At 38.9% G+C, this 72,089-nt stretch overlaps 1 protein-coding gene across 1 annotated transcript; it reads left to right on the top strand.

Moving 5' to 3' along the window:
* The first annotated feature begins 28,771 nt into the window (after positions 1 to 28,771).
* LOC100019988 (uncharacterized) lies at positions 28,772 to 56,305 on the top strand. Its single transcript, XM_007485473.3, has 3 exons — positions 28,772 to 32,532; positions 32,572 to 34,224; positions 56,195 to 56,305. The coding sequence occupies exons 1-3, from the start codon at positions 28,882 to 28,884 to the stop codon at positions 56,303 to 56,305; spliced, it is 5,415 nt and encodes a 1,804-aa protein (XP_007485535.2). The 5' UTR covers positions 28,772 to 28,881.
* Positions 56,306 to 72,089: the final 15,784 nt, after the last annotated feature.

Below are 72,089 nucleotides of genomic sequence, written 5' to 3'. Positions count from 1 at the left end.
CTCCATTCCTTGAATGCTCTGAGAGTCTCAAAGTAAGTAGAATCCCTTATTGCATTCAACTGGAGTTTCCCATTCTAGGAGAGAAATCACATTCTCAAAAAGGAAGGGAGATGGTGATTCAGAAAGTATATTGTCTAGGCTGGAGGTGTTGACAAGGAGTGGGTGGGAGGAGCACAGGGAGGATGAATTCTAGAGTTCATCTGGAAGGCTTATTAGAAGAGAAATCAACTCATCTTGACCTAATGTCAGGAACAAACCAACTAACTAGGTCCTGGCAGTTATGGATGAGGCAGGGTAGAAGAACAAGAAAGGCTAAGACAAAGATGAAATAATATATACTTCAAGGAAGAAAGGATGACTGAATTTTAAAGGCTAAGTTCTGCTTATGAAACCACAACACTATTTGAATACTGTGATGGTGGCATCTCTCTTTTTCACTGTCATTACTAGACTAAATGGCTAGGATGCTCTTCTATGGCCTAGACTCCTAATTCTCTAGAGGGGCATAGTAGTCAACCAATTACTTTTTTTACTTCAGCCACCAGAGGGAACACTTGGATTTCCATTCTTCTCTTCTTTTCTGCTACTGACCCTTCTCCTATTCTCTTAATGTCTCTCAATAGTATTCCATTACATTTTTATAACACAACTTGTTTAGATATTCCTTTACTAAATAACTGTGAATCATAGGATTCAAAGGCTAGAAGAAACCTTAAGCCATTCTAGAGTTGAAGAAAATAAGTACCAGAGAAAGGAAGTGATTTATACAAGGTCAAATACATTTTTTCCAAGCCAAATTGTTGTTGGAGAGCTTTAAGGTAAAACCCTAGATCTGGACAGGTTGTCTTTGCCAAGAATGGCCTACTTTAATAATTAGCTTAAAAATAAATGAGATTTATTCATTTGAATTTAAGTCAAATTGAATGGCTGAGGGAGGCAGGATGGAATGCTGTCTCCTAGAAGAGATATGTTCTGGGTTTTATATACCCTTTTAACAACAGGGCCTATGAATAAAGATAGTATGATAATGGCATGTTAGTTGGTCTCTGGAACCCAAGATGAGTCATGTGGTTATGTCCTATGCCTCCAAGTCAAAAGATGATGAACTGTTCAGTTTAGAGGATAATCAGATATCTGGGATATAAAATGATGGCTATCAAGAGCAAGCTGGGAGACACCTATCTGTGCTTATCAATAATGAGGGGAGTGGCCAGAAGGGATCTTCAAAGTCATCTTCCATAGAACTACAAGAATATAAGGAAAAATAAGTCTCTTGGACACAATCTGGGGCTTTGGGGTTTCTAGGGGAAAGCTGTATGCCCATATCAAAATCACATGCTTTTCTAATCTATTTTTGATTAAACTCCATACTGGCACAAATTATTTTTGGACAGCGATATGGTACCACAAAATAAAAAGTCACCAAACTAATCATCCATTTCAACCTAGAGATTCCAATGCTAGAATCCTAACCTTAAAAAATTACAAAAAGGAAAAAAGTAAGTTTTCTGCATAAAATAGACATAGCTTTTTCTATTTATAATAGCAAAAAATCAGAGAGTTAGTGAATAAATTATGATATATGAATTCATTTTGAGAGGCAACCTGGCATGATGGGTAAAGATGATACCTGATATACTGCCTTAAGTTTTTCAAATTAATTTGTATACATACAGCATCTCACTTGATTATTATAATAACCCTACAGGATAGATTCTCTAATTAAACCCATTTTACAAATGAGGAAACTGATAGTTTAAGAGAATCGCCCAAGATGGCATAGCAAAGTTACCTAAGGCAGGATTTAATCTTAAATCTCCTTTACCCTTAGATGGGGCTTGCCTGCGTGAAATCCTCATCTCTGATGTGTACTCCCTGTATAATCATGGGCAAATTATCTGATAATTCAGTGTCCCTGGAAACCCTTTGAGACTATGAATTAGACGAATTGCTTATCTGCTTTGATGAAAAATGGTTCCTATACAAATGAAATCACAAGTCATGAAGGAAAACAACAAAAAGCCTTTGCTGTGTGACTCCTGGCATACACTTAACCTCTACTTGCCTCAGGGAACTTCCTAAGAATTAGCTCTTAAATCAAATCCAAGCTAAGCCTTGGCGTTGGTGGAGGACTTCCCCATGCCAGTAGAATAGCACACCTTTCCAGAGTTCTGCATATGAATGTATAGGAATATTATGATCATATAAAAAATCATCTGGAAGCATTCCCAGAAATCTGCATGAAATCAGAATAATGGAGTTTGGAATCAGAATTGCATTCATACTGATGACAACAAATGGAAAGAAAGATGAGATGAGATGAGAAGAGTGAGATGACAAAGAATGAAAATAGAGTTAAAGGTGGCAGAATGTCATCAAGCTAGCCTGAAAGAGGTCAAATTTTGTTTTGGTTTGGTTTTTTTGCTTGTTGCTTGTTAATTCATTTGGTTGCCCTTTGAAAGACCAAAGGTTTAGAGTATTATTTTGCCCCTTGTTTTGTTGACATGATTGTTTTGTTGATATTTTAAAGTTTATAATTTTTTTTAAATCCAGTAGTCTTTTTATTACATCATAGAAGAAAAAATGAACTACAAAAGCATAAAAATTGATGAATTTATTTAGGTGGCACAGATTCCAAAGGCTAATTGATCCATTTCTTGATTTATTCCCAACTTTCCACTGATCTAGAAGCTAAGTCCTTTCCCTTTTGCCCATCACCCCTTCTCATTTTATCTTGGAGCAGTTCTCCTCCCACACCCAATTTCAACATAAAGCTTCTCCTGTCTAGGAGAGCAAGGAGGACAGTCATATATAACATCCAGGCCTTGGTCAGTGGGATGGTGAGTCTTTAAATGATAATAACCCCTTTTGTACTCACTTCTCCACAGTAAGGGAAGGGTTCTTTCCTCAGGTAACTTTTGTTGTTGTTGTTGTTTTAATATGGATAATTGTATTTCCAAACCCTTTCCCAACCTTTAGCCCCACCCTTCCTTTAATGTGTTTTGCCTCTCTATGATTTATTTGTGAATTATCTATTCTTTGAGGTGGGGAGAAGAGCAGAGAAGAGAAAGAAAGGAAGAAAGAAAGAAGCAAACAAACAAAGAGAAGGGAGAGGGAGGAAGAAAGGAAGGAAAGAATGGAAGAAGGGAGGGAAGGAAAGGAGAGGAAGAAGTAAAAGAGTTAAGGACATGGAAGTGTGATTAAATGAGGAGCAGATGGTTTGAAGTTGGATAACCTGGCTCTAAATCCTGAATCTGTTAAATAAAACTTTGTAACTTTGAGCCAATTGTGAATTTCTACCTACACCTCAGATTACTCATCTATAAAATCAATCAGTTAGAAAAAGTCATCTCTAATATAAAAACTCCTGATCACAGGAAAGGAAAAAAGAAGTCGTCATAGAATTGAAAACTAGGAAGGTCCTTAGAAATTATCTAATCAAGCCTCCTTATATTACAGAAGAGAAAACCAAGACTCAGAAAATGAATGCATAAGAAAAAGATACATAGGGCCCAAGTGGGTGGGGTTTTAGGAAGAAAAAAGTCTAGGGTGATGGGGCACTGGGTATTGAGTTGGGAGAGAGACCCTATATAGGTCTTGCAACCTCTCTCTCCTCATTTTGGATCGGTGATCCCCCTCCCAAACCATTGTCTCTGAAAGTCAAGTTTTGTTCAAAATCTGTCAAAAGCCTATTTGCTATGCCATTGCTAGAATTTTTCTGAAGTTCAGGGAGAGCTGTTAATAGGGAGTTTATTTCTACCTATAAAAATATACAGGATGCCGAGTCCATGGTCAGGAGAGACCCTTGAATGATGCGAATCTAAAAAAGAGACAAGGGATAATCCCTCTTATTTTCTCCTAACAGGTGTGCAGCACATGTGCTCGCACACACACGTGTCTTCCAGAGTGGTTGTTTCTGCTCTGGGGCTCTTCCTTTTGTAGTTTCATCTTCCCCTTCTGAGATTCTCCTGTCAAATCTCTTCTTTCATGACTGCTTCCAGTGAGACCATAATGAAAGCAGCAAACTGAGCGCTCTGGTTACTTTCTTACTTCAACAACACCATTGACTTACATTTCCAACTTTGATGGGGGAAAGAGGAGCATAAGCCAATGTATCTATGGCCTTATTGAAGAGGATATTCCTTCTTTCAATGAAAGTCACAAATCACTCATGCCTACCCTTCTTGCACAACTTTTGCCCATGTGTTTCCATTGGTTTACCACATGGGGCTCCAGTCAGGTCCTGGGGATAGGAGGTTGGAGTCTCCCTTGAGTACTCTTTACATCCTCATGGATACCACTGGAACACCAAGAAGGCCCATAACCCTCTTTGTACGTGGTCTGCTCATCTTTTGTGATCATACATTAAAAAAAAAACACCCTTAACTTGTCTTAGAATCAATATAATAATTTTTAAAAATCAACTTCCCAAACAGAGGATGGGGAAGGTATGTTTAGACAGGAGCTTCACTGAAAAAGATCTGATTATTTCAGTGGATGCTGTGCTCAAAATGAGTTATCAGTGTGATATGGAAGTTAAAAAAAAAAAAACCCAACTAATACGATTTGTGTTTGGGCTAAGTCAAAGACCTTAGGAATAAAGATGCCTCTCTATAATTTTCCCCAGTCAGACCACTTCTGAAATATTGTGTTCAATTCTGGGCATAAAATTCATAAAGGAAATTGATCAGTAGGGAAGAGAAACCAAAATGTTGGAGAATCTTGAATTCAAGACCATGCTATAAACAGCATCAAGTTGGAGAAACTGGGGAATGTTTAGATTGGAGAGAGGACATCTCAAGGGAGACATGACAAAGAGCTATCTTTAAGCATTTCTTATTCTATGGAAGAAGGACTAGACTTGTGCTGTTTTGCTCCCAGAGAACAATACAAAGATCAATAGGTAGGATAAAGAGGTAAATTTAGACTTAAAAAAAACAATACTTTCCATCTTGGAATCAATACTGATATTTGTTCTAAGGTAGAAGGCTAGAGGGGGCAGCTGGGTAGCTCAGTGAATTGAAAGCCAGGCCTAGAGGAGGTCCTAGGTTCAAATCTGGCCTCAGATACTTCCCAGCTATGTGATCCTGGGCACATCACTTAACCCCCATTGCCTAGCCCTTACCACTCTTCTGTCTTGAAACCAATACACAGAAGGTAAGGGTTTAAAAAAAAATAGAAGTAAGGGCTAGGGGGTTAAGTGACTTGCCCAGGGTCATATAGCTAGTAGTAAGTATCTGAGTCTAGCTTTGAACCCAGGACCTCCCATCACTAGGTCTGGTTCTCTATCCACTGAGCCACCTAATTTATTTAGTCTTGATATAAGGAGAAGCTTCCTAACAATTAGAGCTGTTCAAAAGTAAAATGGACTATCTTGAGAAACTGAGTTTATGTGTCATTGAGATAGCTAGGTGAAGCTTTTGGCCTAAAGAAGGTAGGACCTTGGTTCAAATCTATGTCCAGACACTTATTAGATATGTGACACTGGGTAAATCACTTCACCTCTGCCTCAGTTTTCACAACAGTGAAATGGGAAAAAATAACATCATTTACATTGTAGGGTAGTTTTGAGAATAGTGTACAGTGGCTGCCAGAGAGGACATGCTTAAGTGCTTGTTTCCTTACTTACTTCCTCACTGGAAGTCTTCTGGGACTGGTAATCACCAAGAGTACAGATGCTTTTGCATAATGTTTGAAACTGGTGGCCACTAAGTTCTCTTCCAAAATAAACATCTTTGAACATCACAGGAAGAATATTGTATGTTTTTAAATGGACTTTGTTTTATAGAGAAGCCTCAGAAGAATTATCATATGATCTTCATGGTATGTTTGGAAAGATAATTCAACCTTTTCTCTTTCCTCTTCCAAATGAGATAACAGTAAGGCAGTTAGCAGAGTGCTTGGCATATAGTGAATGTTTAATAAATTTTTGTTTCCTTCCTCTTTCCCTCCATTCCTTCCTTTCATCATTCCATCCTTCCTTCCCTCCTTCCCTCCTTTCTTCCTTCTTTGATCCCATCTTTCCCTCCTTGCTTCCTTTCCTCCTTCTCTCCTTCCTTCCTTCCCTCCTAAGTCCTTTCCTTCCCTCTCCTCCCTTCTTTCATTCCCTCTTTCCTCCCTTCTTTTCCTTCCTTCCTTCCTTCAAATTTCACCCTCTATACCCACTAGTTGTGTGACCCTGAGCAAGTCACTTAACCTCTGTCTGCCTGTTTTTTCAACTGTAAAATAATAATAATAATAACAACTACCTCTCAGAGTGGTGAGTTTCAAATGAATTGATGTCTTTAAAGCAACTAGCACAATATCTGGCATACCTAAGGTGCTTAAAAAATGCTTCTAGGGGCACTGGGTAGCTGAGTAGATTGAAAGTTAGGTCTAGAGACGGGAGGTCCTAGATTCAAATTTGGCCTCAAACACTTTGCAGCTGTGTGACACTGGGCAAGTCACTTAACCCCCATTGCCTAGCCCTTACCACTCTTCTGCCTTGGAGCCAATACACAATATTGACTCCAAGAAGGAAGGTAAGGGTTTAAAAACATTGCTTCTTTCCTTCCCTGTTCAAATGCAATTGGTTGTAGTTAGGGTTTCTTGAAGTGAAAGGGACACTGGACTAGTAGCCAAATATCTAGGTTTTAGTCCCAACTTTGTCACTTATCAAGCAAACCACCTAAGCCTTCGTTTACTCATCTGTAAAATGGGATCAATGATACCTGCTTGCCTTCTTACCTATTTCCTTTTTCTTTTCTTACCTACTTTCATCATCATCATCATAACTGTAATTAGTTTTTTAATAGCATCTACTATGCACCAGGCACTGGCTTAAGTGCTTTACAGATATCTCATTTGATCCTCACAACAACTCTGGAAAGTAAGCACAGTTATTAATCCCATTTTACTACTGAAGGCAAAAAAAAAATGCCCTAATGGCCTTCTCAAGAACATACAGCTTTAAGTATGACTCTGGATTTGAACTCGGCTCTTCCTATACTCCAGACCCACTGTTCTAGCCACTATACCACCTCAGCTAGCTGCCACGGTGTCCATTGTCTATTCAAGATAGAAATATTGATGAAGTGGAAAGAGAATCATAGGGAAAAGAAGACAGGTATAGCTACACCAGTCCACTTATCTTCAACTGCCCGGAAGAGTAAAAGCAGAAGCAATTTGATTCTTTGTAGCTCCTCAGGTATGCAGCTTAGCAAGAACACCGGCTTCCTCTGTGCCAATAGATCCCAAAAGCCTTATCTGGACTAATCCCAGCCCAGAAGCAGCATCTCTGCCTTGGTGACAGACAGCAGGTGCTCACTCATCAGGTCAGATTCCAACTCCCCGAGCCTCCCACGGGCTCAGGCACACCTGTGAAATGACCATGATCATAATAAGACTGTTTGCCTGACCCAAATCAATAGCCAGCAGATCACACGGATAGAGAAATGGACAGAGAAATCTCCACCCAGCAGCAGTTTCTGGGAAGAGGAAAGACTGGACATGGTGCTAGATGGGTTGAATTTTGGTCCATGTCATTTGAATCTTAGACAAGAGTTGCTTCTCCTTGTAGAATGCAGAATTTGCTTCATCCCTCTTCCTCCTCTCAATGCCTTTCCCTACAATCCCCTCCTTCCCCCCATCTTCTCTCTCTTTGAGGGGTGCCCTTCTACTTGCCCCCATACGCATGTGGGCTCCCATTCCATTCCATTTGCTGCAGAAGATTGCCCCATTTCTCCCACTAATCTTCAATCTCTCCCTGTCTTCTGGCTGCTTCTCTGCTATCTACAAATGCACTGTCTCCCCCTCCTTAAAAAAAAATCACTCATTTGGTCCTTCCCTTTCCACTAGACTTCTTTTATCTTTGTGTCTCTCCTCCCTTTTGTGGCTAAACATCAGAAACTTGTTTCTAATCCGTGTCCCCATTTCCTGTCCTCTTCTGAACTCTCTGTAAACTAACTTCTGAGCTCCTCACATACCCCAAACTGCTCTTTCCAAAGTTACTGATGATCTTATCACACAGCAACAATAACAAGAGTAACAGCATCTCCCTAGTGCTTGAAAGTTTGCAAGGCATTTTATAGATACAATACAGATATATACAATATGTATCAAAAGAGATATATACACAAAATTATAAATATACATATATGAATATATGTGCATATATATATTTATAGCTTTTACTGGAAGTCTTCTTCAACTCCTTTTAATTATAGCACCTCTATATATGTAAATATGTAACTTGATTTGTATATATTTGTTTCCATGTTGTCTCTCTCACTAGATTGTAAACTCCTTGAGAGCAGAAACTATCTTTTACCTTCTTTTAAATCCCCGGGACAGCACAATGCTTGGCACATTGTAGACATTTAATAAATATTTTGTGATTGATTGATTGATTGACTGATTGATTGATTGATTTGCTCAACCCTCCCTTCTTCCAAATTTCCCCCTAACTGTTGAGGGTACCATCTTCCAATCCCCCAGGATCACAACCCAAGGGTTACCCTGGACTTCTGACATCTCTCCTCTGGGCCCATAATTTTGCAGCATCCCTTTTATACTCCCCCCCCCCCCCTCTCTTCTGACATTGCCGCTAAGAGTACAAGCCTTCATCACTTCATATTGTGAGATTTATCCTTTCTACATCTCATAAGATATTTGTTTGTACATTGTCTCCGCCATTAGCTCTCTGAAAGCAGAAGCTGATTTTTTTTTGCCTTTCTGGTACTAATTCAGTGCTCACTGATTTGAGTCCTCCACCCCTTACCAAAGCATACTGACTAGACAACACAAGATCAATTCAGTAAAACGCTGATTTTGGTAACATAATATTGCTGGGATTCCTACTGCCTTGTAGTTCCTAAGCCCTAATCAAAACATTTTGGACCTGGAGCAGAGTCAGAAGCCAACCAGAACTTGGGAAAGCTATAATTTCATATCATTTGTCAGTGAGAATATCCAAAAGAACCATGAAAGAGCCCTGATTTTTCTCTTTGATGCAGATTTGTTTTTCACTTCCTCCCTCAGGCACACATCATCCTCTGCCTCTTATCTCATCATTCTGCTCCTCTAATTAGAATGCTTTGGACTCTACCCATTAAATCCTTCAATACCCAAGTCAATTCCTAACTTCTGCTGATTACTGTCTTTACCCACCTCCCTCTCTGAACTCTTCTAGCTCCTATATTTAGTACTAAGAAAACCAATTTTTTTCAATAATGGTTATATTATATCTTAGTATCAGTTCTAAGACAGAAAAGAGGCAGGGGGTAGGCAACTAGGGTTAGGTGACTTGCCTGGGAACCCAGCTAAAAAAGGTCTGGGGCCAGATTTGAACCCAGGTCTTCCCAACTCTAGGCTTGGCTTTCTATCCACGGGGCAAGCTAACTGCCTCATCACTTCTTGAATGTCTTTTCTCATGGTCACAATTGTAGATGTACAGCTAGAAAGGACATGAGAAGCTGTATACTTCAATCCTCTCATTTTACAGATGAGGAAATTGAGACCAAGGAAGGCCACGTTTCTTTATCCAAAGTTGTGTAGCTAATAAGTGACAGAGGCAAGACTCTTCTCATTCTAAAATTACTATCCCTTCCTGTATTGCTTTCCACACACCCCCACAACCACCCCACCCCACTCAGATTGCAAAGTCTTTGAGGCCAAGAGTTTGGCTTATAAAACTCTCTGATAGAAAGTCTCATATACCTAGAATCATACCATTTGGGGAGTTGAAGAGTACCTTAAAAATCATTCACTTAGTCATCCACCCATAATTAATGTCAAAACCAGGACTAGAATTTCCAGTCTTATGAATTATGGTCCTATGTTTTCTCTACCAAGTCTGTGGCAGACCAGATACATACTTACTGATTGATAAAGCTCCCTCTCCCCCACCCTAATACCTTCCTAGCTCCTAGCTTCTTCCTGCTGCCCTTGGTACTTATACTCAAAATCTAACTCATATTAAGATGTTGGTGGAACAACAAATTATACTTCCCAAGACTTTCTGCATGTTCAAATGCAACTGGCTGCAGTTATGATATTCTTTTGAGGAAAGGAACACTAGAAGCCAAATTATCTGGGTTGTAGTGCCAACTAGGTGGCACAGTAGAGAGAGGGCTAAATCTGGAATCAGGAAAACATCTTTCGGATTTCAAATCTGCCCTCAGATACTTAATAGCTGTGACCCCAGGCAATTTCCAACTCTATTTGCCTCAGTTTCCTCATCTGTCAAATGAGCTGGAGAAGGAGACAGCAAACCATTCTAGTATCTTCACCAAAAAAACCCCAAATGGGGTCACAAAGAGTCAGATCCAACTGAAATGAGTAAACAAAAAAGTCCCTACTTATTGAACAAACTATCTAACTTTAGTTTCTTTGTGTGTGTGTGTGTGTGTAATGGGATAGCTGATATCCACCTATCTACTTCACATCAATGATATTTGTAAAAATGAATTAAAATGATAAGAACTTTATAAGAATTAGAAGAAATTTATAAGAATAATTAAATTATAATTATAATTAAATTATAAGAAATTTATAAGAATATTATAAAGGCAAGGTATTATTGTTCTAAAGAATCACAAAGAACTTAGGAGGAAAATGTTTAATTTTGTTGTTGTTCAGTCTTTTCAATAGCGTCTAACTCTTCATGACCATAGTAAAGGTTTTCTTGTCAAAGATATTGGAATGATTTTCAGCTCATCTTACAGACAAGGAAACCGAGGCAAACAAGAGTGAAGTGACTTGGCCAGGATCGCACTGCTAGTTACTGAGGTCAGATTTGAATTCCTGACTCTAGGCCTGATACTCTATCCACTAAGCCACCTAGCTACTCCAAATATTTAATACAAAGGAATAAATTTATAATGGCAGAATAAATTTCAACTATTGTACCATCTTCATGGGAAGAAAATCCTTTGAAATAATGGTATTAAATTGTACATGTAAAAGTGATCATGAGTTCTTCCCTTTCTTTTTTTTAACCTCTAAATTTAAAGTTATGATGCCAGGAGAAGGAAACTGACTTTAAGTTTTGATAATAACAGCATGAAACCAAATGGAAAAATCTTGGTTTATTAGAATGATAAATTTCTTGAAGATCCTGACTAGCATGGTAGAGGATTGTCTTTCCCAAATGAAATATCCAGGCAGACTTCAAATAAACTAAATGCCTTCAGGAATATGTTCAGGTTTCATTATCCTTGGAAGCTGAGCTGGCTATAATAACTGGCAGACAGGAGACCGGGTTATGCCCTCCATTTCTTGGAATAAGTCACTTATTAAATTTCATCTATGAGGTGAGGAGTCCACATCAAGTGCTCCCTCATATACAATCTCCTTCATTCCCTAAAAAATTAGGTGAGGTAAGCAGGCTCATTTTAACAACCCTATTTAACAAAAAGTCAGCTGAGGCTCAGATGTTAAATAACTCCCCCAAGGATACACAGATAGTAAGTAGTTTTCACACCTTGGGTCCAGTTTCACCTTTTATCTGAGGCCTTTCTCCATCCTTCTAGTTTCTAGTGCCTTCTCCCCATTCATCCCCAAACAATTAATATATATACACATTGCATCCCCTACTAGAATGAAAGCTCCTTGAGGGCAAGGTCAGTGCCATTTTTTTTCTATTTCTGTATATGTTCATCCATTCAGAAAACATTTATCAAACACCAACATTACTGTACCGTGTAATATAACAAAGTACTGAATATGAGGTAACAGTATTGTAACAAAGTTTTGAAAGTATTGAATATAAGGCATAGCTTCTGTCTTTAAGTAGCTTTTATTTAAATTGTAAACACTGACCAAATTTCTTTTGTCTGTACCATTTTGTTTAGGGATCCCCAGAGTCTAGCACAGTTCTGGGCACATACTAGAAACCTGATAAATGTTTGCTAACTTATTGATTGACTGTCAATTGAATGGATTGATTTTCCAGCAGTCCCTCCACTAAAAGCATTGTCTTATATCTCTAGACCATTAAGTTTTTAGGAAGACCCACAATGAATTTCCTGACTCTGTTGAAAGTGCTGCCATAATAAAAGAAAAATCAGATGACCAAAGCATTCTGGGAATTCTAGAAAATGTTCAGCTTGGAAGGCCTTCTTGTTGTCTACATCACCTACCCCTCTGCTACTATGAAAGATGGCACCTATATTGTTTCGATCAGAAAAAAAATATATCCTTCCTTTTGTTTTCAGATCTTCCCTCCAGAAAGGATTTCACCAAAACCTGCCTCTGTATCCAAAGCACTTCACTGATGGGAACATCTTACCAAGGCTGGTCTGTAGCAAGCCAATGATGGTAGCTTTGGTATTACCAGACTTTAGACCAAACAGGGCAGAAGCCTCAGGAGCAGAGCACATGCCAACTCATTTGAGGACATAAAACCAGTGGTACAACAAGTAATCCCAGGTATAGAGTTTTATCTTCCCTTCTCTATTGTTCCTTCCCATCAAAAATCAGAAGTGAGTGTGCATTTTATTGTCTGCCTCCATCAATGCTGAGTCCTACTGGTGGCAGTTTAGGAGGAGGGAGATTAGTTTACACACACTGAATATTCAATGTTCCTTCCAGGATGAATTTTCACTACTCACTAGAGGAAATGTTGTGTCCGGCAATGACGAGAGTTTCATCAAGGCCAGACAAAGAGCCAGATGAGAGCCAAGTGAGAATGATAGAGGATCATATTAGGTATTCGCTATGTGAGCAGCCTGAGGGGGAAGAGACACAAGAGATGATCAACCCCCTCAAGAACTGAACATGTCTATTTCCCAGATATTTTAGTTCAGTGTTTCCTCCCTTCTCTTCCTTTAATCTCTTCTTTCTTTCTCTCTTGTTCTCTCCTTTCCTTTGTGAATGAATGTGAGAAAAAACACATTTTAAGTGGTTACTATTTGCTAAGTATTGCTAACTACTAAGGATACAAATTCAAAAGTGAGACAGCCTCTTCCCACAAGGTGATTTGGTTCTAAAAAAAGGAAAACAACACATCTAGGCCAGGGATGGAATGTTTTGGTCTAGAAAGTCATAGGATGGTGAAAGGAAACATAGGGGAGTTGATTGACACGCCCTTTCCAATAGCAATGGGGAGAAGAGGTATGCATGCAGGATTTATGGAAAGAAGATGGTGGAGGAAGAATGTAAAGCATGACTGGACCTGATTAAATATAATGGGTCATTTGAGATTGTATTCATTTATTGACCAATCAGCAAAGCATCAGTCCCAGGATGGGAGCTCCAAATTTTCTACTGGATTATGTTCCCTCCCTCCCTTCCCACCCCTAAGTTCTCTGAAGGTCTAATAGTCTGGAAGGCAGGACAGATGTCTATATGACAAACATTTATTAAGATCCAGAGAATGGATTCTACTCTGCTAGATTCTGGGGGAAAGTATAAAATTTAGGTTGTCCTTACTCTTAGATATCTAATAGTATTTTAGGAAAATATGACCCAAAATAGAAGTGTAATACAAAATATTCTGTAAATACGTAAAAAAGCTACAAATATAGTGCCTCCTAAGGATAGGAAAGTCATTGCCATATAAGAGGGAAAGGTCAGGGAAGGCTTCCTGGAGGAAGTAGTATCTAAGCTAGATTTTGAAGGACAAATAGATCTGGAAGGAGCAGAGAATATATTCTAGACATAAATATTAGCAAAATCTGTCCTTTCTCCCTGCTTTTCCTTCTCTTTTTTCTTTAATGTCTTCCTTATTTCATCTCCAACAAATTCCTCTACCATTTCCCTTTTCTTTTCATTCCTCAGTCTCCCTTAGAGTGATGACAATATAGATAGAAGGAAAACAGTATTATGTGGATCAAGGAGGTGGAAGGATAATGTTTGTATTCTGAGAAATCTGCCATCTCCTCACTCCTCGGAAACTTTCCTTGACATGCTGGACAACCAGAGTAACCAGATAGGATATTGCCCAACTTTGGGGCTGGAATTAAACTTTGAGTAATGGCCCTACACCACCCTGTTGATTCCCCATGTCAACTAGATAAATACCTGACTCATCATATTACATAGAACCATCTAGATGCAAAGTTTTACTTTCCCACTAGGTTTTCTGGAGATCTCCAAAGTTAGGCATATAGACCCAGAAAAGATAGTGGAGCTCAACAATGTCAAATTTTGACCAAATCTGAGGGGAATTACAATTCTATTCTCATCTGATAGGTATGTCCTAAATTCTCTGAGTTCATCTGCCCAGTCACATGGAGGACAAAATTAAGAGGAATTTGTTAAGGTTTACTATGAAGACCACCAAAAAGTTTTTGAGATATTTCCTTTAGAAAACGCCAAGCAAATGCTTATGGTGTAATCAGATATGTAGAATGATGCATTATTTTAATCTGGGCCTAATACTAGACTAGAAATAAGTTGACCATTTATTCAATGGGTCTCCTTATTTGGAGAATAAATACTGATGTCTGACCATTATTTATTTACCTTGTCATAGTAACTATAAATTTGACCCATTCCCACTGAAAGAGAATAATAAATGAGGACATCATTTAAAAGGACAATAACTGACTTCATAGAATACTTTTCTTTCCTTCTTTTTTTTTAAACCCTTACCTTCCATCTTGGAGTCAATACTGTGTATTGGCTCCAAGGCAGAAGAGTGGTAAGGGCTAGGCAATGGGGGTCAAGTGACTTGCCCAGGGTCACACAGCTGGGAAGTGTCTGAGGCCAGATTTGAACCTAGGACCTCCTGTCTCTAGGGCTAGCTCTCAATCCACTGAGCTACCCAGATGCCCCCCCCCCCATAGAATACTTTTTGAAGCATTTTGGCATAGCAAATATCCTTGAAGTCAAGAATATTAGGATTCAAATCCTGTGTCTAACATATACTCCTTGTGGGACCATGAATAAGGCACTTGATCTCTCAGTGTCCCCAAGCATCTCTCTAGTCTATAAGATATATAAAAGTTGCTAATATTAAGCAATAAAAGTAGTCTTTACAACTGAAGACCCTTAGACTAATAAAACCAGGATATGTATCAACAGAGAGCACTTTAAAGTTTGTAAAATGTTTTACATATATTCTTGTATTTAAAATTCTCCTAGGGTAGCTGATTCAATTTCTTTATTTTTCCTCATTTTCCCCCCAATATAGATTTCTGGGTGTGATTAGTCTAACCTAATCATTTCTATATTAATCTAAAGTCCATGGAGATGAAAGATATTTTTGGAGGACATGAGGGTGTTATACAGTGATGAAGTAGGTACTACATGAAGATGATTGAAAAAATCATCTAATTTCTCTAAGCCCCATTCTCTTTATCTGTAAAATGGAAATAAATTTCCCTTTTAGAATTCCTTAGGGCTATTTTGTCAAATGAGACCGATATATACAAAGCACTTTGCAAATAAAAGCACTATGTAAATATAAGCAATAATAGTTCTTATGAATATGATTAATGAGGCATTCAGTTGAAGTCAGAAGTAAATAAACATTAAGATTCCACTACAACATGCTCCAAGAGGCCAATTCAATGGAAAGATAGTGCCCAGGGCTGGCTGGTGGTGGCCCACATATTGTCCTTGATCTTAGCCTTCAATAAACCAAGGAGTATTGCTACCAACAACAATAATAATATTTCTATAATGCTTTAAGGTTTATAAAGTATAAGGGGAAAAATTATGGTTAGACTGAATATTTAAGAGTATGGTTGCCAGGAATTTAATTACTAAATTCCAATGAATTACTCAAGTCAGAATGACTTTTATGATAGTTTTATTTATAAAGAGAGAAAATGAAAGTAAGGAAAATGAGAGAGAGAGAGAGAGAGAGAGAGAGAGAGAGAGAGAGAGAGAGAGAGAGAGAGAGAGAGAGAGAGAGAGAGAGAGATGTTCTACCTTGGTCTGGACCAGGCAGGGATTCAGGATTCAGAGACCCTAGGAAGGGGGGGGGGTGAAGCAGAGGATTAATTTAACAAGCCTAATTTAACAAGGCTTCTTGCCATTAGGCCTCTTCCAAGATGAGGGTCCTCTCCAGAGGTTAGTGCCTCCAGAAAAGCCAAGGAAAGGGAGTCAGTCCTTTTCATGTAAGACGTGTCAGTCCAAAAGGAAGCAGTTTGAGGTCTCAAGCCCAAGCTCCTCCAAGGCCAAGTTCAAAGGTGAAGTCACAGGAAGTCATAGGAAATGACCACCAAATTTAAAGGCAGTTCTTTGCATCACTTCCTGTGCCTGTGGTCCACCTTTACGAGTACCAATGGCAGCTAAAACTTGGCTTCAGACTGCCCAGGGAGCAGTCAGTTGTTTCTGATTTGTCACTTGCTAGCATATGTTGGTCATAGACCTTCACACACACACACACACACACACTTAATCCTTAAGTGGGGCTGTATACATTTCAGGTGGCTAAAAATCTAAAGAATAAGTAGGATGGCATCAATCCCATCTTCTCAAAAGTGCTTTATCTATGTTAACTCATTTGAGCTTCACAGTAACTCTGTGTGGAAGGTGCCATTATTATCCTCTTCTTACAGATGAGGAAAAGGAGGCATGAAAGATTAAATTACTTGTCCAGGATCAGATAAACTGTAAAAGTCTAAGATGAGTTTCAGATTAGTATCTTCCTTATTCCTTATAGTTATAGAAAGGAAATCAAAGCATTGAGAGTAAAGGAAACTTTCTCAAATTCTCAATTAGTCATTGATGGAGACAGAATTAATCCTCCAAAGACTCCAAACAGAACAGTAGAAAGAGTGCCAAAATTAGGGTGAAGACAGACTTATTTTCACATACCATCTCTGTTTTACCAGCCATTTTATCACAAAGCAAGTTGCTCAGTCTCTCTAAGATTCCATTTCCAGGTCTAGAAGATGGGAATGATGAAAATAACTGTAACCCCTACCTCACAGGGTGGTTGTGAGGATCAAAAGAACTAAATGTAAGGGCTTTTGCACACAATAAAGCCTTATATAAATGACAGCTATTGTCTTTATTATCATCACTATCTGCCTCTTCTCCTTTGTAATGAGGTTCAGACAGAAACAGACCTAGGACAGCTCACTGTTCTGTCATTCCTCTTTAGCCAGTGTTCAACAGATTACTACACAGATTATAAAGTAATGACTTTTTATTATTGAATAAAAAATAGATGTTAAATGAACTTAGGAGAGCAGTCTGGAATGGATATTTAGACTAGGGAATCATTGGCAAAAAGATAACAACACAGGTGAGCTTATAAAATCACCAAGCAAAACAACAGAGAGGGAAAATTGAAGAGGGAAGAGAAGACCTGTGAGGGACACCCACACTTATTAGATGTGACCTAGCTGAAGATCCAGGGAAAGAGGCTAAGAAGCAAGCAGAGAGCAGTGGGGTTTTGCTACCTGACAACCTATGAAAGACAGCAAGTTTCTGATGCATAGTCCTAGCTCCATGACCTTTTCATGCTAAGTATTTGGTAGGTGGTAAGTCTGAATGGTTGTGTTGTACTATTTCCCACTGTTGCCATTGCATAGGCAATATTGATCACTAAATATGGAATCCTTAATGATAACCTTTCTGTAAGCTTTTGGTGACAATGACTTGATCTCAAATTTCCATCAAAAAAAAACAAACAACCCAACCCTCTGTTCCCCCCATTAAATCTACAGAACACATCTCTGTTCAACACTTCTCTGTTAGTATACTTCTGTCTCAATTCATGGATTGCTCATGAAAAGTCTTTTGGTAGCTAGAAAGGGCAGTGACTGGACCACTGAGCCTTAAGTCAGGAAAACATGAGTTCAAATACATCTTCAGACGATTACTAGTTGTGTGATTCCAGTCAAGCCATTTAACTTCTATTTGACTCAGTTTCCTCAACTGTAAAGGTAGGATCATAATAATGCTTACATTAAAGAGTTATGAGAATCAAGTGAGACCATATTTGGGAAACACTTAGCACAATGACTGGCACATAGTAGGTATTTAATTAATACTTATTCCCTTTTGACTTCACTCTAGAATCTAAATAAGCTTTATCTATAGGTAAGTCACTTTTAGCTACATCCAATAGCATATACCTGTTAAACTTTACTATTATTGAGTGGAATAATAAATCCTTATATATCTTTGTTGTTCTTGTTCTTGTAGCTCTTGTCTTTATTACCTTCTGCTATCTATTGTTTTAGCAGATACAATATTTTAAATATTTTTACAGATTATATGCCAGTACAATAATCAAAAATGGTTTTCTGACATTTTGCAATCCATGTTCTTTCTCTCCCTCCCAACCACTCCTCCTTTCCAAGAGGTCAGGTAATATGATATAGGTTGTACATGTATTATTATACAATAAATATTTCCATGTTTATCATGTTATGAAAGATACATATTGCTTACATTAGATAAAATTCCTGGAGGAAATAAAGTGAAGAATGCCAGGCTTCAATCTGCATTTAGACTTTGTCAGTTCTTTCTGTGGTGGCAGATAGCCTTATTTATCATGTCACTTAGAGTTGTCCTAGATCCTTGCTTTGTTGATAATAGTTAAGTCATTCACAATTGATCATTGTACTCTTTTGCTATTACTGTGTACAATGTTCTCTTGGCCATTTCAAATAAGTCTTTCTGGGTTTCTTTTGTGATCATCTTTTGTTTGTCACTTTTTATAGCACAATAGTATTCCTTTATGGTCATATACTACAATTTGTTGAACCATTCCCTAATTGACAGATATCCTTTCAACTACTATAAATATTTTTATGTAAGTAGAATCTTCCCCCAACCTCATTATTGATCCCTTTGGAAACAGAGCTAATAGTGATATTGCTGAGTCAATGAGTATACATAGTATTTTTAGCCCTTTGAGTATGGTCCCAAATTGCTCCCCATAATGGTTGTATCAGTTCACAGCTCTACCAACAGAATATTAGTATGCCAATTTTCTGCATCCCCTCTAAAATTTTCATTTTCACTTTTTTTCATCATATTAGCCAGATTGATGGGTTTGAGGTGGTACCTCAGAGTTCAGAGGGGTATAAAAATTAAAATTAAATCTCAATATAAAAATATTATATTAAAAGAGATTTATTAAAGATCATTAGAAATAAATGAATAAAAGGGATACAAAATAAAACCACGTGCCCATGGCAAATCAGCCTATTAACACGCCAACACCCCCACCCCTGCTTACTACCACTATGCTCAGGACAGGAAGGAAAAAGAGCCCCAAGCAGGAGCACCCACTGAATTTATCCCCTGACTACAGGAAGTACGTAATGACAGGAAGTCAGTGGGCTCCTGGGAAATGTAGTTCTTTTTTAGGGTAACAGATTTTCAATTATACAGGGGGTTATTTAAAGATATTTCATTTTCCCAATTATATGTAATAGTTGTTTTCAGCATCCATTTTCCAAAATTTTAAGATCCAAACTGTCTCCCTTCTTCCCTTCTCTCCTCCCCACTCAGAGACAGTAAGCAATTTGATCTAAATCATACATGTCAACAAATTACTCAGAAGTCAGTCAGGTCAGCCACAGTTGACTCTTTTGATGTGACTTGTGAGAGTTAGTGGGCAGAGGAAACAATTGATAAATTGAAGCAAGAGCAGATTTCCAGGGTCTTCTCTTCTAGTTTAGTTAATTGCTGGACTTTTTTGTGAGCATGGCTAGTGTGCCCTAATGGTGGCCACAAGGTATCAAGCTAATTGGAGCTGTGAGAAAAGTATCTATTTTTCCATCTTATTCCCTTATCTTAGATTAAATAAAATAAATTTAGGGCAAGTCTCATAATTTTTCCTCTTCTACTATACATCACAGAAACCACAGACATTCACACTAAGCTCTCATGTTGCTCAAAATCAGACAATTTATTCCACTATGACATCAGCTCTCCTGGGTCCAAATTGGGTATGATTTAGACCTAAAGTGTGATTCCTGAGGAAATTAAGGTAGCACAGAATAGTTTACTTTTCATATCTGGCTTTTCGTAAAGAACTTATGAACAAATAAGAAATTGATAACATTGTGGGGTATAAAATAATTGTTTTTATATTAAATTCAACTGTATAAACAAAATGAATGCAACCAAAAAAAAGTTATTAGCTATACCATGTGTCCAATTAAATACTTCAGTTAAAAAAAAAAAAAGAAGTCAGTCAGGTCTAAATTGGATAGTGAGGTGCTCACCATTGCCTTTTATCAGTATCTGAGGCTGAAATCTGAGGGCCCAGAGAAATATGCCATTTTTAACCAATCAAAACAAATTTATTAAGGATTTACTGTTTGGTTGCTATGCAACCAGTGTACTAGGCACCTGAAATATAAAGACAAAAGCAACTACAATCCTTGCCTCCAAGGAATTTATAATTTAGCCAAGGGAGATAATACTTATGTAAGTAGGTGAAGTGAGGATGAATGAGTTTATAAAAGCCATCACAGGGCCCATGAACCAAAGTGACTCATTACTTGGGCCTTTGGGGATGACAAATTTCATGTTTTCTTTTGTTGTTTTTCCCAGACAAGGAGTGGTCCAGAACTAAAAAAAAAAGTCTTAGCTTTTTAAATGGATGTAATAACTTGTTTATTTGGATATATGTTTGGGGGTTTTGATTTTATAAGATTATTCACTTACAAAAATAAATACTATGGAAATGTTTTGCATGATAATACATGTATAACCCAAAATGAATTGCTTGCTAGCTCTGGGAAGGGAGAGGGAGACAATTTGGATCCTATAACTTTGGAAAACCTATGTAGAAACTTGTTATTTAAATAAACAAAGAAAATAAAAAATAAATTGATGTAATAAACCCTGAGTATGCCTGCTTGATTCCCTATCCTATGACAGGAGAAACAGGAAGTTTCTGTGCTGTATCTGATCAAAGAAGAGACTTCCAAATATCTCTTTGGCTACAGCTTCCTAGGTGACAATAGATGAGTTCAGCCAGAGAAAGAGTAAAGTAACCCTTCACTACCCTGCTATAAACAACATCATAGCCCATATGGAGTACAGAGTCAAACAGTCATCTTGTACTAGGGTCATCTTGTATTCCATTCTTTCGTATAATCTTTGTGAACATCAAAAGGCAGTGGAAGACCTGCTGAAAATAAATAGTAGTATCTACCAGCATTATAATGGTTGTGGCAACAGCAGAAGACAATGGGACCAAGGAAAGAATGGGCAAGACCACCAGAAATAAGGTCTTCCTTGGATTAGGCTGTGCTCAGCAGAGGTGAAAAGATAATCATCAGCCTTGTAAAGCAAAACAAAATCTTTATTGGACATTAAATACTTCCCCAGTGATCATATCTATACTGATAAGTTAATTATTCTAATATACATGCTATGGCTTTTTAAAGTTTAGCCATCCCTTTTCTGTATACAAATAAGCCTGTTCTTTACCCGCTTCATGTTTGTACTTTGGATATATTTTACTAATTCTCACTTTGAGGGAGAAACTCTAGAATAAAGTAAAAAGTAAAGATGTACTGGGGTATGTGTGAAGGAACAAAAACTGTGATAATTGGGACGAATAATTTCCCAAATGAGTAGACAGGGAATCTCAAAGCAATGAACCCAGACAGGAAAAGGAAAGGTATTGGCAACTTCTATTCAATCAGCACCCAGGTGGAGCAGTGGATAGAGTGCCAGGCTTAAAGTCAGGAAGAATTTAGTTCAAATCAAGTCTCAGACATTTATTAGTGGTGGGGCCCTGGGCAAACCATTTAGTCCTGCTTGCCTCAGTTTCCTCATTATAAAATAAGATGGAGAAGGAAATTCAGTATCTTTGCCAACAAAATCCCAGATGGGGTCAAGAAAAGTTGAACATGACTGAAACAACTGAATAACTAAATGATTTCAGACAAAGATTGTCTAAATAGCTACTGGTGGGCTTTGAGACAAGAACTGAAGGAGTATTACAGGCATAGGAGATAGCCAGGACAAGAAGCATGTAATTGGGAGATGGAATGTTGAATGTGAGGCATATCAAGGTCAAATGGACTAAGATACATTATTGAGAGAAGAATAGTAACTGAAAAGATTGGAATGATACATTGAGGCCAGGTTATGAAGATCTTGAAATGTCAAATAAAAAAGTTTTCTTTTCATCCTGGAGATAATAGGAATTCCCTGAAGTTTACCAAGTAGGCTAATAACATGGTCAGTTTGGGTCTTTAGGAAAATCAGGTTGGCATCTGGGTGAAAGATGGATTGGAGTGGGGACATAAATTATGAAATTATTTCAATATTATAGGAGAGTAATGAGAAAGACTTAGGTTAGTGGCTGTGCAAGAAAAAGGGGATAAGGTGACAGATCCAAGAGATACTGTGGAGGTAGAAACAAAAGTTGGCAATGGATTGTATATTTGGGATGAGTGAAAGTATAGAGTCAAGGATGCCAGGAAATTTGCAAACGTGTCTAGAAGAATGGTGGTGCCACTGAATGAAATAGGGAAGAGCTAATGGACAGCAATATGTGATGAGGGATTCAGGTAAGAGAAGGCTATGGAAGAAAGTTCACACCGCATAAAAGTGCCCCAAGTGGTTCTATTTTACGCACATATCCCTTTCAGAAAAGCCCTTATCCTGTGTCACAATTGTTCACTCCCTTTGTTGTTGACTTCCTATTCCTGCCAAAAGGCAGTTTAAATCATCTGAATGGAGTCAGGCAAAAAAACAAACAAACAAACAAACAAACTCAAAGAAACTCATGCTCACCTACCTCTGAGAATCATTGCGATGGTCAAATGAGAAAATATTTGTGAAGTTCTTAGCACATAGTAGGTACTTAATAAATACTTCTTCACCCTCTTGCCTCCTTTACTTTTCTCCTATTCAGAGACAGAATTTACTTTTAGCTCAGTTCAACAACTATTTGCTCAACATACATGTGCTTCGAACAAGGGTAAGAGAGGAAAAGGCAAGAAAAGGGCAAGACATGGTCTCAGTTTCCCTATCTATAAAATGAGGGAGTAGGACAGCATGATTACTAAGACTCTTGACAGCTCTAAACCTTACTATCCTTATCCTCGGAGACTTCTGTGAAATGTTCTAACCTTTTGAGAGGTGTGGCTGATACTGGTCCAAAAATGGGAGCTGCCTATGCAATCACAGATGAGTAGGTGAGAAAGCAGTTCACTAAACAAATGTTCCTAAGGTTGGGGGTGGAGGGAGAGGTGGCACTGGGTTTGGTTGGGAATGAATCAGACCATCCCACAGAATGGGTGTCGCCATCCTAAGGTGGACAATTAAACCCACTATATAACCCCCAGGATTTTTGACTGACGGTACCCTGCAAGCTGGTTCAATCTCCATCCTGCCTGTTCCTTCAGTGCACTAGGGTAAGTCAATCTACCTAGTCGAGGCAAGGTTACGGCATTACATAGATAGTATAAGTGGAAATCTAGGAATTAGGATAATTTGGAGACGAGAATCTTGGAATTGGAGTAAGAAAAACTGAGTTTGTATTCCCCCTCTGCCACTTAGTCGCTATATAACCTTAACTGTGTTATTCAAGCCTTGGGCTCATCTGTAAAATAAGAGTGTTGGACAAGATAACCTTTAGTTCTAGCATGTTATGTTGTTAATGTGCTCATGTATAGTGGCTACTTGAAGCTTTCTTTTTCATGTACCCCAATACCATTGTTAGCATAAACTCCCCTCTCTCCTTGAAAGAGATAGAAGTAGAAATCTGGCTCTTCTAAGGCTACTAATGCAAAATGGTTTTGCTGGACTATTTCACTCAAATAGATCAGGAGATGATGGGGAGGTAGCAGTTGTGCTTTCTGGTCTGTTTTTTTTTTTTAATATGTCAGTGTCTTTAAGTTTATTAGCTTTAAGTTGTATTAACTCCCAGTAAGTTTCCTCTAACTCAAATGGTTCTACCAATTTTTTTTTTTTTGGTGAAGTGGAAAATTAATACACTGGATGACAAGAATCAGCATTCAAAAAGACTGTGATGCGCTAGAACATTAAGATGATTCTAATAAGAGATCAATACATATAAAGTCTTATATTTGCATTCAAAAGAATCAGCTTTGCAACTATAGAATGCAGGAGATATGGTTAGACAGCAGTTAGCCTGAAGAAGATCTAGTGGTGTTAGTGGAGTGCAAGCTCATTATGAATCAACAATATGATAATACAGTCAAAAAAAGCTAATGCAGTTTGGGGTCCCATCCAGAGCAGTATAGTATCAAATAATGAGGAAGTCATAGGCAGTAAGATCTAGTTGAGTGTGAAAAATAAATTCTTTAATGTGGTTGAATGTATTTCAGTTCTCACTATTTGAAGTTACAATTACATAAAATATGGTCATTGGTTCTAGTCCAATGGAAGGCAGGAAGGCAACTAACGTGTTCACATCCACTATGTGCTAGAAGCTTTACAAATATTAGTCAATAAATAAACATTAATTAATCACCCACTATGTGCTAGGCAAAATATTAAGCACTGAGGATTAAAAAAAAAGAAATTAAGAAACAGCTCCTGCCTTCAGATATATTTTATTTGTTCCTCACAAGTGGGTAGGGAAACTTTGTCAGGGAAGTGTTCTTATCATTCCCATTTCACAGTTAAAGAAACTGAGGCAGGCAGAGTTTATATGTCCTGCCAAGGGTCATGAAGCCAGTAAATATCTGAAGTTTTCCTTCCTCCAGACCCAACACTCTCAGAATAGCACCACCAACCTACATCTACTTGAAAATATGCAATGGAAATCCAAGTACTATGACCACTTGACAGAATTTATTATCTGCATTAATTGGTTCCTAGCTATATTCTATTATTTCAAAAATAATGCAGTCTAACTCTGAATTGGTCACACCACAAAGAGTAACAGTCTTCAATTAAGGATATCGGAATTTAAGATGATTAATCAATAAATCAATCAATAAAAAGGTATTAAGTGCCTAGTATGTGTTAGGCTATACTAAGTATTGGATATTGATGGGGAGAGTCCAAAGGAGGGCAAGAAAGTTGGTGAAGAACTTTGAGTTCATGTTACATAAGAATTGGTTATAGGAACTGAGATTGCAGAAATGATAGTAGCATTCAATTATCTGAAGAGCTGTCATGTGGGAGAGGGATTCAACTTGTTCTTTTTGGCCCCAGAGGGCAGATTCAGGAGTGGCAGAATTTGCAAAGAGGGAGAATTTTGGCTTGACATTAGAGAAAATTTCTTATCAATTCGGGCTGTCCAAAAAGGGAATGGTTTGCTTCAAGAAGATATTGTGCATCCTTTTCCCCCTCAAGTTTTTACATTCAGTTTAGATAAAATGTTGGTGCAGATTGGACTATTTAGCTACTGAGGTTACTTCCAATTCTAAATTCTGTAATTCTGGAAAATATTATGTCAGTTCCCTGCTTCCCTGATAAAACTTTCATTCATTTCTCTTTAGTCACTATTCACGAAAACCTTGGAACTTTTTCCTCATTTTTGACAAATGATAATACTGGTCAAGTATGGATGAGGGAAAGAGGCAGGTGGCACTCCTCTAATCATTTCAGCTAGATATTTTGTCATCTTTGCTCATTTTCCCCATTTTCTCCGGACTGAAATTTTTGTAGGATCCCATAACGGTTCTTTGGAAATAGGCTCAGTTCTCCTGGAGAGGAAAAAGTTAGTCTCCCCCCCCCTTATGTGGTAAATCTGGGCCATATGAATGGACTGAGCTTGGGGAAAGCTGCATAATGAGATTCCAAAATTGTATTTGATGACTCAGTACAGTGAATGAATTGGTCTTTGATCACTGAGAGAGATCACAGCAAATTAATTTATTGCTTATTGCTAGCCTGATCAATAGATCCATTTTCTTACAAAGAAGAAAGAAAGAAAGAAAGAAAGAAAGAAAGAAAGAAAGAAAGAAAGAAAGAAAGGAAAGAAAGAAAGAAAGAAAGAAAGAAAGAAAGAAAGAAAGAAAGAAAGAAAGAAAGAAAGAAAGAAAGAAAGAAAGAAGAAAGAAGGAAGGAAGGAAGGAAGGAAGGAAGGAAAGGAAGGAAGGAAGGAAGGAAGGAAGGAAGGAAGGAAGGAAGGAAGGAAGGAAGGAAGGAAGGAAGGAAGGAAGGAAGGAAGGAAGGAAGGAAGGAAGGAAGGAAGGAAGGAAGGAAGGAAGGAAGGAAGGAAGGAAGGAAGGAAGGAAGGAAGGAAGAAAAGAAAAGAAAAGAAAAGAAAAGAAAAGAAAAGAAAAGAAAAGAAAGAGAAGAGAAGAGAAGAGAAGAGAAGAGAAGAGAAGAGAAGAAAAGAAAAGAAAAGAAAAGAAAAGAAAAGAAAAGAAAAGAAAAGAAAAGAAAAGAAAAGAGAAGAAAAGAAAAGAGAAAAGAAAAGAAATGATCTGAGGCAATGAACAAGAGACAGTTAACATGGTGACACAGACAAAATATCCAGGGACACTTAGGACAACAAAAGGCACTTAATTCTTTTCCAGAAACAACACATACAAATTTGAAATCACCTTTTCTGCATTAATACTGGAGTGAGACTCAAGGCTTTCTGATCAGTCTTCACTGTCTTGCTAACATGAGGAGCTTAACCCTTCAACTCACGTTCTATTATAGCAAAGGCAGTGAATTGGTGCCACCATGTTCTTCCACACTGAGGGGATTCTAGGTTAAAGAAATCAAATCTGTGAAATATATGCACAATTATTTTTCTTGATAAATGGTAAATAAGGATGAATAGAAAGGACAAAATAATGACATTTCAAGATCTCTTTACCCCCTTCAGGTCTACTCCACTTTACAAGATGTCTCAACTCCTAAGAAGTATTGTCACTGTAATCGATGTCTTCTACAATTATTGTGGCCAGGATGAGGAGTGTGACACAATGTGCAAAAAGGAACTCAAGGAACTTTTATATAAAGAAATGGGTCCACTTCTGAAGGTAAGAACCATGTGGTCCATAAAGTCACATGTTTTCGATCCAGGCTTTTCCAGAGATTTTCTCTTAGTGGGCAAAGATGATTTACATTCTTGGTGTTGCACTTTAGAGTTCAGTAGGAAACATTCTAGGATTTGGGGTAATGATGATCATATCTAACATGGATTTGATACTTTCAAGTTTGCAAAACACTTTGCATGCATTACCTCCATTGAGCCACATAACAATCCCATGACAAGAATATCATATTCCCGGTTTACTACATGGCCATAGGAAAGGGCTAAATGATAGTAATGTTTTTCTCTATGGACTTCATACCTTTAAGTGTATGGATACCTTATTAACCATAAGTCAGTTTCAGTTGAGTTTTTCTTGCTAAATGGAAAGATAATACACGAGATGATGATGTTAGGGTCCAAAAAGGTCTTGGCAGGCTGGAGCACTGAGCAGAATCAAATACTATGAGATTCGTGTCAAGAGATATATTTAGTAAACATGTATTCTGAATCAACTTCTTGAGTACAAAATGGACTGAGGCTCTGAAACATCAAATGAGGCAGCACTGGAGATGGAACATTGGACTTGGAGTCAGGAAGACCTGTATTTCAGATCCACTCTCATACACTTGCTAACTGTATGACCTTGGGTAGGTCATTTATCCCCCCACAGCCTCAGTTTTCTCATCTGTAAAAGGTAGATAAGAATAGCATCTACTTTCCCAGGTTGTTGTAAGAATAAAATAAGTTAATATTTGTTGTTAAGTGCTTTGCTGTATAAATCCTAACAATTAGTATGAACAACTATTATATTTGTACATTTTGTTATATTTTATGCAATTTATATATAAACACACATATAATATTGTTTTGTGTTGCATATGTTCATATATCATTATTATTATTATTAGATTAGCAAATGATATAAACATTTACTCCTCGTCACAAATTAGTAAAGGAGACAGAATTTGAATGGGAGTCTTTATGACTTACAGCACTATAGCCACTATAAAATACTTGGTCAAAGTAGACAATCAATAAATGAAAATTAAGTTAAACTTAAAGAACAGTTAATTAATTCATTAGGATTACTTATGTACTTGAAAACAAGACTAACTAGGTCTCAAAAAAGTGATAAGTAGATGAAATTTGTGTTCAATTGTCTCCCTCTAATTTTTATATGCCCTTCTTAGGCACAGGGATAGCTATCCTCATCCCTGAGCCCACCCAAACTCCAAGGGAACAGAGTTCTCCTCTTTTTCTAGTTCTTCTTGCCAGAGAAATGCAATCTGAAAACTCATTCCTATTTATCATATTCTTAATGGTCTGATCCTCCTTCCAGGATTTTTTCCCCAGTATATTTTCTATTCCACCCCTTTAGAGAACAATCAACATTTAATGAGAGCATTTCAGGCTCTATGGCTCCCAAACTGGAGAAATGAAGATGGGTGAATAACAAGAAGTCAATTATGACTAGTCAATCAGTAAAGATTTATGAAATACCTATTATAGGCTAGGCACTGTACCAAGTACTGTCACATCTAATGACAGTTGATCCCAAAGTACTTGATTTCCATTCAGCATATTAATATTTTACTCATTTCATACATTGAATTTGCCGGTTACTTTTTATCTCTTTATACTCTCTTTACCCCCTGTACTCTCATTCCTTGAATCCTTTTTGCTCAATACCTGCGGACTTTGTCACTTCATTAGTACAAATGTAGCTTTCCTACATCGGGGTGCTCCTAGTTCACATATTTTGATAATTTTCCTTCACTTAGTGAGTGGGGAATAGATAATAGACTGATATCCCCTGTTATTTGTTCCTACATAGAATCCCAACAATCCTGATACCGTAGATATCTTCATGCAAATCTTGGACCGGGACCATGATAGAAGAGTGGACTTTACTGAGTATCTGCTAATGGTATTCAAGTTGACCATGGCCTGCAACAAATCTGTTGGCAAAGAGTACTGCCATGCTTCAGGGTCAAAGCGAAAGCAACAAGGTCGCCATCACCAGGAGAAACAAAGTGAAACAGAGGATCAAGAAGAGTTGAAGGGGCATGAGTCAGGCTCCAGTCACTCAAGTTGGAGTTCAGGAGAAGAATATGGTTCATCCAGGTCTGGGCGATCACAAGGGAGCAAGCAACATGGGCATAAGTATAGCTCTACTGGGTGGAGAAAGAAAGATTATTCAGGAAATGGGGAGGGATCAGGGAAGAACTATCACAGATCAAGCTCAAGCTACTCAAGGAGTAGTAGCCAAGAGAAACATGGGTTCAAAGATAATGAGCAGTGGGGAAGGAGACGTAATTCAAGCATTAGCCCCTCCAGAAAATCTGGAGGAGAAGAATATGAATCAGGCACAGATCAATCAGGTAGATGGAGAAGACAAAGACATGGATCCAGCAATAGCCAGACAGGGGGATTTGGGGTACAAGAAGAAGGATCCAAAAGAGGGAGGGGAAGAGAACAAGGACATTGGTCCAGATCACATCAATCATCTAGCTATGAACGGCCTGAATCTGGGGCAAATCAGTCATCTACCTATGAGTATGGACAACATGGGTCTAGCTCAGAGCAGTACTCCAACTATGGACAAAATGAGTCAGGCTCAGGACAGTCTTCTAGTCATGGAAAATGTGAATGTGGTTCAGGTCAGTCCTCAAATCAGTCCTCTAGCTTTGGGTCTGGTTCTGGTCAATCATCCAGAGAGAGACGACATGGATCTAGCTCAAGTGGTCAATCAGGAAGTTGGGGAGGACAAGGATACAGTTCAGGTTCAAATCAGTCCTCTAGGCATAGACAACATGGGTCAGGCACAGGTCAATCTACCAGATCTGGACAACAAGGATCAGGCTCAGGACAGTCCTCTAGTTATGGACAACATGGCTCTGGCTCCAGTGGCCATTCAGGGAGTTGTGAAGGACAAGGACATTATTCCAGTTCACATCAATCCTCCAGCTATGGTAATCATGAATCAGGATCAGGTCAGCCCTCCAGCTATGGCCAACATGGATCAGGCTCAGGTCAGTCTTCCAGCTATGGCCAACATGGATCAGGCTCAGGTCAGTCCTCTGGTTATGGCCAACATGGGTCAGGCTCAGGTCAGTCCTCTGAGTATGGTCAACATGGATCAGGCTCAGGTCAGTCCTCTAGCCATGGCCAATATGGGTCAGGCTCAGGCCAGTCCTCTCGCTATGGTCAACATGGATCAGGCTCAGGTCAGTCCTCCAGCCATGGCCAATATGGGTCAGGCTCAGGCCAGTCCTCTCGCTATGGTCAACATGGGTCAGGCTCAGGTCAGTCCTCTGGATATGGTCAACATGGTTCAGGCTCAGGCCAGTCTTCTAGCTATGGACACCATGGGTCAGGTTCCAGTGGTCATTCAGAGCGTTGTGGAGGACAAGAACAATACTCTAGTTCACAGAAATCCTCCAGCCATGGCTATCATGGGTCAGGCTCAGGTCAGTCCTCCAACTATGGTCAACATGGATCAGGCTCAGGTCAGTCGTCTGGCTATGGCCAACGTGGATCAGGTTCAAGTCAGTCCTCTGGATATGGCCAACATGGATCAGGCTCAGGTCAGTCCTCCAGCTATGGCCAACATGGATCAGGTTCAGGTCAGTCCTCCAGCTATGGCCAACATGGATCAGGCTCAGGTCAGTCCTCCAGCTATGGCCAACATGGATCAGGCTCAGGTCAGTCCTCTGGATATGGTCAACATGGGTCAGGCTCAGGCCAGTCTTCTATCTATGGACAACATGGATCTGGATCTAGTGGTAATTCAGAGAGTTGTGGAGGACAAGAACACTACTCTAGTTCACAGAAATCCTCCAGCCATGGCTATCATGGGTCAGGCTCAGGCCAGTCCTCTGGATATGGCCAACATGGATCGGGCTCAGGTCAGTCCTCCAGCTATGGCCAACATGGATCAGGCTCAGGTCAGTCCTCTGGTTATGGCCAACATGGGTCAGGCTCAGGCCAGTCCTCTGGCTATGGTCAACATGGATCAGGCTCAGGTCAGTCCTCCAGCTATGGCCAACATGGATCAGGTTCAAGTCAGTCCTCTGGTTATGGCCAACATGGATCAGGCTCAGGTCAGTCCTCTGGTTATGGACAACATGGGTCAGGCTCAGGTCAGTCTTCTAGCTATGGACAACATGGGTCTGGATCCAGTGGTCATTCGGAATGTTGTGGTGGATCAGAACACTACTCTAGTTCACAGAAATTCTCCAGTCATGGCCATCATGGATCAGGGTCAGGACAATCCTCTGGCTATGGCCAACGTGGATCAGGTTCAAGTCAGTCCTCTGGATATGGCCAACATGGATCAGGCTCAGGTCAGTCCTCCAGCTATGGCCAACATGGATCAGGTTCAGGTCAGTCCTCCAGCTATGGCCAACATGGATCAGGCTCAGGTCAGTCCTCCAGCTATGGCCAACATGGATCAGGCTCAGGTCAGTCCTCTGGATATGGTCAACATGGATCAGGCTCAGGTCAGTCCTCTGGCTATGGCCAACATGGATCAGGTTCAGGTCAGTCCTCTGGCTATGAACAACATGGATCAGGCTCAGGTCAGTCCTCCAGCTATGGCCAACATGGGTCAGGCTCAGGTCAGTCATCTGGATATGGCCAACATGCATCAGGTTCAAGTCAGTCCTCTGGTTATGGCCAACATGGGTCAGGCTCAGGCCAGTCTTCTAGCTATGGACAACATGGGTCAGGCTCAGGTCAGTCTTCTAGCTATGGACAACATGGGTCTGGATCCAGTGGTCATTCAGAATGTTGTGGTGGATCAGAACATTACTCTAGTTCACAGCAATCCTCCAGTCACGGCCATCATGGATCAGGCTCAGGCCAATCCTCTGGCTATGGCCAACATGGATCAGGCTCAGGTCAGTCCTCTGGCTATGGCCAACATGGATCAAATTCAGGTCAGTCCTCCAGCTATGGCCAACATGGGTCAGGATCAGGTGAGTCCTCTGGATATGGCCAACATGGATCAGGCTCAGGTCAATCCTCTAGCCACAGCCAACATGGTTCAGGCTCAGGTCAGTCATCCAGCTATGGTGAACATGGATCAGGTTCAGGTCAGTCCTCTGGATATGGCCAACATGGGTCAGGCTCAGGTCAGTCCTCCAGCTATGGTCAGTCCTCTAGCCACAGCCAACATGGTTCAGGCTCAGGTCAGTCATCCAGCTGTGGTCAACATGGATCAGGTTCAGGTCAGTCCTCTGCATATGGCCAACATGGGTCAGGCTCAGGTCAGTCCTCCAGCTATGGTCAGTCCTCTAGCCATGGCCAACATGGATCAGGATCAGGTCAGTCCTCTAGTTATGGCCAACATGGCTCAGGCTCAGATCAGTCCTCTAGCCACAGCCAACATGGTTCAGGCTCAGGTCAGTCGCCCAGCTATGGTCAACACGGATCCAGTTCAGGCCAGTCCTCTGGATATGGCCAGCATGGGTCAAGCTCAGGTCAATCCTCTAGCCACAGCCAACATGGTTCAGGGTCAGGTCAGTCCTCTGGATATGACCAACATGGATCAAATTCAGGTCAGTCCTCTAGCTATGGCCAACATGGGTCAGGATCAGGTGAGTCCTCTGGATATGGCCAACATGGATCGGGCTCAGGTCAATCCTCTAGCCACAGCCAACATGGTTCAGGCTCAGGTCAGTCATCCAGCTATGGTGAACATGGATCAGGTTCAGGTCAGTCCTCTGGATATGGCCAACATGGGTCAGGCTCAGGTCAGTCCTCCAGCTATGGTCAGTCCTCTAGCCACAGCCAACATGGTTCAGGGTCAGGTCAGTCATCTAGCTGTGGTCAACATGGATCAGGTTCAGGTCAGTCCTCTGCATATGGCCAACATGGGTCAGGCTCAGGTCAGTCCTCCAGCTATGGTCAGTCCTCTAGCCATGGCCAACATGGATCAGGATCAGGTCAATCCTCTAGTTATGGCCAACATGGCTCAGGCTCAGGTCAATCCTCTAGCCACAGCCAACATGGTTCAGGCTCAGGTCAGTCATCCAGCTATGGTCAACATGGATCCAGTTCAGGCCAGTCCTCTGGATATGGCCAGCATGGGTCAAGCTCAGGTCAATCCTCTAGCCACAGCCAACATGGTTCAGGGTCAGGTCAGTCCTCTGGATATGGCCAACATGGGTCTGGATCAGGTCAGTCCTCTAGCCATGGTCAACATGGTTCAGGATCAGGTCAGTCTTCCAGTCATAGCCAACATGGATCAGGTTCAAGTCAGTCCTCTGGCTATGAACAACATGGATCAGGTTCAGGTCAGTCCTCTGGCTATGGCCAACATGGGTCAGGATCAGGTCAGTCTTCCAGTCATAGCCAACATGGTTCAGGGTCAGGTCAGTCCTCTGGATATGGCCAACATGGGTCAGGATCAGGTCAGTCCTCTAGCCATGGCCAACATGGGTCAGGATCAGGTCAGTCTTCCAGTCATAGCCAACATGGTTCAGGGTCAGGTCAGTCCTCTGGATATGGCCAACATGGATCAGGCTCAGGTCAGTCCTCTAGCCATGGCCAACATGGGTCAGGATCAGGTCAGTCTTCCAGTCATAGCCAACATGGTTCAGGTTCAGGTCAGTCCTCCAGTTATGGCCAACATGGATCCAGTTCAGGCCAGTCCTCTGGATATGGCCAACATGGGTCAAGCTCAAGTCAATCCTCTAGCCACAGCCAACATGGTTCAGGTTCAGGTCAGTCCTCTAGCCACGGCCAACATGGATCTTGCTCTGGTCAATCCTCTAGCTATGGACAATGTGGATCCAGCTCTGGTGGTCAGTCAGAAAGTTGTGGACCACAGAGACATAGTAGCTATGGGCAATGTGGGTCCAGCCAAGGTCAGTCTTCTAGCTATGGACAACATGGGTCCAACTATGGTCAGTCCTCTAGATGTGGTTCTGGCTCAAGTCAGTCTTCCAGCCAGAGACGATGCAGATCCAGCTCTGGTAGTCGATCAGAGAGCTGTGGAGGACGTAGATATAGTTCCACTTCACGTCGATCCTCTAGTTATGGGAGATGTGGGTCCAGCCCATGTCGGTCTTCTAGTTATGGTCAACAGAGATCCAGGTATGGCCAATCCTCAAGCTGTGGATCTGGCTCAAGTCAATCCTCCAGCCAGAGAAGATATAGATATAGTTCAGGTGGATGCCAAGGACGTAGTTCCAGTTCACATAGGTCCTCCAGCTATGGACGACATGGATCTTGCTCTAGTCAGTCTCCTAGCTTTGGACAACATGGGTCTTATTCAGGACAATCATCTAGTCAAAGACAATATGGATCCTGTTCAGGTGGCCGGTCACAGAGCTGTGGACGACAAGGACGCAGTTCAAGTTCACATCAGTCCTCCAGCAATAGACGATGCAGGTCCGGCTCAGGTCAGTCCTCTAGTTATGAACAATATGGGTCTGGCTATGGTCAGTCCTCTAGCTGTGGTTCTGGCTCTGGCCAATCATGTAGTCAGGATCAATATGGCTCTAGCTCAGGTGGTCAGTCAATGAATTGTGGACAACAAGGACATAGTTCAAGCTCATATCAGTCCTCCAGCTATGGACAATGTGGGTCTGGATGCGATCAATCCTATTCACAATATGGCTGTCAGTCTTCTAGTTCTGGACCTCAAGGTTCAGGTGCAGCTCAGTACTGTAGCTCTGGAAGTTGTGAATCTTGTGTGACTGAACACACACCCGATTGGGGAAGGCACAAGTTCAGTTCAAATAGTATCTGTGGTGAGTTTGGGAAACAAACAGTTGGCTCCACATTCATCCAGTATGAGGACATCAACAATGAGTCACAAGTGGATAGAAATCATGAAAATAAGGAAGTTTGCAGCCTCTACAGTCAAGGTGTAGATGATTCTCTAAAAGTAAGAGGAAATTATGGAAGGGTGAGAACACATTCAGGTTCCTACTACCCTTGTAGCATCACTCCTCTCTATGAGTATTGCCAAGAGCAAAGATTTTATCACTATAAGTGAAAGAAAGCTGAATGACAAATAACTGAAATGCTTATTGAAAAAAGAAAAGAAAAGAAAAGAAAAGAAAAATGTATACTATGACCAAGCTATTCATTGTGGCATTTAGTTCTGGGAATAGGGCAGGCTGTTTTTGTCCTTTTCTTTTAAACCTAGATGTCAACTCAATGTCTTCTATTTGGTGGTAGTTTCTTAGAACAATTCCACTTAGTGGTATAGGGTGTTTTAGCTCCTTGGTTAGGAAATGGTGAGAAGAAATCCATGGAGCCTGACACTAAATATGGGGCAGTATTCATTTAGGGCAATACAGTTTGGGAGTTTGGGAATTTTTTTTATCTGAAGAACTTGATGGGACAGGGCGGGGGTGGGCAGAGTTTCTCCCAGGTTATTAAATTTACTGATATAAAAGCTGATATTCCATTCCAAGAAAGAAGTGAGATTACCTAACTTCGAATTGACCAGTTCTCAAAGCCAAAGCTATAGGGGCAGAGTCATGGACTGCCTTCAAATCCATGCAATAGAGTAGGTGGGAGGGGAAGGGCCTCAAGACAGGCATGCAGTTTCATTGGTTTCTCTCCCCATAGTGCTTATCCAACTCTGACTCTTAAGAGCAGCTTTGATAAGTAAACTAAAAATCAACTGGAATGAGCAACTGGGACCATGTTGTCCCCTCTAGCCACTAGATAAGGTGGTTAAAAATGGAAATTGACAACATTTTTGTCCAAAGAGCAAATATTTGGGACTCAAACTTCACCTAAAAAGAAAGATAACCACTTAGCAACTATTCTAGGCTAGAAAAAAATATGGAGGAAATGGGGTGTGGCTGAAGAGAAACTATGCATTTAAGTAACCTTTCCACTTTGAAGAAAGTTATCTATAAGGAAAGGGGGAGGGGAAATGTATATTATAACTGATTTTTTTGGTTGTTGTTCAACTGTGATAACCTCAAAATTATTGCTGTTCCCTTGAGGGCATTTGGTACATTTTGAAAACTGTATTCCTTGAAAACTGATAATAAACTATTATTTATCAAACACTATAATTTGTGTCTTCTCTACTTCATTCTCAGATCAGACTAGGAACTGAGTTCAACTATACTATCTACCAAGAACATATTCATTACTCCTTCCCCAAAAATAGGAAGGAAGAAAAGAAATGAAATAAACATTTATTAAATTCCTATACTCTGCCAGGCACTGTTCAAATATTATCACATTTATTTGTCACCACAACCCTAAGTTCTATTATCCCCATTTTACAATTCAATAAATTGAGGCAAATATGTTAAGTGACTTCCCCAGGGTCACATGACTAGTGAGAGTTCAAGGCTATTTTAACTTAGTTCTTCCTAACCTTGGCTCATTCCATTGTGCCATCTAGCTGCCTCTAAACTAGTGTTTTGTATTGCACAGATATAAATGAAAAAGATTCAAAAGAATTAAGAAGTTAAACTATTTCACTAAGGCCACAGAGTTTTAAAAAAAAATTGAACCAGGATACACAAAATGACAGAATATTGAAACTGGATTGTCTGTAGAGGTAATCCACTCCAACTTGCTCCTTTCAAAGTTGAGGGCAACAGAATTCAGAGATGAAGCCATACTTGCCCAAGAACACACAGTGAAATACTAGGTTATAAATTCCTTGGCTCTGCCCTATGAAGCACTACCAAAACTTCTAGGAAGGCATTTGTCAGTTTGTTACCAAATGGTGGAGAGGGAGAGGAAAAGGGAGAAGGAGAGAGAGAGAGAGAGAGAGAGAGAGAGAGAGAGAGAGAGAGAGAGAGAGAGAGAGAGAGAGAGAGAGAGAGAGAGAGAGAGAGAGAATTTGTTTATCTAAATCTGGGCTTAATCTAATGGGCAAATATTATTAAGGTAACATTCTCTTATGGCCTCACAGCCACTCCAAGTTCAGATATTGGTTCTCCTTCTAACAGATGAACAACACACAAAATAGTCCCCATCCTCTACATCCTCTAGCCCAGAGTTTTACAGGTTTAATTCAGGTGGCTCAGAGAGATTTTACACAAAGAGGGATGAAATCCCTTTACAAATGTACCAATCCAGAATAATTAATAGCCCAAATTCCTATGAATACAACAAGCATGAATAGCTCATAGAAAGACAAACATGGAGGTCTGCATGTTGTTTTGTGTTAAGGACAACTAAATAGACTCATCAGTTCTAGCTATTTCTGTTCGTGTGCTCTACCTCCTCTCTTTGGGGAAGGGGATCCAGTCTAATAAGATTGCATCAGATATAAAAAATATGTTTAGCAAATTACAAAATCATAGAAATATGGAATCTTAAAACTAGAAAGAGACCTCAGAAGAATAAATATCAAACCTGGACATGAATGAGAATTTCCTTTACACTAGCTAGGTGGCACAATGAATAGAATATTGGATTTAGAGTCAAATTCAAATCTTATTTAACATGTTTATTAGTTGTATGACTATGCAAGTCAGACTTTCTCAACATCAGCTTCCTTATCTTTAAAAGGGAAATAATAGTACTTCATAGAATTGTAAGAATCAAATGATATAATGTGTATAAAGCACTTTGCAAACCTTAAAATTCTGCTGTTGCTGTTATTATGATTGTCATCCTTATCCCTGAAATGAAATTTTTCAGTTCTTATGCCAGAGCTTCCTCTAGAGCAGAGGAACCCATTGACTCCTGAGGCTGCCCATTCACTTTTGGAGAGTTCCAGTTACTTCTAATTACCTTTCTGGCTGCTATTTCTACCCATTTCACATACTTATGTCCTCTGGGTCCAGGAGGAACAAGTCTGATCTCCCTTCTACCAGATGCTTGAATACACTTATCTTGTCCTTCTAAGCTTTCTGTTTACCAGCTAAAAGTTTCTTCAGTCAATGCTCATTTGGCATTGTCTCCAGTTCTCTTCCCCACCCTGTGTTTGTCATTGTTCTTCCTTAAAAGTGGTACTCAGAAAGGAGCATACTACTCAGATCGATTCTTCCCAGGGTACAATGCAACAACTCCCTTGAGAAACTATGTCTCAGTGTAGCCTAAGATTGACTAGCCCAAGTTCCTCTCTTATAATAGGCACTTAATAAATATATGTCAATAGTTTTTTTTTTCACTGACTCAATACACAATTGGCTCAATTTTAGCTTATAGTCTTAAATCCCCCGAATCTTTTTCATACAAATGTCATTAAAAAAAAAAAAACATTTACTAAATATTTACAATGTGTTTATACTGTACTAAGTTCTGGGGATAAAGAAAGTCAATTGCTCTAGTCCAGTCCCCTTTTCACCATGTTGTACTAATATGGATGATTTCTTTTTACTCAAGTTTAGTGCTTTACATATAACTACTGCAAATTTAAACTAATTAGATTTAGCCCATTGTTCTAGCCTGCAGAGATCTTTTTGGATTCTGAATTTGCCAACATGGTAGGTGTCCTCCCCCAGCTTTGTGTCATCTGCAAATTTAACCAACATATGATCTATGCTTTTATCTAAGTTATAAAATAGAAATACTGAACTGTCCAAGAGATGCCTGGGGTACCCTATATGAAACCTCCTTCTTGGTTCACACCCAACTACTTCTTGAGTCATTCAGCCAGCTCTGAGCCCACTTCAAATTCATCCATATATTTTTATTTTGTTTTCAAGGGAAACACTAGACTCTTTGACATGTTTTACTGTCATTTAGATATCCATGGTCTACAGAATTACCCTCACTTACTAGCCTATTAGTAACCCTGTAGTAATAAAATGAGATAATATTTATAAAAGCACTTGGCACATAGTAAAATCTATATAAATGGTTATTCCCTCATCCCTCCCCCAATCAATAAAAGAAATGATTGATATGACTTGTCCTTAATGAAGCAATGCTGGCTCATATATTTCTAAATCCTCACAAACATTGCCTTTATTAACACCATGTAGAATTTTGGAAGATGCCAATGTTATCTTCATTTATGGTTGAGGAAACCAAGGCAAACAGAAGTTAAGTGAATTGTCTAAAGTCACACAACTATTAAGCTCTGAGATTGAATTTGAACTCAGGTTTTCCTGTCTTCAAGTCCAGAGTTCTATCCAGTGCTACATCTACTTTTTTTCTGCATAGGCAGTGCCCCATAACTCTAATGTGCTATCTTCTCTTCCCTACCTATTAAAATCTTTTAAGGCTCATCTTAGGTGAATCAGCACCTAGGTCTCCTGATAGCCACTCCAATGACCTTTCAATCATTGTTCCTTTCATGATAAGCAGTGGGAAAAAGGAGAGAAATGCAAGAAATCTTAGAGATATAATTCACATGTTAGTGACTTAGTTAAAAATCGGAGACATAAGAATATGAGGAAACATGATATAAGAAAAAGTTTGAGCTAATATCAAAGTTTCGAACAGAGAAGACCAAGTGAATGACATGGGTATCAAGAAAATAGTGAAGTCAAAATGAAAAGTAGGTTTTTTTGGAACATAGGTTAGAAAAATTCTACTTAGAATGGATAGAGTCTGAGGCACCAGGAGGAAACACATATTGGAGATGTTTAAAAGATTATTGGTGGAAAATTTTGAAACTTTGAAGAGAGATCAGGATTGGAAATGAAGCTATGAAACCACAATTCAGGTGAAACCGTGAGAATGAATGACTCTCTTAAGAGAATATAGAAGATTACCCATTTTAAGCACTGCAAAAGGACAAGTATCCAATCAAGCAAATAGAAGATCAGCTAGAGATACAAGCAAAGCGATGAGAAAGTATCCCCAAAGGGGGGCATGGATCAATAGAATTAAGTACTAGAGAGGTCAAGCAGGATGAAGATGACTAAAGAAGGGCTTCTAGATTTGAAGATTATTTGTTGCTCGATGTTTTCCTTAGAAAGAGTAATTTGAGTACTGTAATTAGGAAAGAAGCCAAGTTATAAAAGGTGGAATAATGCCCATATAAATCATAAATGATCTCATTTCCTTTTTCAACAAAGTTCTAGACCAAACAGCAAGAGGAAGTCAAAGACCTAGTTTGCCTCAATTTTAGTAAAGCATTAATTAGTAATCAAAATTATTAATATTATCCTCATGGGCAAGTCAGAGAGATGTAGAACAAATCAGTGGTGGTCCATCCTATAAATTAAGGACTACTGAGGGCTGAAGATTTATTACAAGGGACTCCATAATTTATATGGAGTCCCAAAGTCATTTAGCTCCAATAAAACATGCAACATGACAATATATAATTAACATGAAATTTAATTTCTGTAGAACAATGTATTCTGTATATACAAGGTATCCCAAAAGTTGAGATATTCAATATATTATTCTCTTTCAAATATATGTAAATATTGTCATGATTTATAAAATAAACACATTTTTAAATATTGCTGAACTTTCCATTTTTACAATTTTTTTCTGCTAGCTGGAATGTATTTTTTAATACATTACTAGTGAACTTTTTCATGGAATGTGAAATCATGGAATTTTGAAATCAAAATCATGGAATCTTAAAGTTGGAAAAGATCTCAGTGACAGGGACTGTCTTTTGACTTTCTGTATCCCCAGGGATACAGTGTCTGGCACATAGTGGGAGCTTAAGAAATATTTATCCACTGCCTAACTAAAAAAACAATAAAAGGAATATGAACAACAGCAGCTGCTTAGACCTTTGCAGTTCTGCAAGTTAGACACATGCCACTTTCTGGGAACTGTAATAAACTGCAAAACTTTGAGTTAACTTCTAAGAGGAGCCCCAACTGTCACAGTAAATATCTCCTAGATACCAAGTATTGACTGAACTGGCATAATCCTCTCCTATGTGCCTGTGATACGGAGTAAATATTGATTTTAATCCATTCCCCCAAAAGAACTCCCACTATCACACACCCAAGAAGAGTGGCCATCTTTGGAGGGAGCAGCAAAAGATGAGTGAGGCATACTACATTTGAGATGACAGAAAAAATAACTAACTATAGATATCCTTCAAGCAGAGAGAGATAGAAGGAAACAGAGCCGAGAGGATTGAACTGGAGGAGATATAGATTTGGAAGACTTCTATTTATGCAACAAAAGGTGATAAAGCCTAAAAGCTAACAAAGCAGAAAATTAACACACACACACACACACCCCAGTGCCCAAGAATTGACTACATAAAACTTTAAGAATGAGGAGAGAACCTGTATTTGAGACTAGTAACATAAATAATGAGCTGGCTTTCTCTTACAACCATACTCCTATCAAACCTCTTAACAGGATCAAACCTGTACTCCGGATTTCATCAGAAGGTCACTTTTAGAAACTAACCTAACCAGTTCAGCTCATAAATAAATATTCTGGGGCCCTTTACAGAATACGCCAAACAAAGCAAAACATTTGCTTCTCTTTTCAAAGCAATAGCTAAATTCTTTTCTGATGTTTACTCACACGATTCTATTTTTGTTCATGGAAAAAATTAATATTTCCATTTTGTAGACTATGTGCAGTAGATAAGTACTTATAGTGGAACAAGTACACATGGCATTGACAATGCCATCTAAAAGATTAATATTTCCTCTAACTTACTCATAGTATTTTGGTTTCATCTAAATAGAATGCAACATTTTTCTGGATCTTAAAAAAAAAAAAACCTTTATCTTTGTTTGACTTTTTTAAGCATACAGAAAATGTCCTTTATTGTTGTGTTACATATTATATTGTTTTATGTACATATATATATATTGTTCTCATAAAAAGAAAGCAAGGACTTCTGGTCAAGATGGCGAATTAGGGAAAGCTAAAGTTCAGATCTCAGGAAACCCTTCCCTACCGAACTCAAACTATATGCTCCTAGGGCACCGAAATTCAAAACAAACAACAGCATAGACCCCGGGAATCCTCCTCCTGGACCTGGATCAAAAGGTACGCCCCCCCCCCCCCCCAAAAGCCAGAACCCGAGATCACTAGGACTTAAGGGGTAGGCAGAAGGAAGGTCCCAGGACCCATCCCCCCCAACCCAGAGCACTGAGTCCAACGCAGCAGAGGGAACCTCAGAACCTAAGGGCCGGCTATTCTGAAGGCCACTTCCTGAAAACAACCTGACTCAGTCGCGGGGGCACCCAGACAGCAGGGAAACAGAGAGAGACGGGGGGAGCTTGTATCCCCTGGATGGATCCTTCCATCCGAGTCTCATGGAAGGTCCCTGCCTCAGAGCATACTCAGTTCAACCCAGGGAAAGCTAATTCTTTCAGGAGCCCTTGGAGCTCCAGGAAGCCGCGGCCCCTCCCCCCTCAGAGTGCTGGCTCTCCTGGCCGGCTAAGGCACAGAAACAAACACCCTGCATAAAGGGCCAAGCCAGGCTCAGAGCGTGGAAGTAAGGCAACGGAGAAGCATCAGGAGGGAACCAAGGAGGGCAATAACAAGGAAACACCAGCAATTCCTGGCTTCCCGGGGAAGACAGAACAACAACTGCATAGAATGGACAATCTGTGTAGGGCTAAAACCTCTGAACACCAAACAGAGATAAGAAAAGCTAGTCCTCCCCACTCAGATGGAGATGGCAAACTCCACAGAAGCACAAAAGCCCCAAAATTCCAAGAAGAAGGGGGCGACTTTGGACACATTTTATGGAGCAAAAATACAAACTACAGAGGAGATAGAAGAGGAAACACAAGCAAATGCCCCGAAACCTTCCAAAGGAAATAGAAACTCTCCACAAACCCATGAAGAATTTTAATCGGAAAGGATCAAAAATATAGAAGCCCTCTGGGAGGAAAAATGGGAAATAATGCAAAAGAAATTTATGCATCTACAAAACCAGTTTGACCAAAGTGAAAAGGAAAACCAGGCTTTAAAAGTCAGAATCAGGCAACTCGAAGACAATGAGCAAGAATTAATAAAGCAAAGCCAAAAGACCAAGAAATTAGAAGAGAACATAAAGTATCTCACCAACAAGGTGACAGACTTGGAAAATAGAAGAAGAAGAGATAATTTAAGAATAATTGGACTTCCAGAAAAGCCAGAAATAAACAGCAAACTCGACATCGTAATACAAGATATAATCAAAGAAAATTGCCCAGAGATTCTAGAACAAGGGGGCAATACAGCCACTGACAGAGCTCACAGAACACCCTCTACACTAAACCCCCAAAAGACAACTCCCAGGAATGTAATTGCCAAATTCCAAAGCTTTCAAACAAAAGAAAAAATCCTGCAAGAAGCCAGAAAAAGACAATTTAGATATAAAGGAATGCCAATCAGGGTCACACAAGACCTTGCAAGTTGCACTCTGAATGATCGTAAGGCATGGAACATGATTTTCAGAAAGGCAAGAGAGCTGGGTCTTCAACCAAGAATCAGCTATCCAGCAAAACTGACCATATACTTCCAAGGGAAAAGTGTGGGCATTCAACAAAATAGAAGATTTCCAAGTTTTTGCAAAGAAAAGACCAGAGCTGTATGGAAAGTTCGATATCTAAAAACAAAGAGCATGGAATACCTGAAAAGGTAAATATGAAGGAAAGGGAAAAGGAGAAAAATGTTATCTTTTTCTTTTACTCAAACTCTCTTCTATAAGGACTACATTTATATCAATTTATGTATACTAATATGTGGGGAAAATGTAATGTGTAAATAGGGGAAAAAGAAAGACCAAACAGAATAATCTTTCTCACACAAAGATTCACACGGGAAGGGGAAGGGAAGAAAACTCCTATAAGAAGGAGAGGAAGAGAGTTTTTACTTAAACCTTACTCTCAGGGAAATCAACTCTGAGAGGGAAGAACATCCAGATCCATTGGGATCTTGAATTCTATCTTACCCAACAAGGGAAGGGAGAAGGGAAAACCAAGGGGGATACGGGGGAGGGAACAAAAAAAAAAGGAAGGGAAGAAGAGGGGGGAGGGGGAGGGAACAAAAAGGGAGGGACTAGAAGGGGAAACATATCAAGGGAGGGGACAAGGGGGACTGATTTAAAGTAAATCACTGGACTAAAAGGTAGAGCTGAAGAAGAAGGGTTAGAATTAGGGAAGGATATCAAAATTCCAGGGAGTACACAACTGACAGTCATAACTTTGAACGTGAATGGGATGAACTCACCCATAAAATGTAGATGAATAGCAGAATGGATTATAATCCAAAACCCTACCATATGTTGTCTTCAAGAAACACATATGAGGCGGGTAGACACCCACAAGGTCAGAATTAAAGGATGGAGTAAGACCTTCTGGGCCTCAACTGACAGAAAGAGGGCAGGAGTGGTAATCATGATATCAGATAAAGCCAAAGCAAAAATAGACCTGATCAAAAGGGATAGGGAAGGTAATTATATTTTGTTAAAAGGGACTTTAGATAATGAGGAAATATCACTAATCAACATGTATGCACCAAATAATATAGCACCCAAATTTCTAATGGAGAAACTAGGAGAATTGAAGGAAGAAATAGACAGTAAAACCATATTAGTGGGAGACTTGAACCAACCATTATCAAATTTAGATAAATCAAATCAAAAATAAATAAGAAAGAGATAAAAGAAGTGAATGAAATCTTAGAAAAATTAGAATTAATAGACATATGGAGAAAAATAAATAGGGATAAAAAGGAATACACCTTCTTCTCAGCACCACATGGCACATTCACAAAGATTGACCATATATTAGGTCACAGAAACATGGCACACAAATGCAGAAAAGCAGAAATAATAAATGCAGCCTTTTCAGATCACAAGGCAATAAAAATAATGATCAGAAATGGTACATGGAAAACCAAATCAAAAACTAATTGGAAATTAAACAATATGATACTTCAAAATCGTTTAGTTAGAGAAGAAATCATAGAACCAATTAATAATTTCATCGAGGAAAATGACAATGGTAAGACATCCTTTCAAACCTTTTGGGATGCAGCCAAAGTGGTAATCAGAGGTAAATTCATATCCCTGAGTGCATATATTAACAAACTAGGGAGAGCAGAGATCAATCAATTGGAAATGCAAAGAAATAAACTCGAAAGCAATCAAATTAAAAAACTCCAGCAGAAAACCAAACTAGAAATCCTAAAAATTAAGGGAGAAATTAATAAAATCGAAAGTGATAGAACTATTGATTTAATAAATAAGATAAGAAGCTGGTACTTTGAAAAAAACAAACAAAATAGACAAAATACTGGTCAATCTGATGAAAAAAAGGAAGGAAGAAAAGCAAATTAACAGCATCAAAGATGAAAAGGGGGACATCACCTCCAATGAAGAGGAAATTAAGGCAATCATTAAAAATTACTTTGCCCAATTATATGGCAATAAATTAACCAATTTAGGTGATATGGATGAATACATACAAAAATACAAACTGCCTAGACTAACAGAAGAAGAAATAGAATTCTTAAATAATCCCATATCAGAAAATGAAATCCAACAAGCCATCAAATAACTTCCTAAGAAAAAATCCCCAGGGTCTGATGGATTCACCAGTGAATTCTATCAAACATTCAGAGAACAGTTAATCCCAATACTATACAAACTATTTGACATAATAAGCAAAGAGGGAGTTCTACCAAACTCCTTTTATGACACAAACATGGTACTGATCCCAAAGCCAGGCAGGTCAAAAACAGAGAAAGAAAACTATAGACCAATCTCCCTAATGAATATAGATGCAAAAATCTTAAATAGGATACTAGCAAAAAGACTCCAGCAAGTGATCAGAAGGGTCATACACCATGATCAAGTAGGATTTATACCAGGGATGCAGGGCTGGTTCAATATTAGGAAAACCATCCACATAATTGACCACATCAACAAGCAAACCAACAAGAACCACATGATTATCTCAATAGACTCAGAAAAAGCCTTTGATAAAATACAACACCCATTCCTTTAAAAACACTGGAAAGCATAGGAATAGAAGGGTCGTTCCTAAAAATAATAAACAGTATATATCTAAAACCAACAGCTAATATCATCTGCAATGGGGATAAACTAGATGCATTCCCAATAATAACAGGAGTGAAACAAGGATGCCCATTATCACCTCTACTATTTGACATTGTACTAGAAACACTAGCAGTAGCAATTAGAGAAGAAAAAGAAATTGAAGACATCAAAATAGGCAAGGAGGAGACCAAGTTATCACTCTTTGCAGATGACATGATGGTCTACTTAAAGAATCCTAGAGATTCAACCAAAAAGCTAATTGAAATAATCAACAACTTCAGCAAAGTTGCAGGATACAAAATAAACCCACATAAGTCATCAGCATTTCTATATATCTCCAACACAGCTCAGCAGCAAAAACTAGAAAGAGAAATCCCATTCAAAGTCACCTTAGACAAAATAAAATACCTAGGAATCTATCTCCCAAGGAAAACACAGGAACTATATGAACACAACTACAAAACACTCTCCACACAACTAAAACTAGACTTGAGCAATTGGAAAACATTAACTGCTCATGGATAGGACGAGCCAATATAATAAAAATGACCATCCTACCCAAACTTATTTATCTATTTAGTGCCATACCCATTGAACTCCCAAAATATTTCTTTACTGATTTAGAAAAAAACATAACAAAATTCATTTGGAATAACAAAAGATCAAGGATATACAGGGAAATAATGAAAAAAAAAACCACAAATGATGGGGGCCTTGCTGTCCCAGACCTTAAACTATATTACAAAGCAGCAGTCATCAAAACAATTTGGTATTGGATAAGAGACAGAAAGAAGAATCGGTGGAATAGACTGGGGGCAAGCAACCTCAGCAAGACAGTATATGATAAACCCAAAGTCTCAGCTTTTGGGACAAAAATCCACTATTTGATAAAAACTGCTGGGAAAATTGGAAGACAGTGTGGGAGAGATTAGGAATAGATCAACACCTCAAACCCTACACCAAGATAAATTCAAAATGGGTGAATGACTTAAACTTAAAGAAGGAAACCATAAGTAAATTGGGTAAACACAGAATAGTATACATGTCAGACCTTTGGGAGGGGAAAGACTTTAAAACCAAGCAAGACATAGAAAGAATCACGAAATGTAAAATAAATAATTTTGACTACATGAAATTAAAAAACTTTTGTACAAACAAAACCAATGTAACTAAAATCAGAAGGGAAACAACAAATTGGTAAAAAATCTTCATAGAAATCTCTGACAAAGGTTTAAATACTCAAATTTATAAAGAGCTAAATCAATTGTACAAAAAATCAAGCCATTCTCCAATTGATAAATGGGCAAGGGTCATGGATAGGCAGTTTTCAGATAAAGAAATCAAAACTATTAATAAGCACATGAAGAAATGTTCTAAATCTCTTCTAATCAGAGAGATGCAAATCAAAACAACTCTGAGGTGTCACCTCACACCTAGCAGATTGGATAACATGATAGCAAAGGAAAGTAATGAAGGAGGGGATGTGGCAAAGTAGGGACATTAATTCATTGCTGGTGGAGTTGTGAATTGATCCAACCATTCTGGAGGGCAATTTGGAACTATGCCCAAAGGGTGACAAAAGAATGTCTACCCTTTGATCCAGCCATGGCACTGCTGGGTCTGTACCCCAAAGAGATAATGGACAAAAAGACTCGTACAAGAATATTCATAGCTGCGCTCTTTGTGGTGGCCAAAAACTGGAAAACGAGGGGATGCCCATCAATTGGGGAATGGCTGAACAAATTGTGGTATATGTTGGTGATGGAATACTATTGTGCTAAAAGGAATAATAAAGTGGAGGAATTCCATGGAGACTGGAACGACCTCCAGGAAGTGATGCAGAGTGAGAGGAGCAGAACCAGGAGAACATTTTACACAGAGACTAATCCACTGTGGTATAATCAAACATAATGGACTTCTACATTAGTGGCAGTGTAATGTCCCTGAGCAATCTGCAGGGATCTAGAAGAAAAAACACTATTCATAAGCAGAGGATAAACTGTGGGAGTAGAAACACGGAGGAAAAGCAACTGCCTGACTACAGGGGTTGAGGGGACATGACAGAGGAGAGACTCTAAAGGAACACTCTAATGCAAATATTAACAACATGGCAATGGGTTCGAATCAAGAACACATGTGATACCCAGTGGAATCACGCGTCGGCTATGGGGGGTGGGGGTGGGGGGAGGAAAAGAAAATTATCTTTGTCTTTAATGAATAATGCTTGGAAATGATCAAATAAAATATAAAATTTTTAAAAATAAAAATAAAAAGAAAGCAAGAAGATATTTAAGATAATCACAGAAGAAAAGAAACTCAAAAAAATCATAGGGATCACATAAGCCAACCTCTTTCTGTGTCCTCCATGTGATACAGATTTCATGAGAGGCTTGAATGATTGTATGTATTACCCAGAGGCCACCCACTCTTCTCACTTACGAATCTTCTCATTAGTGCTAAGCTAGGAACAAATTATATATGACAAAAAAAAATCCTCATTTCTGGATAGTGGCTACTATCTCCATTATCAAATGTCTATGTCAGAAGGAGAAAAGGAAGGCTACTACATGTCTAATTGAATGAGACATCATATAGTAGGACAGGGAGATAGCCCTGAACATCAGCATCCATCACTTCCTTCCCCTTCACTGTTTCTTTCTGTTTAGTCTTATTAATCTTGGCATTCCTCCACTTCTGTCTTCTCTTAGCTATCATCATCATCTTCTTCCTAAGGTAATAGACTTTTAAGCTGTAATAGAAATAGCCAACAAATTCAGCTGGTGGGGGGGGGGGGGGAAATCCGCTGAATGAATAGCTAAGCAACTTTATAAGACTGGAAATCAATAAAAATCATGGTCTAAGAAAGAGGATTCAGAGAAATGGTGACTTGGTCTGGTCCCAATTTTTTCTTTAAACCCTTACTTTCCATCTTAGAATCAATACTGTGTGTTGATCCCAAGGTAAAAGAGTGATAAAGGCTAGGTAGTGGGGGTTAAATGACTTGCCCAGGGTCACACAGCTAGGAAGTGTCTGAGGTCAGATTTGAAGCCAGGACCTCCTGTCTCTAGTCCTGGCTCTCAATCCACTGAGCCCCATAACTGCCCCTTGGCAGAGAAATTTAACTCTATTTCAAGACAGGTAGATTCCTCCTCTAGAAAAATATGATTAATGTTGCCACCTTTCAAAATGTTGTGAGAGCTGTAAACTGAGTGATGTGAGGAGTTACTAGGCAAAATAAGTGACTCCCTTATTAGATTATAAGCTGAGAAAGAGACAGAGACAGACAGACAGACAGACAGACAGAGACAGAGACAGAGAGAGAGTTCCTTCTGCCTCTGTTTGTATCCCCAGGGCTTAGCACATACTATATGCTTAATAAATGTTTATCACCTGGCTGACTAAAAAAACAATAAAAGGAAGATGAGCAACACAGTCAGCTTAGCCCTCTGCAGTTCTGCAAGTTAGACACATGCCACCTTCTGGGAACTGTGATAAACTGCAATGTGTGGCACAAGCAAAAGTTTGAGAGGTAACGTATAAGGGGAGCCTATTTTGAGAAAAAAGGACTGAAGCTATGTGGGACTCTGGGGAAAGGTTGCCCATGATCAGGAATCAGTGTTTTCCATGAGTCTCATGAAAAACCATTTTGTTTTCTTCAACTTATAAATAAACATTTTCTTCTTGGAGTCTTGTAAAGTCTGCATTTATAAGGGAAATTGGTGACAGTACCTTGATTGGTATGACTTAGTGAAAGTCCCCAGGTTTTCTAGTCACCAAGTCAGTTATGTGAGACAATCTAAATCTACCTGGGTTTTTCCTGATATATAAGAGCCTCTGACACAATCCAACCATTCATCCATGCATACATACATTGCATCCCCTCTATCATCCTGTAGCCCTTTTGCCCTTTGTGATTAAATTCCTTGAAAAGGCCATCTACAGTAGATACCTCCACTTTCTCTCCTCTCACTCACTTCTTAACTCCTTACAATTCAACTTCTGGCCTTAGCATCCCTCCAAATTGACTCTCTCCAAAATTATCAGTGATCTCTTACTTGACAACTCCAAAATTGTTTTCTCAGTCTACGTTCTGGAAGTCTTGGTAGCCTTTGAAACTATTGATGGCCCTCTTTTCTTTGATATTCTTTTTTCTCAAGTTTTTTAGTATGCAGCTATTCCCTAGTTCTCCTCCTATCTATTAGAGTCTCTTTTCCTAGATCTCAAACCAGGACACTCTAATCTGTGTCCCACAGGTTTCTGTCCTAGACCCTCTTCTTTTCTCCCCCTATCTTATTTCATGTGATAGTCTCATTAGCCTCCATGGATTTAATTACCATTTCTGTGTTGATGATTCTTATCTACTTATCCTGCCCTAACCTCTGCTGATCTACAATCTTGAATCTTCCAACTGCTACAGACTTCTGAAACTGAATGGCCATTAAATGTCTTAGATTCAACATGTGAAAAACTGAACTCATTATTTTTTGCCTAACCCCACCAACCACCTTCCCTATTACTATAGAGGGCAATATCAGTCTCCCAGTACCTCAGGATAACAACTTAGCTGTCATCAACTCCTCACTATCCCTGTATCTCATCTGATATCCTAGCCTATCAATTTCATCTTTGATATACCTCATCTTCCATCCTCTGATGCTGGTACCATCATGGTGACTGTAGGTCCCCATCATCTCACACCCGGATGATTATAATAATCTGCTGGGCGGGGGGGGGGGGGGGGGGAGGCAGAGGGAGAGTCTCCCTGCTCCAACTTGATTCAGCCATCAAAGAGATTTTTCTCAAGGGCAGGTTATTGTGTCAACTTCTTAATAAACTCCGGTGGCTCTCTGTTACCTCCAGAATCAAATACAAAGTTCTATTTATCATTCAGAGTCCTTCATAACATATTCTACCCCAAAAACATACACACATATATTTCCCTTTCAGGTCTTCCCACACCATATGTATTTCCCAGCATATACTCTTCATTTCAGTGACTCTAGACACCTTCCTATTCTTCAAGTAAGACACTCTCTCTCAGCTCTTGGCATTTTCCATAGCTGTCCTCCATACATCGTCTCCCCCATTCAAATGTGAGCTCCTTGAGTTGTTTTTATTTATTTGTTTTTTTTTTTAAACCCTTACCTTCCATCTTGGAATCAATACTGTGTATTGGTTCCAAGGCAGAAGAGTGGTAAGGGCTAGGCAATGGGGGTCAAGTGACTTGCCCAGGGTCACACAGCTAGGAAGTGGCTGAGGCCAGATTTGAACCTAGGACCTCCCATCTCTAGGACTGGCTCTTAATCCACTGAGCTACCCAGCTGCCCCCTCCTTGAGTTGTTTTTAAATTGTCTTTGTATCCCAAGTATTTAGCACAGTGGCAGACAATAATAAGAGCATAATAAATGCTTATTGATTGACTGACTGATCAATTCATCCACATAGGTAAGTCACTCCACTAAAACAGGCTTCAACCATTCCATGACTTCATATCTGACTTAATCAGTTGCTGGGGCCAAAATAAATTCATCACCAGATAGCTAATCTTCAAGTGAAACACCTCTTTTGAACTTGGTCCACTAAGCCTATATACTAAGAGGCTTTTTACACTTTGGTAAGACTTGTCAGAGCTTGTATAATGCTGGCATAATCTGCAAGAACTTGGGATCACTTTCATAGCATGACAAGGCATTGGAATAAGCTTTTTATAGAGGATTCTTCATGAATTTTTGGCCTAGATCTGCTGTTTTATTAGTATAGAGAATTCTCTATGATTAAACTCCCTCTGGGCAGCTAGGTTGCAAAGTGGATAGAAAACCAGACCTGGAGGCAGGAAGATTCATCTTCCTGCATTCAAATTTGGCCTCAGACACCGATTAGCTATGTGACTAAGCAAGTCGTTTCACCCTGTTTGCCTCAGTTTCCTCAATTGTAAAATGAGATAGAAAAGGAAATGGCAAATGATGCCAGTACCTTTGCCAAGAAAATCCCAAATGGGGTCACAAAGAGTCAGACATGACTGAAATGACCAAACAACAACAAAACTTCCTCGACCAATTCAGACTGGCAACTGTTCCGCAACTTGAAGTCTTAGAACGTTTCTTGGAACACTAATGCTAAGTGACTAGCCCAGGATAGAACAGCCAGCAGGTGCCAGAGATAGGGCTTAAAACCTGATGTTCTGTCATCAATACTGACTCTTCAACCATTAAACCAGCTGGCTCTCATTAACAGCTACCCAACAATGTTAAATAAGACATTGGCAAGCGAAATAGAGGCAAATATTTTAAAATTTTATCTTTTATGCCTAGATATCATGCCTGGGCAACAGATTGTGTCCGCTGCCTAAGGACCAGTCTAGCAAATTGTGATCCTGGTAATATGTGTTAACTGAGAACCCAGAGAGGCTGATGGAAACATGAAGAAATGGGCCTGATATTACATTGCTAAAGCAACTGTGGATTTTTATTGTTTTAAGAAAACAAGAAAGGTCCAAAAAGCTGTCCATACTCATTGACCTACCTAGAGATCCCATTACTAGAGGAAGGCTCCAAAGGTATTATTGAGAGAGTAAAAGACTGTTTGTATGAAAGTATTCATGGAAGTTTTGTTTTCTATGACAAAATAATTAGAAATAAAACAAATGCAATAAATGGGAGAAATGGACAGATGAATTGCAATATTTTAATGGATTATGTTACTGAAATGATAAATATTAGAAACATAAAGGAAGGGAACTATACGAAGAGATGAAATGAGAGGAAAAGAGAATAAGGATAATACTTACCATAATTATATTAAAAAATAACAGCCACAAAATCAGGAGAAAAAGTATAGAAGTAAAACAAATCCAAAATGAACTCAAAAGTAGAGGATGTTTCTATTAGCACACATATGTAATTATATATTTATAAACAAACTGTAAACACTGTAGAGTTTGTGGTTTTGCACATAATCTTTTTTTATGCAATTGTTTAGTTAAATTTTTTGGTGGTAGTGGTAATAGTTAATAAGTATATTTTTAAAAGTTTTTAATTAAATTAAATCTTTAAAAAAGACATCATGCCTGGGATGAAAAGGTGGTTTCATATTATGAATATGATTATTATAATGTATGACATCACTATAAGCAAGGCAGTATGGCATAGTGAATAATGAGCTAAACTCAGAACCTGGAGACAGACATTGGCTTTGTGACCAAGGCAAGTGTGCCTTCACTTCTCAGTATTCTAGGCACTCTCTAAGATTAAAAATTATGATAAAAGTGCTGACTTCTAAGGGTAGAGGTAGTTGCCTCATCTGGGAATTCTTTATATCAGCGGGATCACAAATACAGTACTTATCTCAGTGAGTAAGTCTAATCAAGCCAATAGTCATTTACTGAACATTTTCTTTGTGCCAAGCATTGTACTAAAAACTGAAGATACAAATAGAAACAAAAAAGATGGCGCTTGCCCTTAAGGAGCTTACATTCTAAAGGGGGAAGACCATATTAAAAGAGAGCAATAAATGGAGTGGGTGTACATGAGGGGGCCTGGGGGTGAAATCCAAAAAATGAAGGATGGCTGATCTAGGTCTTTCTTTAGAATGGTCAAATATACTGAAATGACCTGCTGATGGGACTACCTGCCTCAAGTCTCTCCTCATTCCATTCCATCCTCTATTCAGCCACCAAAAAGATTTTCCTAAAGCTCAGGTCCAACCATATGAGTCTCCTACTCAAAAAACCCCAATGGTTCCCTATCACCTCTAGGATCTCTGTTTGGCATTCAAACTCCTTTATGACCTATCCCCCACCACCACCACCTTTCCAGTCTTTTTCAAAACCCCTCTCCACCCAGTACTCCTTGACTCTGTGACACTGGCCTCTTCTCTGTTCCAAAAATAGGACACTCCATCTCTCCACTCCAGGAATTTTCTTTGCCTGTCTCTGTGCTGAAATGCTCTCCTTTCCCTTACTGCCTTCTCTGGCTTCCTTTAAGCTAACATCCCATTTTTAACAGGAAGCCTTTTCTACTCTCTCAGTTCTAATTCCTTCTGTTAATGTTATCCTATTTATCTCCTTTGTATATATTTGTTTACATATTGTTTCCCCCTTTTGATTATGAGCTTCTTAAGAACAAGAACTGTCCTTTGCCTCTTTTTGGGTCCCTGATACTTAACACAGTGCCTGGCACATAGTAGGCACATTCTTGTTGCTTTTGTTGTTGTTCCATCATTTTTCAGTTATTTTCCTGATGCCATTCCTAGCAGTCTATCCATTGCTTTACCAACTGTTTTATCTACTGTAGTACCTCGCTGTCCAATGGTAGGTACTTAATTAATGTTTTTTGATTAATGGAGTGATTGTTTGATTATAACCTCTGGGAGGAATTCACTCATTGGCAGAGGAGCAAATCAATAAGAGGAAAATCAATGAGAAAAATAATTGAGATGGCAGCTGGGTAGATCAGTGGATTGAGAGCCAGGTCTAGAGATGAGAGATCCTAGGTTCAAATCTGGCCTCAGACACTTCCCAGCTGTGTGACCCTGGGCAAGTCACTTAACCCCCATTGCCTAGCTCTTACTGCTCTTTTGCCTTGGAACCAATACAGAGTATTGATTCTAAGACAGAAGGTAAGGGTTTTAAATAATAATAGTAATAATAATAGAATTGATATGACATCAATTGAAATAAAGATTTTAATAAAAATATGGCATTTATTTATGTCTTTTTCAAAAAGGAAAAGTATAGAAAAAGAAGAATCATTCCTTGATACTCTGAAAATACTCATTTGAAACCAAGAGCTAACTTTATATAGACTGCAAGCAATACTAAGTTCTTTGAAGTTTTGCAAGCAAAGTGTGCATCCTACTCCCTAACTGAGTATCTCCAGGCTTCTATTCTAGTCCCTTTTTTCTTCCCTCCAGATGCCTGATCTCAGGGGCAGATTGGTGTCTCTCTGGATAGAACACTGATCTTGGAGCCTGTAAAATCTGAGTTCAAATCCAGTTTTAGATATTTACTAGCTTTGTGACCATGGGAAAGTCATTTAATCTTGGTTTATCTCAGTTTCTTCATCTGTAAAGTGGAGTTAATAGTAGCACTCACATTACAGAGTTGTTGTGAGGATCAAATGAGTTAATAAATATAAAACACTCAGCACTGTGCCTGACACATATTAACACAATATAAATGTTAGCTATTATTGTGTCACCATTTCCCATCAGTTCAATGATCATCTCTTTGTACATAATTCTCAGATCCATAAATCCACTCCTAGTCTCGTTCTTAAGCTCTATGCCTATAGTAATTATTAGACATGTCCAATTAGATGTGCTTACATTTCAGATTCAACATGTCAGAAACAGAATTCATTTCTTTCCTATACCCCACCCCCCACACCCATCCATCTCCTTAATTTCTCTATTTTTATTGAAGATGCTGCCAATTCTTCAGTCATCTGGGTTCACAACCTCACAGTTTTCCTTGATTCTTCATATTCCCTAATTTCCCCTCATATTGAATCATTTGTTAATTCTTCTTCAGTCTCCTTAAGATTTCTCATATACATTCTCTTCTATTCATTTGAATAAAAATCATCTGATAATATTCATCATATCTGCTCTAGAGTATTACAAATATCTTCTATCAAAAATAATCCTTTGATAATCTCCTAACTGAATAGAAAAGAAAGTTTCCCTTCTTGATTGCCTATAGCTACATGGGAAAGACTTCCATAGACTTCAAGTATTATCTGGACCAAAATATTTTCTCAATAGGTAGAACAAAGTAAAACTAAGTAATAATAATAATAATCATAGAAAAACAAAGTCAAATGATTAAAGTGAACAATGAAAGAATGAGAGGGGGAAAGTACAGGGAAAACACAGCAAGGAGTCAGGGAGATTAATGAACTTGTAGACTAGCTCATGAAACCAAAGAACACATTCAGAGATGAGCTACTAAGACCTAACAAGCAACTCCGGAATAATCAGAGGGAGGTAAAATATCAATGGATAATGGAGCATCAAAAGTTGCACTTGTACAAGTGGGACAAATCTTTCTTTATTAGACCTAGAGACATGAAGGTCTCCCTTAGTTTTTTTTCAGGAAAGTAATAGCTGGTCTAACCATAAACCTTTTCAGTAATGTCATACTTGGCTAGAAGCATAGAAGAACAGGATAGGACTAGAATTCTAATTCTATAATCCTAATTAGTCTCCCTTATTTCCAATTAGTCTCACTTTACTCTCCAAGACATATTCCTCATACCTAAGTGATGGTCATGTCATTTCTATGCTCAAGAAGCTCCAGGGATCCTTTATTACATTGATGAAAAAATGCTACCTTCTGTTGAGTATTAAAGGCCCATCACAATTTGGCTTCTGCATAACATTCCCAACTCCTTGCACATAATTAATTCTCCTTCACACATTCCACATTCCAGTCCAATTACTGACTGTTCCTCATACACAACATTTCATTTCCTGTTTTCCTTGTTTTTTTCCCACAGATAATTTCTTATGCCAAGAATGTACTCCCTTCCCACATCTGCCTCTTGGAATCTCTGTGCTTTGACTCAGAGATCCCACTGCCAGATACTCTGAAGGAGGTCAATGATTAAAAAGAAAGGCCCCAGGGATAGCTAGGGGTCGGTATTTAAAGCTCAGACCTAGAGATGGGAGGTGCTGGGTTCATATTTGACCTCAGACATTTCCTAGCTATGTGACTCTGGGCAAGTCATTTAACCCCAATTGCCTAGCCCTTACCTCTCTTCAGACTTAGAATCAATACACATTATTGATTCTAAGACAGAAAGGAAGGAAGGAAGGAAGGAAGGAAGGAAGGAAGGAAGGAAGGAAGGAAGGAAGGAAGGAAGGAAGGAAGGAAGGAAGGAAGGAAGGAAGGAAGGAAGGAAGGAAGGAAGGAAGGAAGGAAGGAAGGAAGGAAGGAAGGAAGGAAGGAAGGAAGGAAGGAAGGAAGGAAGGAAGGAAGGAAGGAAGGAAGGAAGGAAGGAAGGAAGGAAGGAAGGAAGGAAGGAAGGAAGGAAGGAAGGAAGGAAGGAAGGAAGGAAGGAAGGAAGGAAGGAAGGAAACCCATAAAACAAAGAATTAGGAGTCTTGTTCTCTGTTCTTGGAATCTTCACCAAGTTTCCCTTATGTACTTGCCCTCTTCTGGGCAAGTATCCCAACTGGGCTCCATGGATCCCTGCTTCCCCTGAGTTCCTACTTGGTACTTCTTTCAGCCACAAGAGGTCAGAATCCCTGAAGCTGACACTGTCCTCAAATGGCTGTTTAAAAAACCATTTGTAGCAACTTCCAATGCCACTGATACTATAAATGTAAAAATTGGTATCGATGAACTCTCAAAGTTTTCAAACCTCTCCATCTCGAAATTCTAATTCACCTAAGGTCTGGAAAGAAAAAAAATCTCCAAGACAGAGGTGGCCACATCCTCATAGCCTCATGTCAAATTCCCCCTTTGTCACTTGGACTGAAACAAGACAGAAAATATCTACAAATGCTGAAGTGGTTGGACATTTCCATTGATAAATCCACCCATGCTACATTGTTCTGGTGGGGATCATGGGTAGATTTTGATTTAAATAAATCAAATGAATTTTGATTCATTTATATTTATTTATTCAGAAAACACTGGTTCAGAACTGGTTGGATGATCAGATTTTAAAAGAATCTATTAATGGTTCGATGTCAGCACTGCAAGAAGGTCTTCAGTAGAGTATTTACCCATAGGGATTTATGTTTGGCCATGTACTGTTTTACTATCTTAAAATTAAAATTATCTCAAAAGGTTGATTCAGGGTAAGAATAACTGATAAAGAGATATAAGTCTTCATGGTTGTCTTTAATGAACAGAGATGATCCAGAAGCTAGGTCAGGTGGCTTAATAAATAGTTTTAGGAGCTCATTATTTGGACTCTTCCTTAAATATCCCAAGACATTTCTAATTGATGGGTAGCTAATTAAGATAAGGCTCATCAAACCATTTATCTATCTCTGCAGGTGAACAAATCACATGCAGAAAAAAATATTTCCTCCCTTCATTTATTAACCAAATTCTGTTAACAAAAAAAAAAAAATAGGAAGACCTGCTTTGGAATTCCTAAGGGCAAAGAAAATGCAGAAAGCAATAGACTGGCCCAGATCCAAAACATAGAAATACACAGTAATTCTCCCTAAAAGGATATAAGAATTAATACATTATATAAAAATAAATTCTTAAAGTTTTAAGAATTGAATCACATGATCAGTGTGAAAACATTATGAAAAAATTAATAACACAGAAAATTAAAATGAAATGATGTATGTAAAAAGTGCTTTGCAAAGGATAGCTATATAAATGTCACCTACTATTATTACTAACAATGTAATTCTAAGCATCTCAAGGTGGGGGAAATGTCAGTGGAGTTGTAAATCAGTAAAAACTACAATCAATTTCATTTAGGGAATTCCTAAGCCAAAAAATGGTTTCCTATGGTAAGAAGAAATATCAGAGGCCAGCAGCTAGAGCCACTGAGGATAATGAGCCTGGTTATCAGATGGTGGGAGGAAAATGGAGAAGTACAAGTAAAGCTTCTCCCATTCCTTGGGGGGAAAAGGTTAATACCTCCTTTGAACAAATAACAAAGGGAATAGAATGCAGGAGTTTTCCAAGTGTGTCTGAAATAATGAATACCCGAGAATCATGGTCTTCCTCCAATTACTTGTGGTTGCTTAGTGAGTTCACCCTTGCAAAAGGACAAAAGGCCCTTGATAGGAAGAGGAATATGTGATCTATATGTTTCAGAATCCAGAATTGGCTTCTTCTCTTCCTTCCACTTACTTTGGGGTTGGAATTTCCTGGTCATTGTCAAAGTTTCAGAAAGTTGTAAGCAGTCATTGCCACTTGATTCACATTGTTTCCCCTTCCATGAAGCAGAATGGTGAGACTGGGACTGTAGCTGTGGCCAAAAATGCAAGTGTCCGATGAGTAAAATGTGTGGGTTGTCCAAAAGGAGACTGCAAAAGGAGACTCATATCCTGGTAACTGACAATCCTGGTAACAGAGGCAGGAACAGGAGATGTGAGAAGAGAGAGCATCCCAAGAGGCTGTCCTTTGTCTTATTCCTTTCCAGGAGCTATGAATATGTGTACCTGGATAATCCCCTAAGTTATATCTAAAGATCTGGAAGAGGAAATATCTTTAGAAGAATATTGGATAATTGGAGATATATATATATATGTATGTATGTATGTATTTATGTATGTATGTATGTATCACCATAAAAGATCCCTTAACCTAATTACTTTTACACTATATTAGACAAATTTTTAATATTTTCATTGCTATTTCATTTCATACTCTACATTAATTCTGATGATGGCTATCAGGGATTGGTCCTATCTCTTTTTTAGCATTAGTGCTGAGGTCATAAGCTTGGTGACAGAGAAGCAATCTAAGTGTCTACAGGCTGACTATCCTCTAGTGACCAATATGGCTACTTCAGCTTTTCAGGAAGAATCCAACTCCAATGGGCAAGAGAAATTGACAAGGCCACTAGGTTGGTGACTCAAGTAGAGTGCCACCTGGTGGTCACATCACATATTGTACTCTCATTCTCAGGCAGCACTTGAGTCACACAAGTAGATTAGGACTCTGCGAGTACCATGTTTGTCATAAAAGTAATGAAAAGAGGCAATATAGTTTTGTAGAATGAACCTTAGGCTTTGAGTCAACTTCTGGAGCTAAATCATGCCTCTTTGTCACTCTAGGTCTATTTCCTCGTCTGTTAAATAGATGATTGGATTAAATGGTCTCCAAAGTCCAAAGTAGCTTTAAATCAATGACCTAAAAACTATTTTCTTTTGCATTCAAAGACTCTAAGGTTTACAGAAAAGAGAATGAATGTTTCAGTGGACTAGTTGACAGTGAGATGTTTGAGGGCAAAGATCCTCTTGTATTAACTTTGTAATTAAAAACTTGAGGCTCTATTTTTCCACTTTCCTCTCCCCACTAGAAAATGCCAATAAGACAGTGAAACAATGAGCAAAAAAGAGAGGCAGCTCTCCAAATATTTATGTTATATAATAATTCACAATGCAGTAATATTTGAAATATTTTATACTTGTCAAGGAAAAGCAAGAAAAAGAAGAGAAAAATGAGTTGAAGTCTCCATGAATATAGTAGGAAAGGGATTGAGTAGGCATGTGCCCAGTGACCTTTGCCAGTTCTGGTGACTAGCTGTAGGTGAAGCTTTAGGCTGCACATATTGCCTCATGTTTCAACAACTCCAAAACTCCAATAGCCTGGGGTCCAGACTGTAGGAAAGGCCTCAGTGCCCCAGCCCCTAGCTTAACACAGTGATCTAAAATCTTGGTATGGGATCTCCAGCTGGGTCTAAAGAGGCTCTTGCCTCAAGTTATCAGAGGAGGTTCCTATCTATACCACGTACTACAATGGCACAACATAACTCAAGCCAAAAGAATAATCTATACAAGATCATAGAACTACAAAGTAAGAAAGAGTTCCTTATCTTTCATTTAAAATGACTACAGACTGTATGAAAAATTTGGGAGTCTTCCTTCCAAGATATACAAAAGAACCTCAAAAAAAAAAAAAAGCCCTAGGACCAGATGGATTCACAAGGGAATTCTATTAAACATGCAAGAACAATTAGTTTTAATATTACATAAGTAGTTTTCAAAAATAGCAAAAGTAATCCTACTAAATAAATGCAATGACAAATTGTTTTCAGAAATAAGACAGACCTGAATGATTTAGGAAAATATTCATCATTCATGAAAAGAAGAGCCAATATAACAAAAACATCAATATGACCTAAATTGATTTTAGTCAATACCTTACTAGTCAAACCACCAAAGGATTTCTAGAGTTAGAAAAAATAATAACAAAAATCACATTGAGGAAAAAAGATTAAGAATCTCCAAAGAAACAATAAATTATGAATAAAATGGTCCTAATGAATAGCACCAGATATCAAAGGTTACTACAAAGCAGATCCTCTGAAAGATAATTTGGAAACATGCCATCTTCCACTATTTAGCATTCATGAGATTTCTATTGTATGTGTGATATGTATCATGACATGAGCAATATGGAAATGTATATTACAGAAAATATGGGCACCTTATGGATGTGCTCTTTTTTAAAAATGGGGAGGGGGGGGCAAATTGCTGTTAGTAGAGAATGTAATGATCCAGGACAGTTCTGAGGGACTTATGAGAAAGAACACTACCCACATCCAGAGGAAGAACTGTGGGAGTAGAAACACAGAAGGAAAACAATTGCTTGATCACATGGGTTGAGGGGATATGATTGGGGATGTAGACTCTAAATTACCATCCTAGTGCAAATATCAATAATATGGAAATAGGTCTTGATCAATGACATATGTAAAACCCAGAAGAATTGCTCATTGGCTGCAGGAAGGGAGTGGGAGGAAGGGAGGGAAGGAACATAAATCATGTAACCATGGAAAAATATTCCAAATCAATCAATTAAATAAAAAAGAGAAAATTTGGTGTTGTTTAAAAATAAAAGTTTATTTAGGGAAAACAATTAGGGATACAATATTAAGAAGCAAAGAGATCTGACACCATACTGGGATAACAATTCATTATTTGACAAATGGATTATTTCAAAATGAAATGGAATGATGCAGAGTGAAGTAAACAGACCCAAAACACTTTAGGTTACAACACCACTATTATTTCTTAAAATGAACAACTTAGAGACATAAACTAATGAATAATGGAATGAACAGAATATTTTAAATACATAACTTTGAAAACAGTAATAACTATTATCAATACAATGATCATTCATAATTCCTAGAGTACATGAAACAAGGCCTCCATTAGAGAGAAGTATTAGATTTAGAGTGCAAAATGGAGAAAGGGATTAAATTCAGAATTTAACTCAGTCCCCGTAGTGCACAGCCCTGCCAGTACTCAAACCTCCCCTCAGGCTCCAGGCACAAGCACAGCACCCTGGCTTTTCAAGGGTTTCTCTGGGCAGATGGTTGGCAGAATTGCAAGAGGAATCTGCTTGGAGGCTTGTTGGGTATGATCGTAAAACACTGAAGAAACTCTTCATAAACCTTGGGTTTAAGGCTGCTCATTGGAAGGTATTTTTTGAGAGTTGTTTTGTTAAATTGATTTTATTTTCTAAGTCCTTTCAATAAAATATTACTTTTTTAATTATGTGCACTATATCATGTTTACAGAGGAAGTTATTCTCAGCACACTGGTACACTGGATGTGACTAGGTAATATTTTCCCCAGATTTTCCAGGTGAAGGCAAGAGTTCTGATAAGTTCCTCAAAGAAGACCTGGGACTCTCATGTTGTGAGATATTCTATGTATATAACCTGGACTCCAAAGCCCATGAGTATGGGACTCTGTCCTCTTAGTTGAGATCAGTGCCCTATGACTGCATGGGGTGTGGAGCAGAGCTGATGAGAGTAGGAGAGGAGAACTCCAGTCTCACCAAGTCCAGTTTGGGGGGCTCCTGAATCTTTGGGGGCTCTGCAGTCACTTCAGGCACTTCTAGCTTTCAGCTTCAAGAAGGAAGACAAAAGATGCCATTCCCACTTCAGGTTACTAGAGGGAAAGACTTGGGGCAGGGGAGCCAGCAGTCTCTCTCATGTCGCAGTCTCCAACTTGTATAGGAGAGATTTCAGGGAACTTCCCTTAGATGAGACCCAAGACTTTTCTTGGTTGAGCTGAGTTACCTGATGGGGGAGCTCCTTCATTCTGTAATGTAAGATATATATTCCTCTCATTTCTGTTTTGCTATCAACTTAGATAAATGAGTTTCTTTGCTATTTAATTATGTATGATCATTGTGAAATATATTTGGTGTGAAATATATATGGATATAAAGTTTGAATTCTTCCTTTCCCCCATTAAGGAAACAACAACCAGAAGTGTATCTTGAACCTGAAAATCATATCCCTAGACTAATATTTAAGGGAAGAGAGAGATATCATTCTAGCCCAGGACTCTGTCTCCATAAGAAGAGCAAAGTGACCAGACTTCTGACCCCCAATCTCCCACTTTCCTCCCATCAGAAAATAGCTTTCTTTGGGGAATGATGGTGAGAGGAAAAAGCAAAAAATATCTATTCTGTCTCCATTTAAGCTCCCAAATTATTACCCCCACACCACGCTCTATGTGGGGGATGGCCCTTATTCCGTGTAGTAGCCCCCAATCTTTATTCTCTCACTTTCTGGGTTATCTCCAAACTACCTTCATGCCAGGTCTGGAGGGTCTCCAGAGGGGAACTACCGACAATATGCTACCACAATTCACTTTAAGGGGACCAGGAGTAATCCTGGTATGGGGTAAATTACAAATCTGAACTCACAACTATAACTGCTGAGTACCTTCTATTGGGCTTCCCCACTTATACAAATCAGTCACAAGATAACTTTAATATTTAAACATGAAAAATGTATTAAATAAAAAAACAAAAATAATCACAACAAAATATATACTGATGGCAAGAGTGAGAATATCACCAACATTTATAACAAGTCAACATTCTATGCAAAAACCTGGGTTACACTTTCCCACAATGCACCTAGTGTCTATAGGGACAATTTTCAAAACAACAAATAGGAAAACCCATGTTTGTGGAGCAATTCTTGAGTGAATTTAAGGCCTGGGCATCTGTGACCTCCTTTGGAACCAGTCTACAAGAGGTCACCCTCTGAACCTCTCATGCATGGTGGTGTCTTGCTAGACACCAGTAGTTCTCGTCTACACATGGAGCAACACTAAAAACTCCCTTAGCTAATAGAAATCTTAGTCTTGGGGTCTACAAAGTTCTTCAGGTTTATCCTTTTGTCCAGGTGACAAATCACTAATAAGCTTTTAGTGAAAAAAAAATGTCCTTTAATATTGAACAAAGCTTTCCATATGGACTTTGAAGAGGTTTTTCCCCTCAAACCATAGAGGGCAGTAAAGATCAATGTAAACAAGCTACTAGGGAATTTTTCCCATCTTGAGTTGTTCATGGGTCCAAGTTTGGCCACATAGGCTGGACCCAAGTGAACTCCTTCTTCCACTCCCCATCCTCCCAGTCAATAGTGAGAGAGTGGAAGCTGGTTTGAACCTACTAAGTGCTAAGAACTATGCTAAGTGCTGGGTTTATAAAAAAGACAAAAGACAGTCCCTGCTCTCAAGGAGCTTTCAGTCAATGGAGTCTACAATACTTTCATTACTTCCCCTCATGCTATTCCTATCATTGGAATGTTTTCTCCTGTCTCCACCAAATTCTTTAATGCCCAACTAAATTCCTACCTCCTCCAAGAAGCCATCCCTGATGATTATTGTACTTACTGTTCTCCCTCTCTGATCTCTTATAGTTGATACCAGGAAAATCTGTACTTCCTAAATATTGTTCTCTTGTTCACTATCCTTTTACAGGGGTGTTTCTTGTTTCCCCAGCTAAACGGCAAGCTCTTTGAGGCCAGCTCCCCAGCTGGATTGAACAACAAGCAGGAAATCACAGAATGGTAGAGCCCAAAATATTCTCATTTGAAAATTGGAGAATTTGACCTAGAAGGAGGGATTAAGTCACCTTCATACAAAGTCATAGAAACAAGTTTTAGGACAAGCAGGAAGAGGAACACAGTCTCTTGGACCGTGCATGGTCCATTGTCCTTTCTAATAAGTAGGTGGTCTATACTAAGTGCTATACTGCACTTAGCTGCTTCATACAGCTTTCTTCTCCCTTGCTTGCAGCCCCACCTAGTTTCCCTTACTACATACTGGAAGAAAATGATTCATAATTAATCCACATTAAAGTATTATTAATGGAATAATGTGTTATCATTCCCAGGAGCATTTACATATTTAAATTCAGTGTGTTTCAATTATAATATTATTACAATGGAAGGAACATTGAACAAGAAGCCAGAAAACCTGAGATAGTCTCAGCTCTGATGGTTAATCCTTGTGTTGAAATACATAAATAAGCTTTAGTTTCCACATCTATTAAATGGAGTACATGATACCCACTTGCCTACTTCACTAAGTTGTTTTGAGGATCCAATGTAATAATATATGTGAAGGCATTTAAAATCACAAGGCATGGCATGTTATCAACGCATGCTGATTTTCAAAAGAATAACAAACTATGTAGGGAAGGAAATGTATTCTAAAATGTTTTAAGATGCAAAGAAATAAATGCATAATGGAGGAATTTCAGCTACAGCACAATTTGTGTGAGAGAGAATTCTTCAGAATTCTTCAGCAACAAAATCTGAAAGCACTGATTCATTCTCCAGCACTCTATTTTCCTCATAGTCCAAATTTCACAACCATACATTGCTACTGGAAAAACCACAGGCTTGAGTAGCCTGACAAGCAAGGAGATATCCCTGCTTTTTAGTATGCTGTTCAAATTTGACATAGCTTTCCTTCCAAGGAGCGTGAACTCATCAGTTCCTTAAAAAAAGCCCCATGAGGTAAATAGGGCTCAGTTATCATCGTCCCTATTGTACTGACAAGTCAGCTGAGATCCAGCTTAAAGAACTTGCTCAAGGCCACATAAGTAGTAGATGGTTAAACTAAGATTAACTCAATTCAGCTAGAACTCTATATTAAATATCCATTCTCATCTCATTGCTGTTTATTGAAGACTCAAAATTTACTTCTTTTCCTCTGGTAATACTAGTACCACAAAGGAAAGGGGGGGATATCAGCTTTCCTAATAAAGGGAAAGAAACAGTATTTATTAAATTATTACACATATAATACCCATCTATATAAATGAAATGGGTAGAAATAGGGTAGGAAACTCAGATGAAGAAGATAATTCAAGGATATAAATTTATCAGTGTTGTAGAGGATGTGTGTGTGCACCAGGGACAAGTTTTAATACCCCTCACCCACATATATTTGCCTTCTTCTCATCGTCTTCCATTTCCAAAACTGGAAGTGGATGTACATTTCACTAGCACCACTAATTCTGTGTCCTAATGGGAGCAGAGGAACCAAAAGAGTGGCAATAAGGAGAGTAGCACATACACTGAATGCCAGTCTCTATGGCCACTTTTAGGTTGAATATATTCTCCCCTTTTATAGTTGGTGACAGGAGAGATGAATGCCAGGCATAGCCTGCATGACCCCCCAATAGCCTGAGAAACAAGAAATTTTAAGTGATCAAAGAAGGCTAAAGGGGCTCCAACATACTAATGTTCCACAGAGAAAATCAGCTCAGATTGGAGAGGACTCTCAAGAATGAAATTCTGGACAACAAAAGGAAGAAAGATAAAAGTTGTTTGAAGAGCAGCCTATGGATGTCAAGGGAACTCATTAACCATAACCATTTATTTAAAGATAAGTGGGTAACATAAATCGAATATGAGGGTATAGCATGGTTCCACAAAAATAACATTGAGTCCTAAAGCTCAGAATAAACTGAGGCTGTTGGCAACATCTAAAATCAATTAGAAATGGTGAGAGAGAGAGAGAGAGAGAGAGAAAGAGAGAGAGAGAGAGAGAGAGAGAGAGATGATGATGATGATGATGATGATATAAAGAGGGATGCTATTGAAGTAGATAGATGATAGAGACATAATAGATTAATAGATAGAACTTTCCATATTCATACATATATGGGAAGAGGGAAGGAAAGAGACAGAGAGAGAGAAGCAGAAAGAGAGAGACAGGAACAAAGAGAGATAGAAAGACACAGATAGAGGATCAAAAAAGTTCCATTGTTGCTGCTTGTGACAGACAGGGTGATAATACCTAACAATAAAGAGAAGATATTATTGCCCATTCCTTTGCTTTTTTTTCTAACAGTGAATAATTTTTGCAGAAGCAACAACAGAACAAAAAAATGGTGAGCAGACAGTTAATATTCAAGATAAATAAGGAAATGTGCTGTTTAGTATTTTTATCAATCACTTAGATAAAGGCATAAATGGCATGTGACCAAATTTTCAAATGACACAAAGCTGAGAAAAATAACAATCACACACAATATCAATCAAATCCAAAAATATTTTGAAGGGTAATCTCAAAGCCTGTAAGATGAAGTTCAGTAGGGTTAAATGTAAAAGACTTATATTTATGTTAAAAAAAAAATTAACCATCAGAATAACATAGAAGTTAATTGGCAGTTTGCCTGGAGAAGGTGTAGGTGTTTTAGTGAGCTTTAGCAGCTTGTTATGATCTCAGGCTACATTAGCTTCTGTAAGTAGAGGTATAATAGTCTCTTTGCACTCTGCTCTTGACAAACCAGATTAGAAAGAACATTGATAAGCAGAAAAGCAATCAATGAGTGACAAGTAAGATAGTGAAGAGACGTGATTTCAAGTCAAATGAGGACCAGTTAAAGGAATTGAGTTTGGAGGAATTAGCCTGGAGAAAAGAAGATTCCTGGCCAGGAGTGGGGGAGGAGGGAATTATTAGGGGGAGAACAGAAACATGACACCTCTACTCAAGAATTTGCACATCTATCATATGGAAGAGAGATTCGATTTGTTCTGTTTAGTCTGAGGGGGGAAAACAAGAGAATGATGAGAAGTTACAAAGATAAAAATTTATACTTGGCTTCAAACAAGATGTCCTAATAATTAGGCAACAATAAGCCGCCTTAGGAGGTGGTGGGTTCCCCTCATTGAAGAGATAGAGGCAGGATGATTATATGTTCAATATATGGATTCCTTTGGAGGTACTGATTGGCCTAGAGGACAGCAAAGGTTCCTTCCAATTCCAGTATTCTGTAATTCTATGTTACCTTCAGAGAAACTGATAGTCTTTTTTTTAAAACCCTTATCTTCTGTCCTAGAATCAATACTGGGTATTGGTTCTAAGGCAGAAGAGTGGTAAGTGCTAGGCAATGGGGGTTAAGTGACTTGCCCAGGGTCACACAGCTAGGAAGTGTCTGAGGCCACATTTGAACCCAGGACCTCCTGTCTCTGGGCCTGATTCTCAATCCACTGAGCCACCCAGCTTCCCACAAAACTGATGTCTTGAGCAACAATAACTATTTGACCAAGACAAACTGGAATAGATTCAAGTGAGAGAAGCTGTAATGGTAGCATGGAGCCATCTTTTGCTGGTTCTGGCTGCTTGTATCTACAGAGGGACAAGAAATACAGCTGAACTGCATGAACATCTATCTCCCACATGTTTGGGGAATTCAGAAACTACTACTTTCTCTTATTTGTCTCCTCTAATCATTTTCTTCTTCCTTTCATCAATTAATCTTATTCATTTCAACTCAACTAACAATTATTAAGGTCAACTGTACAAAGAGCACTGTGATAGGCACAAGGGGAAATATAAAAATGTAATAGCATGATCCCTGATCACAGGGATCTTAGTAGCCCATAAGATGAAGCTCTCACACATACATCTAACCATAATAAAATTCAATACAAGGTAAGTGCATGTGACACATAGAAATAAAGTATAATTTGAGGTGTGAAAGGGCAAATACCATTATTAATAGGAGGATAGGTGTCAGGGAAGGTTTCATGGACTTTGTATTTGAATTGGTCTTTGAAGAGTGGGTAGAAATTCAAAAGTAAGGAGGTTGCAGACAGGGTTTTCTAGGCAGAAGGAATAGCAAAAGTTGTTCTCCATTTTACAATCAGTCAGTCAACTAGCATTTATTAAGTACCTACTATGTGCTAGGCACTGTGCTAAACAAGTATATGAAAACAGGCAGTTCCTCCTCTCAAAGAGCTCTCAGGCTACTAGGGTAAACAACATGCAAACAGCTATGAAGTAACAAGATACAGACAGGAAAAATTGGAGATGATTAACATAGGGAAGGTATTAGCATTACTGAAACTGGGAAAGGCTGCTTGTAGAGAGTGGGATTTTATCTGGGACTTGGAGATTTTCTTCCTTTTCTTGCCTTTTGGACATTTATCCCTTCTCTTTTCTTTTTAATTTCTTAATTAATTAAAATTTTAATTTATTAATTATTTGTTCAATACTATTCCCCTATCCTTTCTCTTTTCTGCTCATCCCTCAGTCTCTTTTAGAGATATGAATATAAGCACGGAAGGAAATAGTAATAAAGGATAAGAAAGTATGTAGACTGTAGTCTGGGGACTCCACTTTCCCCCTACTCTTTGGGATCTTCCTTGGAATATTGGACAACCAGAGTATCCATACAGATCATTGCCCTACTTTAAGGTTGGAGCTGAATTTTGAGCAGTAATCCTATAGTACCACCTAGCTCTCCACAGGAAAGAGGTCATAACTGAGCCATAATACACAGAGCTATCCAGAAAATAAATCTCTCTGAGCACATCCAATACAGCCCTGAAGTTCTCAGAGGCATAAGCTATGGTTGTCATGAAGGTCATAAGAACTTCTGGGACTGTCTTTAGAAATAGCTCAGCAAAATCTTGTGAAGTAACCAGATACTTGGAATGACCCATGATACCATCTTAATGGATAGCTAGGACTCTCCAAAAACACTGCTCATTCAACCAGCTTTAGTGGTTTAATTAACCAGCTTTAATTAAGAATGTTGATTGATTGATTGATTGATTTCTGAACATTATTTAACTTGCTCCAGGAACCTTACAATGTCTCCATTGAGGAGGAATAATAAAGGGTAAAACCATTAAGGATTCTCCCAGAAAAGCTTGATAAGTCTTTTGCCTTCCTCTTTTCACTGATATAAATCCCAGGAAAGAGCTGATTCAACATAACTAGAATCTAATTTAAGTGAGGTCTGTAGTTACAATGGGGGGCAGCTAGGTGGTACAGTGATAGAATGCTGGACCTGGGGGTCAGGAAGAATTCTTCTTCCTAAATTAAAATCCAGCCTCAGACACTTATTATCTGTGTGATCCTGGGCAAGTCACTTAAGCCTGTTTGCCTCAGTTTTCAAACCGATCCAGTACCTTTGCCAGGAAAACCCCCAAAAAGGTCATGAAGAATCAGACACAACCAAAAAACAACTAACTAACAAGAACATAGTGGTAGTATAGGGATCTATCATCTGTCAGTCCTCAAAAAATAATGAGCTTCTAAAGTATGATTATAGCCACCAGCTCAGGTCATCTCAGATACTCAGAATAAGATATGTTTTTGAAGTCTAGGTTAAGGCATTGCATAGTTTCTACCCTTTTTACATAATTTTAATTTGCCTTGTTTTATTATACATATTTGTTACAAAATTTTCCTTTTTATTCAATAGAAAAATAAGAAGGATAAAGTAAATTAATCCTTATTAATTGAAAAAATAATTTTAAGTTTTGTTTTGGATGAAATGTTATGGATGGGGTTTTTTTTTAAGCCAGATTTTAACAGTCTGTATGAAAGTACAGATGACCTATTTGTCAGATTTTCAGATGATACAAAGCTGGGAGAGATGGGTAGCTAGCATGCTAGATGATAGAACTAACTTGCAAATATTTTCATACTTTAGAGCAAAGGTGTGCATACTCTGGCACTATTTATTCAGAGTGGGACTAAACCAGATTTAAATGAAATTGGGAAATAATTAGCAAAATAAAAATACAATAGAACATAGATAATGTTAATAGATGTTTTCCTTAGTCAACATGCTGACTGCTTGGGATTATTATGCTTAAGTGTAGTGGCCCCTGTTTCTATTTGAGTCTGACACCACTAGGCTAGGACAGTGAGCCAAATCTGATTAAAGGAAATGTAACAGAAATAAGCATTAAGTCCTATATTATTGTGGTGGTAGTGGTGATGTTCAGTCATTTTCAGTCATATCCAAATATTTATGACATTATTTGGGGTTTTCTTGGCATAGACACTAGCGTGGCTTACCATTTCCTTCTCCAGCTCATTTGACAGTTGAGAAAATTGAGGCAAACAGGATTAAGTGAGTTGTCCATGGTCACACAACTAGTGTCTGAAATCAGATTTGAATTAAGGAAGATGTGACCTAGCACTATAGCCATTATGGCACCTAGCTGCCTCTAAGCATAAATTAACCTCAGTTAAATAAGATAAGAATGTGGTAGATATGGCTTTATGATAGTTTCTATGAAAAAGATGAGAGTTTCATTGAATTCAATGCTCAGCATTAGGGTATGGTAACAAGGAAAGTACATGTGAACCTAGCAATTAATCAACATTTAGTAAGTCCTTAATATGGGCCAAGCACTGCTTATTTGATCCTACAGAAAAGAGAAAATCATTGGGTTGTATTGAATAGGGAAGCATAGGCAATCTGCACTTTAGGAAAATCTCTTTGGAAGCTATGTAGAAAATGGATTAGAAAGGACCAAGAAATATCTTTCATGTTTCTGTCTTCCTATGTATTATTTTGTAACATAATTATTTGTTCATATGGGGTAATATCTCTGGTATGAAGGGCTTGCCGTGCCCTTCTAGGGCAGCTCTCCAACCTCTGACCCTCACCTGACACCCAGCTCTCACTCGTGGCTCCTAGTAGCTGCTAGCATGCGGCAGTGGCCACACCCCGGGGAATGGCTTTGACAGGCCAGCTAAACCTTGTGAGGGTAGCCATCGGGTCCTCGACCCCTGGTGAACCAGGGCTTTGCTCACCCAGCATGTGAAGACTGCTTCTGCTGAACAGACAGAAGAAACCAATAAGAAGGTTCAACACCTGAGGTGGCAACGCAGCAAAGCACTGTGGAGTGCTCAGGGTGTGTTGGAGCACAAAAGACAACACGGCCATCCAAAGCAGCTGAGGAAGTCTCCAGGTGTAACGACCTTTCGTGCCACTGGACCCAGGTTTCTAACGCCAAGAGAGTGGGACTGTCTCTGTGCAACGACTTTTCCACATAAATCTCCTTCACGCACAAGTGTCTTTGTACACACTCATCTATACACCATAGATGAAAACGCACAAAGACAATCGTCATCCTCGGTTACAGAGAGACTACTACCACCACCACCATCTAATCTCCCAATATAAGACCACCAGCTCCAGGAGAATATAGACCATGACTTCACTAAAAATAAAATCTGTCTGCCAACACTTAGAAGGCAATAGATACTGTCAACTAGAAAAAACACAGAACTATTAAATAGTCAAAAATCACTCTTTAATCAAGGGAAAAGGGGTTAGCGCTACTAATACCTAATACAACAACAGAACTGCTTCCCATGACTGCAGAGTCAAGACACCCTGGTCACTAGCCCCTGGGAGTGCCACCAACTCAGGATGGACTCCGAGGAACAAAAGAACTTGGGGAACCTATATATCACTCTAGAAGACCTGGGGGCTTTAGGATTAGAGGGACAGTTGATTGACTTTACAATGGTGAAAAAGGAAAATGAGGAGTTCCAGACAGGAATAATAGTGAGGGGCTGGTGCCCTACAAAGGACACAAAAGGGAAAGACCAAACTCAGGGCTGGGCCACCTTGGTAATGGACATTAGCCTAGTTGGAGAAACCAT

The sequence above is a fragment of the Monodelphis domestica genome, chromosome 2, assembly GCF_027887165.1.
Source record: "Monodelphis domestica isolate mMonDom1 chromosome 2, mMonDom1.pri, whole genome shotgun sequence".
NCBI lineage: Eukaryota > Metazoa > Chordata > Mammalia > Didelphimorphia > Didelphidae > Monodelphis > Monodelphis domestica.
This window is presented reverse-complemented; position numbering and strand designations above follow the sequence as displayed.

What these genes read in the sequence shown, in the direction of transcription:
- LOC100019988 (XM_007485473.3), top strand. Translation starts at nt 28,882, where the DNA reads ATGAGTCAGGCTCCAGTCACTCAAGTTGGAGTTCAGGAGAAGAATATG. An exon ending in TGAACATGGATCAGGTTCAG is followed by an intron (nt 32,533 to 32,571) that starts GTCAGTCCTCTG and finishes GGTCAGGCTCAG; the next exon opens with GTCAGTCCTCCAGCTATGGT. An exon ending in ACGATGCAGGTCCGGCTCAG is followed by an intron (nt 34,225 to 56,194) that starts GTCAGTCCTCTA and finishes TTTTTCCCACAG; the next exon opens with ATAATTTCTTATGCCAAGAA.